Consider the following 60,800-nt stretch of genomic DNA (forward strand, 5'->3'; position numbering starts at 1 on the left):
AGAGAGCATATGAGGTTACTAAAAGTGTTGATACTGCAGAGAACACAAAGAATGGTATATAACCTTGAAAAACAGGTGTATTCTCTTCAAAAACAAAAAGTGTTTCTGTTAATCAATAGTACACTGATGAGAGTCCTTGGTGTGCTGGCATGTATCTTTTCAAAGATACTTTTAATCAGTTATTATATGAATGGTGTCTTGTTTTAATAAGCTAAATGTATTATAATTTGGCAACTGGTGTTTTCTTTCAAATAATAATGTATTTGAACAAACAAGGCTGCCCGTTGAGGGAATGTGCTGAAAATGCAGGAAAAAGATAAAAAGTATTTGATGGAGACATGGCTGTTTACGCAGATGTTTCTAGGAGTTGATGTACTCTGTCCATGAACTGTAACATGAGGTCAAGTTATGAGAGGCTACCAAAGATGCATGTTTCTTTTCTTTTTAATAGATAGACGAGGGATCTCCCACCAATATTTAATTAACAAAGGACGTAGAACATATTGGTGGGAAAGAGACAAGGCAGTGACCTCATGCGTCAGAGACAGTGGGTAACAAGATAACAAAAAGGTATATAAACTGAGAACTTAGGATAATGAGTCAGAACGGACAGCTGGCCGGTCTCATGTTTGTTGGTGTTCAATAAAATACAACTTTGGCATCTGGAACTCAAGACTCCGAGAGTTTTCTTACAACTTAGAGAGATTCATTGTGATATTCCACGACAACATCAATCAATGTACATGAATTGTGTTATTGTTAAAGTTTCATGTTAAACACAGATGTCATACAACAGGAAAACATAAAATAGAGTTTAGCCATTTTTTTTATTCAACACCTGGAGAACACTGTTACACAGTCTTTATCACAGATAAAAACAGAAAAACAGAGGTGAATAAAACAGCAAGACATGGGCTGTAGTATGTTCTGTAGGGTCCAGACAAGATGATCCAACTTGCTTTGTAGCAGTGGTCTCAATGCTTTTCAAAACCTTTTTAAATAAATCATATGTCATTATTAAAACCACCACACTTACACATTTCTTTTTCATTTTTTTTTTCTCAAATAAATAAATAAATAAATATAAACGGTTGTACAATGAAGCAATTAACTATGTTCAGGAGATTAAACATGATTTTCCTTTCTACAGTCTGGATTGTTACCAAATTACAGTTCATGTACAGATTCATTCATTATTATTTCATAAACACCTTTTTCAACACCATCATTATAATGCAGGTTTTGTTGCTAAAGGACATTCTATAGCATCAGAACACATAATGTGAGAGATATTTGCCAGTAGGCTAAAATGTAGTTGTCTGTTTGCACACGATGAAAAACAATATTAACTTTTTAGACGGTCCCTATCTTGGTTACGACACACATTGAATATTCATCTCTAAAGTACATGCTTAAAAATATACTTGCCCATTTTGATCGATTGTAAAAAATGTTGTAGTTCACAACCTTTGTTGTCAATATCATGTAGCTGCTTCGAATCTGAAAAAAAAATTGCTTTATTGACTATTTAATTGAAAAAGTTCTTTAACGCGAATGTGCAAATGTGCGAATATCAAACCAACTTTACCTAAGTCTAATTATCAGCTAAAAAGAGTGCAAAGCAAAACAAAGAAATGATTTTGTTTTATACAAAACTTTATAGTGGTAGTCATGGAGTTATATAAGCCATTTATGGTTGATTGTCACAGTTTATACAATGACACAATTCTGTGCATGGTAGCTTATTCTTTTTGCAAGTGCAGTTCCCTCCCACACATTTAAGGGTTTTGCATTGGCAGTGCACCAGCTCTAAGACACTCTGTGGTGCTGGGGGCAGTGTCATCCAGTGCACTACCAGGTATTCTCCCTCCATCCTCCATCCATGCTGTACCGGCGGGGGTATTTATTTAAAGATGGCTGTTTTTGAGCTATTTAACAAAATTATTTGTGGTCAGAACTGCAGTAGTCTTGTCAAGCTCGTTTAAGATGGTTAGCATCTTAATACAAATGTCAAGATGAAAAATGTGATTTAAAATGATCTAGTAATGTGTGCTTTCTGTGTTTATTTATCTGAATATAATTCAGTTGTTTATCTAACACACAGACACGGACAGGACAACATCATATCTCTCCACACCCAAATGACTACAGAGGTGATGTTGACAATCATCACATCAACAGCACCATGAATGGAGCAGGTCAAGATCACGGAGTTGCTTAGTATCCACATCACAGATGACCCATCTTGATCTATCGACACCACCAACAGAACCTGGCCAAGAAAGTCCAAAAACCTCTGCACTTCCTCCCACAGTTGAGGAAGGCTCATCTCCCACAAATCCATCCTCTTAACTTTCTATAGGGGAATCATAGACAGCCTCTTCCTTCCACCCCCACCCTCCAATAACCTAAGGGCAGCTGATTGACTCTTGCACAAATACACTGGTAGTTTACACTATGATGCTGCTACATTGGTTTATTTTTTTATTTTTAAATTTGCTATGAACATTTGACCCCACTTACACACATATTGCACTGCCTTTTGCTACTTGTCATGTCATCCACTTGCACTGAAATACTATATTAATTAGGGATGAGTCACGATTTTCGAATATTCGATTAGTTGATTTTATTATAGAATATTGAATAGGATGTGCGGGATGATTGTCTTTAAAAAATCCCCATGTTTTAGTTGTGGTTATAAGTTGCAATCCTAAATTCACATAATATTCTTTTACATTTTATAAATATATTCTTAATATTTGTTGTTTTTGTTTCTATGTTTGAGCTTATATATCTCAATATTAATAACAGTCTGGTTAATTTTGAGTCTTGAAATGTAAACTCTCAAGGGTTGGCTTTCTAAATATATGTTGGTTATGTGTATATTCAGAATGACTTCTGAGCAGCAACCTTTTTATTTTGGGGATGTCATGAATGCATCACTTGCCAAAATTGGGGCTGACTAGTAAGGGGTTAAACGTATATAAATGAAACGTTTTATATAAAAATTATACATTTGATACAAACCTTCACTGTTGTTAGCTGCATTTTCTATCTTCTTACGTGCTCTTCTTATGTGTTCTTTGTTGGTGAAGAGCATGTAGCATTCTCTGTGAAATCCAACATTAGCACATCTTGGACGTCTTCGGAATTTAAGTTAAATGCCAATACGGCTTTTTCAGCTACTGTACTCTCTGTGGTTTGCAGGTTCACCCATAAATTTGTACATTGAACAATCTTTGCCCAACTTGTCTGGGAAAGGGGGGTTACAGGGCTTTTTACATTTGAGGCTAAATGGATAAAACACCTCATTTTTACCTCAGTATTGCTGAACTACAGAACTAAATTTATATTTTTAATGATTTACAGCAAAATTGTAATTTCAAGAACGCAGCTTCCTGGTCATCTGTGTTCATTATTTACATTGGTTGTCAAGGAAACGGGAGGTTTTCTAACGTTATGATTAGTACTCCTGCTTATTTGCCGGTTTAAAAAAGTAAGAGTTTGTAAGGACATTTTGCGTCAAATGTGCAAACAACAAAGTTGGAAACAATGTCTGTAGTACTTATACGATTTTATTACATGACCTCAGCAAAAATAGACTTACACAGCTGTGAGGTAAGTATTAAATTCATAATTTCGAGGTCCGGCCCACCGCCTGTAAGAGAAGAAAGTGCCGCAACCGCAGCAAGAAGAGTGAACACGCCAGAACGGGCAACTTTTTGAACTTTTGCCATCCGGCATTCTGTCTATAGTCATACCTCCAGTTTGTGAGGCTCCTCACTCTTCCTCATTGACCTGAAGCATCTCACTACAAGAATTTTGGAAGACAACATTAGAATGTCCTGAAACATTGTAGTTGTCACCTTGAGAAGGTGTCCTCTCCATCTGAGGTGAAATTGGTCTGTGGAAGCTAGGACTTCTATTTTTATGATTTTCTGAATGTATGGACAAAAAAGGTAATATATGAGTTTTGGGGGGGGGGTATTCTTATTTTGGAATTCAGTATATCATGCAGAGACAGTTTGTGAGGTGTGCTAAATCTTTCTTTCTGACAGACAGACAGAATAAATGAATGCATGTGAAATTGCCTTCGCAGGAATTTAACCTGTTTTAGTTCTGACGGTCATACCGCAATAACCAGTGTATCCGCGCACCACGAAATATAGGTGCGACTAGTTTGACCGGTCATTTCGAAGTGGCTGCTGGCTTGACCGCAGTATCTTACAGATGCTATTGCAGTGTTCCTTGTTGTTCAAACAACAAACATAAATTTCCTTATTTAAGTTTCCACGATTTTCCAGTGGACGCTGAAATACGTGCACGTTTGGTTAGGGCGATCAAAAGAGATGAGGGACCGAGTTTTAAAATCCTCCGTGGGAGCATTTACGTGTGTAGTCAGCACTTTACCCCAGAGGATATATGTACATCAACCAGTGGACGAACCAGGATTAAGAAAGGAGCAACGCCATATTCCCCTGGAATGACTGGGGTAAAGGTAGGACACTATTAAGCCTAGTAGTACATTAAAATAACAATAAATCATAATTTATTACATTATTTACAGTTTACATATAATTGTGCTTGTATGAAATAAACGAAGAAAATATTATTTCATTTTAAATTGTATACAGCTTATTAGCCCATATAAATAATAAAGCATCCTGTTGCCATTAAAATTGCCATTTGTTAGTATTGCATTTGTGGTAGTATTATACATATTTTTTTTAGTCCTGAGAAATGATTACTAAATATTCATAATGACATGTATGTGTATCTATTTCACATCTCTAGGAAGAGCCTCACAAGCTCGACAGCCAGTTTACCAGAGAGCAAGGAAGCATTTTAGGGCTGCAGTCCTAGATGAATCTCAGGAGATGCCTGTCCCAGGAGACATCACAGAGGAGGCACTGCCTGCGGGTGGAGTAGCAAAAGATCATGACTATGCCTACCATCCTTCTCCTGGTAATCTTAGTTATTGTAGTCTCTTTATTTCATAAGAGCAAATAATTACTGTCACGCTCACTAACAAATAACATCCAATAATGAAGACAGAGTAAAAATTAGTAGATGACTTAAAGGATTACTTCACCCAAAAATAAGATAAACACAAAAGATAAACACAATTTTCATTTTTGGGTGAACTATCCCTTTAATGATAAACATTAAGGTGTATGCTTTTTCTTGCTTTTAAGGTAAACTGGATGCTGCTGCACGGAGAATTGAAGAGCTGGAGTTTCAGGTTGTGTCACTAGAACTGGAAATCCAGCAGCTGACAGTTAAGCAGCAGCAGCAGCAGCCTCTGATTTTCAAGTTCTGTGTCACAGATGAGGACTTTCGTTACTACACTAGGTTCAGCTTAAAGGAGGTCTTCACTGTGTTTTGGGAGTCAGTTTACCCTTCTGCTTCAAGGCTTTTGTACTGGTCCAAGGCAGAGCAAACGGCACAAGAGACACCTAGCCCTCAGCGAAAACCTCCGCTCATTGATGAACTGTTCATGTTTCTCTGTCGTGTTGCAGCTGGGCTTCAGGAGAAAACCTTGTCAACCATCTTCGAGGTCAGCTTGTCTACTGTCAGTCGCATCATCTTAACATGGACAAGCTACCTTTACCAGGTTCTTGGCTCGCTACCGTTGTGGATGACGAGAGAGCAAGTGCAGGCCACAATGCCTGACGAGTTCAAGCTCTACTGCCCTCAGGTGAGAGTGATAATAGACTGCACCGAGATCCGTTGTGAAACAGCATCTTCTCTCTTACTACAGTCGGAAACGTTTTCCAACTATAAAAACCACACCACCTTTAAAGGTCTAATTGGCATTGCCCCATGTGGGGTTATCACATTTGTTTCGAAATTGTACACAGGCTCCATCTCTGATATAGAAATAACGCGGCAATCACAGATCTTACAGTTACTTCAACCAGAAGATGGAGTAATGGCTGACAAGGGGTTCCAGATTGAGAAGATGCTGTCAAAGGTGGGGGCAACGCTCATCATCCCTCCACTGAAAAAATCAAATCAGCTCAGCACAGAGGACACATTGAAGACCCAGGCTATTGCCCGCTTGAGAATTTTAGTTGAGAGGGCGATACGCAGGGTGAAGGAGTACCACATTTGGGATGGGCTTGTTCCTCTTTCTATGGTAGGTTCAGTCAATCAGTTGTGGGCCATCTGTTGCCTACTCTCAAACTATCAGGGACCTCTTGATATCAAAGGGGACAAACCTGTCTGAAGTGTTTCCTTTCTTGGGTGAGATTAATTCTTCTACTTTTAGGTGTTTGACACTGTGTAGATATACTGTAAATACAAGTGCTTTGTAATATATTTTTAAATTTGCTACATTTTCTATGCTTTGTATGAACATAGGGGTTACTATATTTTCATGGTTATTAATAAACAATGTTGTGAAGCATTCTGTAAAAAGTTTATCCAGAGTAAAATGAATTTACATCTTAACCAATAAAAGAAAGAGAATGTCTTTAAAACTTGCCATTTTTTTTATTTACATATTTGGTAATAGCATTTATGTGAGATGAAGGAAACTAATACAAAACTTTCATAGCAGCTCAAAGCTACAAACAAGGTTGAAAACTGGTTGAAGAGCGACCACTGCTCGATAAGACAAAGGATATTTACATACAATGCAACACTGACTTAAGTTGTAAATTGAAAAAGTATTTACAACAGGAATTACATGCATCAGATGTTCATAAAAATATTTACATTTGAAAATTCTGCCTTAACGTAATAATACATCCATGTAGATGTTGTGATAAAAATAATCCAGCTTCTGTCGCATTGAGTTGATGATCTCCTCATCCCTAAATATTCTTTCAACTGTGAAGTCAGTGTGGGTATCTGTTATAAAATCACACCACTGAAGTCCGCTTATGGCCAGCTGGCCTTGAACCTGATAGTAATATTTGTGGCTTTTCTTAAGGCAGGCCTGGCCTCGAACTGTGATCAGGTGTTTAACTTGAGCAACATCTTCAACATCACAACTCTTAACCTCTGCCAACCCAAATGGTGGTGTTTCTCTGGGGTTGAAAACTTTGGCATCAGGGCTGGCTGCAAGGTGAGGTGCATCAGGGTGGATGAGGACCCCACACTGCGTCACAGTGACATCACAGAAATCAGAATATTGCCTTAGTATGTCAGGCTCTAGGTCCAGCCCTCTTTTCATAGCTGCTGTCTGAGGAGTTCCTCTCAGAATGCGAGCAGCTAAGGATTTTGCAGTTGACTCTCCACAGACATGACATATCTCACCAAATCTGCTGGCTGTAAGTCGGGGTTTGCGTACCTGGGTCCACAGCTGGCATTCTGACTGCAGTCGTGTTTCTGCCTCAATAGCAGCAGAGATCTCCCTTGACACTTTAAGGCTCTCTAAGTGGCATTGTTGCTTGTAGTTAGGCTCAAATTGTATGTGAAATTTAAAATTGTGACCTTCAATGGGCAACTGAGGAAATCCAGGGGCACCAGGGTGTTTAATAATGTCTCTACTTATCTCAGGAGGGCACTGGTAAGAGAGCAAAGACCCAAATGGCACCGGGCCAAATTTAGAGTCCACAAAATTAAGGGCCTCAAGCCCGTGGAGCAATTTGCAAATGCCTGGTTGTGGGCGTTTGTCTTGCAGTTTCTCAACACTGGCGAGGATGTGAGGATCTGGAAGAGGACCTGACAAAAAAGTGAGATGTATATTTTAATAAACATGAAAATGTTTTGAGCTGCCCCAAACCCTATATATTAAGAGATGTTCATAATTTACAGAAGATATCAACTGGAAGTTTAAAGGGAAAATATACTTATCATTGTTCTGTTATACATTAAAATATATAGACAGGTGTTAATTCAGACTTGCCACCATATGCTCTGTACAGTGTACATTTCACAACAGTTCGGGCATGATCCTTGGACTTCGGTACTGGTTTACACACTACCATGTCATTTGTTGCCTCAGGAGCAATTCCCTGTAATATATTGATGATAAATTATTAATTGACATAGTCATTACAAAATTATAGTCCAACATCATTAAATGTTAACGTATTACATGTGTCCTAGGCCGGTGCCAGGTCTGCAGTGATCTGGTGCATGACAGTGGCAATGGCACTGTCTTGAAGCCCATGGTACAGTATAGTGAGCACTTTGAAACAATAATGCCACAATGTGGTTGCACAGTGCTTTCCCAGCAGAGCAGGTACATGACATGCATTTCAGTACCACAGGAACCTCTTTAGCATGAAATGTAACCTGATAATAGAAACATGAAAATAAGTCTTTCCTGCACAACAATTTTACATTTCATTGGAGTAATTGAACAAACTTAAGGTTTTAAAGTAAGTCCATGAACTTTGAACACCTACTTTATTTTAACATCACACAGCATATTTCTCAGTCTTATTGTCCTCAAACAACCCTCTTCTGTTTTTTAAATGTAAGGTTGTCATCTAGATTTTGGTGCACCACACTCATTGATATCAGGCTGAGAAACACACTGAACCACAATGGAACTTTGTTACTGCAAAGTGTCTGCAACCACAGCAGAACATGAAAATCCTCTCACTGTCACCTCAACGACAACTACATTCGAAACTATTCCAATGCAATGTTTTGGTGAAAGGGCACAACATTAACCATGAATGCGTTACTGACTTTTATCTAACAATACACAATCTGTAGCTTACATCAGTAATAAACATGATTGCAACAAAAGTTTACAGGTCTGTATTACAGTAAATTAATTAAGAATATGGACTTTCACTGCAGGAGAGAAAGCTAACAACTATCGTTATCCTAACTCGTCCGCTAACGTAATTTGGGCGGGACAATACAAAATGCTTACCTTCATACGCAAACAGGTACTGCTCAATGAAGAATTTGTATCCTTTGTCAAGTTTGGAACGTGTTGTAAGTGAAAACTATTGGTTGTATTTTGTGAATAGAATATTACCAGATAATTGAGGAGGAGCAAGGATCTTTGATATTACTGTACTGAAATCGTAGCCAGCTAACGTTAGCTAGGTGTGTGATTGAGAGAGTGTGTGTGTGTGATAGAGCGAGTGTGTGTGAGAGAGAGAGAGTGTGTGTGTGTGTGTGTGTGTGAGAGAGAGAGAGTGTGTGTGTGAGAGAGAGAGTGTGTGTGTGAGAGAGAGAGAGAGCGAGTGTGTGAGAGAGAGAGAGAGTGTGTGAGAGAGAGAGAGAGTGTGTGTGTGTGTGTGTGTGTGTGTGAGAGAGAGAGAGTGTGTGTGTGTGTGAGAGAGGGAGTGTGTGTGTGTGTGTGTGTGTGTGTGTGTATTGTAACGGCCACCTAATGTTAAGTACTGTTATGACATGAATGTTGATGTGCCTTTAAGATGACGTCTCCAAAGGTGTATGCTGTTGTTATGAGAGCGTGCATGCACTGTGAGGAGAGCATAATTGCTTGTGTGGAGAGAGAGATGGCCGCTCGGTCGGGAGTTACAAACAACCCATTGGCCAATAGCAGAGCTTCTAACAATAGCCGATATTGCAAGCGGTGACAGTTGGTGCTAACGACGGTACACGCGTGTTGCAGCAGAGAGCGTTGAAGCAGCGGCGAAGGAACGTCAGGACAAATTAATAGATTCTAAAAGGACAAATTAGGGACGGTTCTTGAGTTGAAGTAGGTGGACATAATGGACGATTCTTCGGATGATGGTAATCAAGATATGGAGTTCAAAGAAGTGCGATATAATAAAAGAAAAATAAGGAATTAACATGGGTGATGAGTCTGAATATGAGAAACTATGTACAAGTAAAACCAGGGATTCAGGGCAAAGGATGATGAGAAACAGTGAGGAAAAGGAAATAAAAGTTATGGTCACATTTGTCAAACAAGCAGAGCAATACATGCATCTTGTTAAACTATCAAAAGCGATAGAAAAAGAAGTGGGATCAGTGAAAGGGGCAACATGTCTGAGCAATGGAAGAGTCTTGATTAAGTGTAAGGATGAAAATCAGAAAGCAAAGATTCTAAAACTGAAAACACTAGCTGGTGGTAAAATAAGTTGTGCTGGAATAGATGTGAAGAAACGTGGCGTTATTTCTGCAGTACCCTTAAATGTAACTATGGAAGAAGTAAAAGGAAACTTGATTGGAGGCAAAGTTGCTTTGGCTAGAAGATTGACGACATGGAAAGATATTGAAAAGTGTGATAGTCTTTCTGGGCTGTTACACTTTGAAGACAGCAATCTACCAGTCAAGGTGAAACTAGGTTTCATCAGTTATGTGGTACGGGAGTATGTACCCCCTCCTTTGCGTTGTTATAAGTGTCAGCGCATAGGTCATACTGCTGCTGTTTGCAAAGGGAAAATGCGTTGTGCAAAATGTGGAGGGGAGCATGAATACGGGAAGTGTCAGGAAGGAGCTGAGATCAAGTGTTGCAACTGTGGGGGAGAACACAGCGCTGCATATGCAGGTTGTCCAGTACAGCAACAGGCTCGTGAAATCCAAAAGGTAAAATCCACACAGAATGTAACATATGCAGAAGCAGCTCGTAGAGTGAAACATGTAGATGATACAAGAATACATATTGGACCGGAACAAACCTCTCAGATTGACAAGTCAATGGAACAGCTGAACTTGTTAAAGAATGACTCAAATGACAACATTAACATGAGCAAAACTGATTTTGTGGCATTTATCTGTGCAGTGGTGAATGGCACTGGGAAGGTAGAAAGAAGATCTGATAAAATAAAAATTGTGGTAGATTGTGCAAACAAGTTCTTGAACTGCATCGGTATATCAGCAGAACAAGTTCACAAGATTCTACAGTCTAAAGAAGGGAGAACAGAAGGTGGTATAACAACAAATTATGATGCGTCTCAATGTAATGATGTGTAACATTATCATGTCTTTCCTGTTGCTTCATTGGAATGCCAGAAGCTTAATCGCTAATGGACAGGAGTTTAAAAAGTATATTGAAGATGTGAGTAAATCTCCTGATATCATTTGTATACAAGAAACATGGTTATGGAAGTCATTAGATTTTAGGATGAACGGCTATGAGGTAATAAGGAAGGACAGGATTAATGGTAGAGGTGGAGGATGTGCAACACTCATAAAAGAAAATGTGATATATAGACAAATAAATAATGAAGGTAATGCAGAGAGCATATGTATAGAATTAATGGGTACACAGGGGGTAATCAGAGTGTTACATTTCTATAATCCATGTGCAGAATTAACAATAGATATCCTGAAAAGTGTCATGGGAGAAAAGGCAAACAAAATGATTATATGTGGTGATTTTAATGCTTACAATTGTATTTGGGGTAGCAGGAGTACAGATAAAAATGGAGAAATAATAGAAGAGTTCATGGAAGATAACTCGTTAGTATGTTTAAATGATGGCAATCCAACAAGAATAGACATAGCAAGTGGCAGAATGTCATGTCTGGATATTACAATAGTTTCAGCATCATTAGCTGGTAAATGTATATGGTCAGTATCTAAGGATAATATAGGAAGTGATCATTTTCCAGTGACATGTGAAATTCAAAATAAGATTCAACTACAAAAATGTAAATATGGTGTAAGATGGATATATAAGAAAGCAGATTGGGGAAAACTTCAAATGTTATGTGAAGAACAATTCAAAAATCTGTCAGTAGAGGGTAGTGTTGATGACAGATATAATAAAGTAGTGAGTGGCATTTATTTTGCAGCCTCTCAGTCTATCCCAAAATCAAGTGGTATAAATACAATAAAAAATGTGCCATGGTGGTCAGAGGAGTGCTCGGCAGCAATCAGAGAGAGGAATAAAGCATTTCAGTTTTTAAAAAGAACACTCACTCCAGAAGCAGTCATAGATTATCAAAGAAAAAGGGCTTATGTTAAAAAGATTATTAAAAGTACAAAAAGGACAGCATGGCAAAACATTTGCGATACAATAGGGAGGGAAACCAAAATAAATGCAGTCTGGCGTATGATTAAAAAGATGAATGGAATTAACAGCTTTAAAAAAATACCTGTAATGGAGGAAGATGGGAAGGTAGCTATCACAGATAAAGATAAGGCTACTATGTTGGCTCAAACATTTGCTAAAGCTCATAGCATTGAAAATTTAGATGATACATTTTTAACAAGACGTCAGCAAATTAAGAATATCTATGGAGATGTTTGCAAGAAAAACAAGATTTTAATAATATTTTGGATGATGAGTTTAGTTATTTTGAATTAAAAACAGCAATTAATAACTCAAAGAGTACCACACCAGGAAAAGATATGATAAGTTATAGAATTTTAAAGAAATTATCACCAAAAGCATTAGAAATATTACTGGATTTATATAATTATATATGGAATGAGGGTATCCTTCCTAAACAATGGAAAACGGCAATTGTGCTCCCTCTAGCTAAGCCTGGGAAAGATATAACAAAATCTAGTAATTATAGACCCATTGCTCTTACCTCTACATTATGTAAATTAATGGAAAAAATTATTGAGGCGAATGAATTACATTTTAGAGAAAAGAGAATTGTTATCAACATTTCAAAGTGGTTTTAGGAAAAGTAGGTCTACGGCAGATGCTTTAGTATTGTTTGAAAATGAAGTTAAAAAAGCATTTGTAATGAAAGAGTACATGATTGCAGTCTTCTCTGACATAGAAAAGGCTTATGACTTTGTGGAGGGAAGGTTTGCTAATTAAACTGAATAAAAGTGGAATAGGTGGCAAATTTTATAATTGGGTTTTAGATTTCCTATTTGAACGCACTTTTCAGGTGAAAATTGGGGAAGAATTATCAGCTCCTTATAACATATAAATGGAACTCCACAGGGTAGTGCAATTAGCCCATTACTGTTTAATTTAATGATCAATGATGTTTTTGATAAAGTTAATAGACCAGGAATAGGATTGGCTCTTTATGCAGATGACGGAGCATTATGGAAGAGAGGCCGTAATATTAAAAATGTGGTTAAAGGTATACAGGAGTCAATTAAAGAAGTGGAAGAATGGTCATTGGATTGGGGTCTAAAGTTTTCAGTCTCAAAAACACAATATATGCTATTCACAAAGAACAGGAGGAATGAACATTTAGATCTGAAGTTGTATGATCAAACATTGGAAAGAGTACCTGTTTTTAAATATCTTGGATTATGGTTTGATGGAAAATTAACATGGAATTGTCATATCAGTAAAATTGAGTCAAAAGTGTAAAAAAATCTTAAATTGAATGCGTACGGTTGCTAGTCACAACTGGGGAGCTGGCCGTAGTGCATTGTTTGTGCATGTATCAAGCATTGATTCGTTCTTGCTTTGATTATGGATGTATTGTGTATGGTTCGGCATCCAAGTCTTTACTGAAGAAATTAGATAGAATTCAATCCAAAGCATTAAGAATATGTTGTGGAGCAGTTAAAACATCCCCTGTGGATGCAATTGGAGTAGAAATGGGAGAGATGCCTCTAGATATTAGAAGGGAAAAACTGGCAATTACATACTGGGTAAATCTTCAACAGTCAGCAAATAATCACCTTACTCGCAAAGTATTGGAGGAGTGCTGGGAATACTCATATGATGGAGGACACAGTTTTGGATGGAAGAGCAGAGTATGGGCCAAGGAATGTTGCATGGACAATAGGATCTTCTGTCCCAATATACCACTTACTGATACTCCACCATGGAAAGTCCCTGAACCGCTTGTAGATTTGAGTTTACTAAACAAGTCCAAAGAGGAGTACATTGTAAATGAGATTAATGCTTTTTTAAATAACACATTTTATTCAGTGTTACAAATATTTACAGATGGTTCAAAGGAACCTATCAGTCAAAAGGTTGGATTAGGAGTATATATTCCACATTTTAAAAAACATATTAGTTTGAGGTTGACTGATGAGATGTCCGTGTACACTGCAGAGTTAACAGCTATAATAATAGGACTACAGTGGGTTGAACAAGTCAGACCAAATAAAGTAGTAATATGTTCAGATTCTTCTTCATTTTTAAGTAGTATAGTACATGCAAGATCAGACAGAGAAGATTTATTAATGGAAGTATATGTATCAATATACAGACTGAAAGAGGTTGGAGTAGTGGTGTATTTTTGTTGGGTACCAGCACATGTTGGGGTATCTGGTAATGAAGTTGCTGATAAACTAGCAAAAAAAGCACTAGACAAGAGGGAGGTGGATGTTAGAGTACCTATGGGGAAAAAGGAGGCAAAATCGATTTTAAAGAGAAAGTTAATGAATAAGTGGCAAATTAGATGGGATAGTAGTAGCAAAGGGAGATGGTGTTATAGTATCACACAGACAGTAGGGAGGATAAACTGTCAGGGAGGAAATAGGAAAGAAGAGGTATTGCTGTCTAGGTTAAGACTGGGACATACAGGGTTAAACTCAACACTGGCAATTATGGGGTTACATGAGAATGGATTATGTGATGTGTGTGGTGTATCTGAAAATGTATGTCATGTTTTATTTATTTGTAGTAAGTATAATATTTTTCGGGGTGTATTATTCAGTCATTTGGAAAATGGAGAGGATAGAATGAAGAATGAGGATATTCTAGGAAAAGGTTTATTGAACAGACATATATATATAGAGCACTAATTGCATTTATATATGATTCAGGTTTGGGTTTTAGAATATAATATGTCTGTAAAGTTGAACCTGCCATGGGGGCTGAGTGTGGACGGAGGAGCTGAACACGCAGCGCCGGATGAAACTCAATGAAGCTTCTATTGCAGGTACTATAAATACTGGTGATGTGTGTGGGATGATATAGATATTTAGTCAATGGTCCATTGGTAGGAAGGAAGAGGAAACAGTTTTAAACTTCAGACTTATCACCCAAGGTTCATTTGCTATCCAGTACAGTAGGTGGCGATAATGCTCCTTAGGAGTTAATCGCCATTAAACAAGAAGAAGAAGAAGAAGAAGAGATGGCCGCTCTACCGCTGAGTGCTGTTACTATATGCGCTCACCTCTACTTTTGTTTGTAGCGTTTAACAGAGTATTTCTTTCCCCTGTTTATACTCGCTCTTTGACATGTATGAGAAGAGTGTGTTCATGTCAACATCTATAAAGCCTTGTGGGACTACCTGATCCTCTGCCTCGGAGTTTTCCTTATTGCATTTCACTATTTTTCCCTGATTCATCTGGGCAAGCTCCAAAATCCTCTGACAGACGTTACAAATTGGCGCCCGAACATCTTGAAACCCACCGGTCATCTTTTAAAATTGGCGTTGAAACAACTGGATTCATACCGGTAATCTTTTGTTTATGTGGCTTTTCGAGTTTTTCAAAGAGAATTTCGTTAATGGAGTTTTTTTCATTGCGCTAGCGGCAACGAGACCTGGCTGATTAGCTTGCTAACTATGGAGACCATGCGGTCAATGAGGAGCTGATGTTCAGGTACTGTTGGTGTTTTTGACTAATTGTTTATACATTTTTCATGGATCGCCTGAATATCGACTGTTCCGATAATATTTGCAAACTTTTGGATGTTTTTCAAAGTTTTTTCCTTGTGGAGCACTAATTGAACCGAACTATATTGTGCTGCATCCGAACATTACGGAAGAAAAACTTTTGCGTTGATCAGACATTTAAACGGTGACAACTACGAACTGTGAAACCTGGAGAAAGTGAGAAGAAATTAATGAGCAGGACACAATTTTTTTTTTTTTCCTTTTTGTGGTGTGCATGTCTGCTGGTTTCAGGGCAGCGCGAACTGAATTGATCGCTACGTGCGAGGACACTTGAGTTGAGTGACATTTTTATTGTGTCTATTGTGCAAATCATTAGTGTTTTATCCCATATTAATTAATTTTTTTTGTTGTTATTTTTTTAATATGTGGATCACGTTGATGTGTTATACTGTTGGTGAACATATTTTTGGTTGTTGTTGTTAAATGGTAAATTCATGATGAATGCTACTTGAGAACAGTTTAAAGAAGTACTGCTGTTCTTTCACCAGAATGTGCTAAATCGCATTATATTGAGCTAGTACTGTTTTTGACTACTATTTTCAAGAAATTTCCTGTTTTTGAATTTATTGGTTACATTGGTTAATTGTGGCTGTTTTTCTAAGTGATGGCTACTCATCCAGATTTAACTGACTGGCCCACAGTCGCAGACTCTTTTTCACAACAGATGGAGTCAAGACATACTATTGGAGATATGCAGAGTCAAGTAAAGAGGTTACAGTCGGAGGTGAAAGTGCTGCAGCGGTGCCTTCGTGATTCGATTGACCTACAAAAAGACATGATGGACCGCTTGGCATGTCAAAAGGGTGCTGTACCTATTGACCCGCAACCAGCTCCCTTGGCCAGCTCAACGCCTTACAGTTTGGGGCAGACCCCATCGACGGCCCCAAGGTCAGTGCCAGTCAATGTAACTTATAGTAGTGCGCCTACATTTGCTCAGCCACTCTCTGTGGATATACCAACACCGCAAATTCACTTACTGCTATGCTTCACCAATCACGGCTTGAGCCACCCATATTCGCGGCAGATGGTTCTCTGAATCCTGAAGAATGGCTTCAGTCAATTAATATATACAGAACCTCACTGGATCTCACAGATGCTCAAATTCTCCTGGAGCTCCCACGGTTTCTGTCAAAAGAGACAAGAAAATGGTTTACAGTTCTTAGTACACATCTGACCACTTGGAATCAGTTCTGTGAGTTTTTTAGAACGGTCTTTCTGCCTTCAGACAATCAAGAACGTATTCTGAGGGGCATTTTAGACCGAATGCAGATGCCAAATGAGCTGTTGCCGACTTTCGTCGCTCACATGCTGGGTGAGTTTCGTAAGCTAAAGACACCTCCACCCCAACAAGAGCAAATAGAATTGATTCGGAAACACATGCTTGAGAAATATAGAGTCGCGCTTTATGGCACACCTATACCGTCAATCATGGACCTTCTTTTACGGGCTCATGAGCTTCATGCAGTCCTTGGCCCAGGTGTTGGATTTTCACCTCAAACACATACTAGCGGTATGCCCTCAAGAGATGTTCACAGTTTTAAATGCTCCTTGCCAGGATTCACCACAAGTACTTGCCCGAACTGCTGTCCAAGAGCACAGTTGCAGTTGTCCCCTAATGATCCTCCGAAACGCACAAAAGATACAGTCAATAGAGTGCTGGATGTAGAGGGGATAGATAGCTCTGATCAGGCCATTGGGAAACAAAATGTGGTCTCAGACTTTACCCAGATGGGAAACTTCAGGGGAGGGAGGACGTTCAGACGGGGCAATCCTCCCTCCAGAAGATGAATGTGCCTCGCGTATCTAATGCTTCCTTGAAGGATCAACCTACTCTGGGTCATGTGGAGGATATTACTTCTACGTCTTCATGGAATACCCCATTCAGAGTGAAGGTTAACCTCTATGGTCAAGTTTTTGATGCCACTATTGACACTGGTGCTTCTCTTTCTGCAGTGCAATCAGTGGTTATCCAGTCTATTCCTGGGGGGGGACGTAAAAATGAAACCATGGTTCGCACCTCCTATTCAGCTTGCGGATGGAGCACCCTGTTGCTTGCAGGGTGTCGTTTGGTTATCGTTGGGTTTCATGGGCCAACGTTTCTATCACCGCTTTGCTGTTGTAAATACTCTCTTCTCCTTTGATATTGGGAATGGACTTTATATTGAGATCTTCAGTTACTATCCATGTTCCGTCTAGAACAGTGGTGCTGGGTGATGAGCCGGTGCCCCTTGAAGAGTTGGAGGGAGCTGACTTAATGATACCTAGTCCTGATTTATTGAGCATGGGGGTCAGTTCGTCTGCCCTGTCTGAGAAAGTTGAAGAAGCATTCCTAAATAATGAGCAGAAAAATAAATTGACTGAATTGCTCAAGTCTTTTAATGGTTTATTTGATGGACATTTGGGACACACCTCTCTAGTGGAGCATGAGATTGTTACAGGCGATGCAAAGCCAGTACACCTTGCCCCTTACTGCACCTCTCCAGCTAAAAAGGACCTCATTGAGTCTCAAATCAGGGACATGTTAAAAGAAGGAATAATTGAACCTACTTCTAGTCCTTGGGCTGCCCCAGTCGTTATTGTCCCAAAACAATCAGGAGAGCCAAGATTCTGTATTGATTATCGTGCACTCAATAAGCTCACGGTCAAAGACTCCTATCCACTACCGAGGATTGATGAATCTCTCGACTTCCTGGCTAGAGGAACTTTTATTTCAACCATTGATTTAGCCAGAGGCTACTGGCAGGTGGCGGTCGCAGAAAATTCTAAGCCAAAGGCTGCTTTCATTTCCCATTGTGGGTTATTTCAGTTTCGGGTCTTACCTTTTGGATTGTGCAATGCACCATTCCAGAGGCTAATGAACACAGTCCTAGCTGGCCTCATCTATAAATCATGTGCCGTCTACTTGGATGATATTGTAGTGGCATCACCTACTTTTGAGCAGCACCTTGTTGACTTGAATGATGTGCTGACCAGGCTGGAATCTGCAGGACTGTCTAAGCTTGCAAAATGTCAGTTCTGTAGGAGCGAACTCACCTTTCTGGGTTATAACATCACCCCAAACGGTATCCTGCCAAATGAAAACAAAGTAGAGGCAGTGACAGATTTCAAGACCCCAACTAATGTAAAACAAGTCAGACAGTTTCTGGGAATGACCAGTTACTATAGACGCTTTATCCATGATTATGCCCGCCATGCTGAGCCACTCTTTGCGTTGACCAGGACGGATGTTCCTTTTGTGTGGTCAAATGAATGTCAGAAAGCCATGGATTTTCTCAAAGAAAAGCTGACTTCCGCACCTATTTTGAGATTTCCAAACTTTTCTCTTCCTTTCTTTATCCATACGGATGCGTGCGACAGTGGATTTGGCGCAGCGCTCATGCAAAAAGACAACAATGGCAGTGATGTTGTGGTGGCCTACGCGAGTCGTGCCCTGCATAAAACCGAAAGACCTTATTCTACTCCAGAAAAGGCGTGCTTAGCTGTAATATGGGCACTTGAACACTTTAGGCCGTATGTAGAAGGTCTACATGTAACGATCTTTTCGGACCACAGCAGTTTGAGATGGCTAATGTCTCGCCCAAACCTCTCTGGCCGGCTAGCTAGATGGTCACTCCGATTGCAAGACTTTGATTTTGATATTGTTCATAAGCCAGGGACGAGTAATAAAGTGCCGGATGCTCTGTCTCGTAACCCTGTTCCTTCCTGCAATATACCCTTGGGAATTCTCCCTGATTATGCCATTATTGGAAGCCTGGACTTGCGCACCTTACCTCCTGTACATTTTTCTGAGCGGGAGCACCTAAGGCAGCTTCAGCTCAATGACCCAGTTACGGGGAAACTTCTGCAGATGTTGGAGGGACAGGATGATAGTAACGATGAGGAGTTGTCTCAGTACGTGATCCTGGATGGACTCCTGTACTTTGTGGACGACAAAGTGTCTTGTAATCTTCACCCTTTGAAGCGCCTTAAACTGTACGCACCTATGGCTATTAAAAGGAGTCTGATGGAGTATTACCATGATCACCCGATGGCTGGACACTTGGGGATGACAAAAACGATAGCAAGACTGAAACTTCGATTTTACTGGCCAAAGTTGTCATCTGACGCTAAAAAGTATGTCGCATCCTGTACTGTCTGCCAGTTCACAAAACCAAGCCAAAAGAAACCTGCTGGGTTTATGATTCCCATACACCCAAAAAGACTTTGGGAGTACACAGGAGTAGATTTTGTGGGGCCTTTACCATGCACACCCTGCGGTAACGCATATATCATAGTCTTCGTTGACTATTTTTCAAAGTGGGTGGAAGTTAGTGCAGTGAGAGAAGCGACTGCCCAGGTTGCCGCCAGCAAGTTGCTTAGCGAAGTCTTTGCGCGACATGGTGCGCCTACTTGCCTGATCTCGGACAGAGGGTCACCGTTTGTGAGTGAACTCTTCAGGCGGGTACTCACCACCTTGGGGTCAGAACACAGACTCACAACTGCTTATCACCCCCAAACAAATGCGACCGAGAGGGTGAACCGTACGCTAAAAACAGCTATCCGTGCTTATGTAGGTAACAAGCACACTGCTTGGGATCGTTACCTTCCCCAAATTTGCTTTGCCTTAAGAACCGCACCACACGAAAGCACTGGCCATAGCCCATCTATGTTGCTGTAAGGACGAGAATTGAGTACTCCTCTCGACATCATCACTTAAGCCAACTGTGATGGTACGGATGAGCCTGGTATCCCGTATCCAGAAAGTTTAGAGTCATCAATAAGAGAAGCACATGATCATGCTAGATCCATTTTGGATGAGAGCCATGCCAAAAGGAAAAAGTACTATGACCAAAGACGTCGCCCTGTATCTTACTCCGTGGATGAATTGGTCAGGGTAAAGACTCATCCCCGTTCGGATGCGCTGGCAAACTTCACAGCTAAGCTAGCACCTGTATATAAGGGCCCTTACCGAATTACACAAAAGCTGTCAGAAGTAAACTACAGACTAATAGATGTGAGTACGGGGACAGACGCAGGTATATTTCATGTGGTAAATCTGTTGCCTTTTTGTACCTGGGACTCGCTTGTTGGAAAAGAGACTGTGCCCACAGAAGGTTCCGTTCTGGAAGCATCAGCTGACAGTTCTTTGGTTGACGAAATGCCTGGGGAAATAGGTAGTGGTGCTACCGCCATGGACCTATCGGACTCTCTAATCGAGGACGATTATGGTCACCCTGTGACAACCAGTGTTCATGACCTGTCAGGCAGTGTAAATTGGTTGCCTGACCTACAGGTTAACTCTGAAACTCAGAACATCGATGTGTCTGTTAATGAGCATGATCTCGACGGGCACCACTATAACTTAAGACCTCGACATGCACCAAGAATTACCTCAGACTGGTCAAATAACAGGTGGACGAATGTGTACCACACAGACAAATTAGACCTTTAATAGTGTGCCTGAAAGTTCATATACATTGCTTAACACTGTTGTGAAGGTTTAACATTTTCAAAAAGGGGGAAAATGAATGTGAGAATTTAAATGATCATAAGTCGGTTGACATGTTTGTTCAAAGGTAAAAAAAAAAAAAACAAAAAAAAAGAAATGTCCCATATTGCGTTTGTAGTGGATTTACATGTTTTTTTTTTGTTTAAAAGCTGCAGACTATGTATTTTAGTCTATCTATACTGTCATGTATGCCAGTGTATGCATTAATAATACATACTCCTGTAAGACTGTGTTATGACAACTTTCCATGTATGAGGTTGTTCAAAACGGTATTGTACTCAGTTGTGTTCAGCTGAGGGCAGCCTTTACCTTCCTGGGGGGGATCTGTAACGGCCACCTAATGTTAAGTACTGTTATGACATGAATGTTGATGTGCCTTTAAGATGACGTCTCCAAAGGTGTATGCTGTTGTTATGAGAGCGTGCATGCACTGAGAGGAGAGCATAATTGCTTGTATGGAGAGAGAGATGGCCGCTCTACTGCTGAGTGCTGTTACTATATGCGCTCACCTCTACTTTTGTTTGTAGCATTTAACAGAGTATTTCTTTCCCCTGTTTATACTCGCTCTTTGACATGTATGAGAAGAGTGTGTTCATGTCAACATCTATAAATCCTTGTGGGACTACCTGATCCTCTGCCTCAGAGTTTTCCTTATTGCATTTCACTATTTTTCCCTGATTCATCTGGGCAAGCTCCAAAATCCTCTGACAGACATTACAGTGTGTGTGTGTGTGTGTGTGTGTGTGTGTGTGTGTGAGAGAGACAGTGTGTTCGTGTTTGTGACTGTTTGTGTGTGTGCGCTTGTTTGTTTGTGAGAGTGTGTGTGTGTGAGAGAGAGAGAGAGAGTGTGTGTGTCACAAATCATTCTAAATAGTTTCTTCAACTTATTAAAATATCTTACTTTAATGCAACTATCTGTTTCTGATTCTTTATCATATTTATAGTGTGTGATTTATAAAATACCTTATATCCTACATCACATATTTTGATTTTGGACTTCTGGTCACTTTATATCTTATATCAGAATAATATATTACTGTTAAGCCTACTATGAATATTAAAATACGCCGAACCATGTGTCCTGTATCATAGCTACATGAATGACCTTTGCAGCAAAAAAACTCCGCGTGAAAATCAGTTTGGTATGATTAATTAAATGCGCTGACAGTTCATTGCACCTGCCATACAGATTACACTGAGTGGAGCGGGTGACCGGTCTAAGATGGCGGCGCCGTGGCTCGTCCGCCCCAGTAGGCAGAAGCGGTCGATAGGGCGTCTATCTATGATGTCTATGGTGGTACCCAGAGAGAGAGTTGCGACAACTCCATTGACTCCAATGGAACGTTTTTTTTACAGCAATGGCGGCTCGTGGAGCCTCTCAATAGTTCCCGGAAGTAGCAGCAAACACATGCCGCGCCGTAGAGATGAAGCAGAACAAACCGTTTGGGATGCACTTTTAAAAGGTGAGACGTTTAAAGAATAATATTATCTTATTCTGTATATTATCAGTACATCTAAATAAAAATAACTTGTAAATTAAAACCTTATAGTTGAGTATTACTCATTAAATTAGGAGATAAGGTGGTTATCGTTGTGAGTGGTGGTGGCGTAGTGGCTAAAGCACTGGGCTGTTAATCAGAAGGTCACAGGTTAATCAGAAGGTCACAGGTTCTAACCCCACAACCACCACCATTGTGTCCTTGAGCAAGGCACTTAAAGGTGGGGTATGTGATTTTCTTTTTTGACCATTTTTTCAAAATAACTTGAAATCCTATTCCTAACCCACTTACTGGCTGTAAATTAGAAGCACTGAAATGAAAATTAAGCAATTTAATCATCTGTGGAACGGGCAGGACTCGAAAAACTCCAGCCAATCATTTTCAAGACCATCTAGAATCATTGGACAGAAAATGTGTCAATCAAACGGTCGTACCATGCCCCCCTCCCCCCACCACCCTGGCGCGCGTGTCCCGTTCGTGCGCATACTCAAAGCTCGTGACCCAGTAACAGGAAGCGATTGTATTTATGTATGGAGAATAGAGCTTTTATAGTGCTAGTGGGGTTGTTCAACATTTCTATGAATCCTGTTTTGAATAGAAGACCGCTGTACAGACGCCAGGGCTGGCTATGTTCTTTTTTTTTTTACAGTTATAAGAAAATCAGCTCTACACCTTTCAAGAGTGGTATGCGAACCCCTCCTCCTGCTGTGTCAACAATTTGCTCTGAAAAATTGTCTGACAGGTGAATGCACTGTTTGACTAGTGAGTCTAGAACACTGCTAGAACACTGCGCATCTGAGTTTTCGCTCGTGCATGATTGCGCGTCCATGTTTTTCGAATGGGTGGAGTCAGGGCCAGCGTTGGAGGAGAGAAGGTAGGACCTTAGAGTTGTGTATTTTCAAAATCTGCCGGCCGTTTTGCAAATCACATACCCCACCTTTAACTCCAGGTTGCTCCGGGGGGATTGTCCCTGTAATAAGTGCACTGTAAGTCGCTTTGGATAAAAGCGTCTGCCAAATGCATAAATGTAAATGAAATGTAGATAAGGGATGTTATCGGATAACTAACAGATTAGGCAAGGATTGGAGCTGGATAAAGTTAGTAACGAACATTCTAGTAATTGTAAAATATGTTCTCTTGATTCAGTTTCATCCATCGTTTTTGGAATTAGAGAAACGGAGTCTAAACATATATACAAGGTTTTAGATCTGCCACTGCTTCACTCACACAGGGTGTTCCTCAAGGTTCGGTTCTTGGCCCACTATTGTTCATTATCTACATATATCCACTCGGTGACATCATACGCAGGCATGGACTTAAATTCCATTGCTATGCTGATGATATTCAAATCTAACCACCAGCTCCGATAGGTCATCTCTACCTGACTCACTCACTGCATGTATCAAGGACATCAAGCATTGGATGTCCTTGAATTTCCTCAAATTAAATGATAAGAAAACTGAGATATTAGTGAGTGGCTCTACTGCCTCAGTTAAAAGGATGGACCAGTCCTTTGACATTGATGGAATTCACGTTAAGCCTTCGTCATCGATTCGTAACCTTGGTGTCTTATTCGAGCCAACTCTATCTTTGGCTCTCATATTTCTTCTGTTGTTAAAAACTCTTTTTTCCATCTTCGTAATATTGCTCGTCTACGATCTTCTCTCACTTTAGCTGATGCCGAAACCTTAATTCATGCATTAATCACATCACGCCTTATTTCTTGGTCTTCCCAAAAAACTTATTGCAAGATTACAGTATGTTCAGAACTCTGCAGCAAGAGTTCTCACCTCTACCAGGCGTTCTACTCACATTACTCCTCTGCTTCATGACCTTCACTGGCTACCTGTGGCATCACGTATCCACTATAAGGTAGTGCTGCTAACATTCAAAGCATTAAATTGTCTTGCTCCCCAATATCTGTCTGACCTACTCTACCCTTCTACCCTCTGACCGTCCTGCCCGGTCCCTTAGATCAGCTGAACTTGGTTTACTGTCCATCCCTCGTTTCAGGTTGTCTACTGTAGGTGGAAGGTCTTTCAGTATTAATGCTCCTCAATTATGGAATTCGCTACCTCTTACACTACGCAATACCTCATCTTTGGCTACTTTCAAGACCCAGTTAAAAACATATCTATTTAACATGCATTTTTGATAAGGTGACTCTGTATCGTATGTGATTGTAATGTATGTGAGCGTGTCTAAATGTATTTGAAATGTACAGTGTAAAGCGACCTTGAACTATGGAAAGGCGCTATATAAATAAAACTTCTTCTATATGTTTTGTAGGGTGAGGTAAGTTGCATATTAGTTCAATATAACGTTTTTTCTCCTCTCCATGTCAGTGGGGAAGCCATACATTCGCACACCTTTCTCTGAGCGATTGGAGCATCCCCATGCAGCACAGCAAACCATGGTGAAGACTATGCAACGACAACATGAAATAAAGGACACATACAAAATGCTTGGCATGCTATTTAATTTATTAGAAATGTATTCATGAATTGCTGTAAATAGTTATTGCATTTATTTGAATAAAAATACAAATAAAAAGTAATATCGTAATATATTATTACAATTTAAAATAACTGTTTTCTATTTTAATGTATTTTAAAATGTAATTTACTCCTGTGATGCCAAGCTGAATTGTCAGCCTCATTACTTTTGAACGGCAGTTTATATACGAGTATGCTTAAGTTGTTTTAAAGCTGAATATATTGTGTATATGAATAAGTACTGTAAGAATTATACATTAGATATATGATATTTATAATACATAATTATATTACTATATATAGAATTGTAAGAATTGTAAACAATAAGCTTCATTTCACTAAATTTTACATTTACATAACTGCTGCTAATAGTTAATAGTTAATTGACCCATTGTGCGGCGCGAGCTGGAAATCACCTGTCACCAGCCTGTCTCTGTACTATCTGAAAAGTCATAAATATGACATTAGTTACCATGAGATTAGTGAAAACAATGAACATGAGGTAACATAAAAAGGCAACAGAAACCCTAGCCTGAAATAAGTTGAGGCAAATAACGGTAGCTGAACACTAATCCTCAAATATTAGCTGATTTGATCTTTAAAAAAACAACATCGCTGTAACAACATACTCATGCTACATACATATGTCGGTGTGTTACATAAATATATAAAATAAATACATTTATTGACTACTAATTACCAGAAATCGCAGTTCTGTCACTCTACTCTAACAGTTTGAAATGCCCGCTAAAGCACTTCCTGGAACTATCTGAAGTCTACGTGAATCACGTGACGATCAACATTTAGAACTTCCGTTGTCGCAACTCTCTCTCTATATGGCTCTGGTGGTACCGATAGTGTAGGAAAACCGTGACGTTTTCTACTACGTAATTACGCGCATGCGTAGAACGGATCTTGCAGGTGGAACGGATCGTGTACCGACAGTCACAACGAAAAGGAAAATTACTCATTGGAAAAACGATTCATTAAATTGACTCGACTCCTACTTTTGAGAGACAATAACTTTTTTTTACGGTGAACTTTCATATATAAAACTTTGCAGGATGTTTTTGTTCACTTAAATCTATTTTACACACTACATGAAAGGTAATTTTCAAAATTCCATAATAGGTGCCCTTTAATCTAACTCTTGCAATAATCATTTATCATATTCATGCAGCCTGTATTATTCAGTTGTGTGCTGAAAGTCAATTCATCGAGGAGACCCGCATCATGACTCTATTAGCAAGTAAACTCACCCGCTTTGCAACAAACATTAAAAGTTCTATACATTTCTTTTATTATTATTATTATTATTAAAAATGAATAATAAATTAAGAGGGAAGTAGAGTTGGCAAAATACATTAATAATCTCTGCCATTATTCAGTTTTTTTAATGCCTGATAGAAAAGTATCTATCTTTGTACAGCAATATAATACTTAAGCAATTGCAGAAACTTCAGAAAATTGAGTACACATCTATTTCTGGCCTTAAAAGATACAAAAACAAATCAATGCAGAACATTGTATCTCAAAAGCAATACAATGGGCCCCCTATGCACTACTTACAGCCGATGTGGCCCCTTTACCAAATTAGTTACAAATATTAATAATTACACACATCACCTTTACAAATTTGTTTCAGGATTTTACATGATTAAAAGTAACTGTTATATTTTGACAAACTGTTATAGTTTCTTATGAAATAATCTAAAGGTTGTATCTATTAGACCTCATTTTATATCAACAGTGGCAGTTGAAATTAGTTTCAAGATGTGTTTCAGCTAGTATTTATTTTTCATAAATACATTAATTTATTATTATTATTACTATTATTTAAGACTAGCACACTGACCTAACCATGGTAATGAGGAGCCTTTCCTTCTGTGTAATATGTGTATAAATATTTAATATTAGTTAACAAATGGGATAATAATGGGCTCATATAAGTAAATATGCTGTTCAATTTTTAAAAGGGGAGAGAAAACTTCCTGTAGATTTTGACATCAACAACAAAAACAAAAATAATGTCTCTTGATGCATGTCCTTGTACTGGAAAACCATGAACAAAACTATGCAACATAAAAGGAAACGCAATTAAATTATAATTGATAACATTAAATACAGGTTATGTTTAATCTATGGCAGGTCGACACTTGATTTCCAATGTAAAATCTGTCCTGAAGCAAAACCAGTTGAGAACCAATGAGACAAGAACTTACAGACACGAGCAGTCTGGCCTCACGGTCACGCACCTACATTATATGTTAACTGTTAATAATCATAGGACATTACTTTAAAAGCTCACACAGCTGATGTTATTTTTCATATAGTAGTTAATTTAACATGCTATGCTAACATGCTTTAGTTATATAACATGTTATAGTTACATGATATTTTGTATCATGTTTATAATTCTGTTTATTATAATTCTGTTAACTTTCTTATTTTTTCTATTTATTTATTTTCAAAAGGGAGACATTTTTTACACATATGTACCAAGAGTGTACGCCGCATCATTCTTAAAAGTGTAACACATACTTCAATAAAATAAATGGTTTCAAGTTTCAATTATAATAAAGTGTTTGCTCAAAAATAAATAAATAAAATAACCCTTCTGTTTTCACTGATGATAGTAATTGTGTAATACCGTGAAACCGTGATATTTTCTGAAACGGTTATCATGCTGTGAAAATCTAATACCGTTGCAACCCTACAGCCGATGGAAATATAATTCATCTGAATTGTCTGGTAATCCTTAACTGATGCTTCAGAAACTTGGCGGCAACGGGTACAAAGTTAAATTCTTTGAAATTGTTACATTTGAGCGGAGTGTCAACAGACCCTCCACGTGAGAACAAGCTGCGCAGCAGGCTTGTAAGAACTGACACGCTTATGTGGTAAAATGCTGACTGAGTCATTCTACCAAACGTGTGGCATTTCCACTTTGCAATTTTCACATTTTTCATTAAGAACAAACTTTTTTTTTTTTAAACTTAAAAGTTATGTTAATCCTGCAAAAAAACATATTTTCCCACCCCAGCCACAAAATCCTTATTAATATTATCCTTTTTATTCAGGCATGGGAGCCGTTCTTGTACCACCCCGTTACAGACAATATGTACGCCATTAGAGTAGTAAAACAAGAAATAGATTTTTTAAATCTAATGTTTTCCTAATAGTAAAATGTCCCTTTTTTGGAAACCATCAATAGAAAGTCTGTAATTTAATAAAATGTTTTTTTCTTAGATTTTTAATCTTGAAATATGAATTTGACATTTCAATGGCCTCATTGTTTGTACTGAAAAAAACTAATTCACTTAAAAAATACAAATAAAGTTACATTTATCTGATTAGTCCACACAACAAGAACATCATTCAACATTAATTTATGTAACATTTAATTTCCTTTCCATAAAATGTTAACAAAATGACCCTGTGACGGGGTGGTAACTAATGTGGTGGGGTGGTTCACTGTGACAGGGCGGTATGGACAAAGTGTTTCTCTATATGATCTGCTGGTTTTAACCTTTATAAAACTGGGGTATGGAAAACATTAAAATTGGAGATATAATTGAAAACTTTGGTCATGCTCTGAATACTGAAAAGAGCATCATAATGGTGAATGGGAGTGTCGCATCCACACATCTCTCTAAACTACAAAAAAAGCTGCTTGAAGAGTACCTAAAGTGGTTGGATTAACATTTAATGGAAAAAAATGTTCTTCCTATATATTTTCTAGACTTTGATCATATACGTCACAATACTTTTTGCATTCAACTGTATAAAGGAAGTTGTACAGTAAATAAAAAAGATAAATGATGAGTGACTGAAAGAGATAGTGAGAGAGTGAGTGAGTGAAAGAGATAGTGAGAGAGTGAAAGATATAGTGAGTGAGTGTGTGTGTGTGAAAGAGATAGTGAGAGAGTGAAAGATATAGTGAGTGAGTGAGTGAAAGAGATAGTGAGTGAGTGAGTGAAATATATAGTGAGTGAGTGAAAGAGATAGTGAGTGAGAAAAAGAGACAGTGAGTGAGTGAAAGAGATAGTGAGTGAGTGAAAGATATAGTGAGTGAGTGAAAGAGATAGTGAGTGAGTGAAAGATATAGTGAGTGAGTGAAAGAGATAGTGAGTGAGTGAAAGAGATAGGAGTGTGTGAAAGAGATAGTGAGTGAGTGAGTGAAATATATAGTGAGTGAGAAAAAGAGATAGTGAGTGAGTGAGTGAAAGAGATAATGAGTGAGTGAAAGAGATAGTGAGTGAGTGAAAGATATAATGAGTGAGTGAAAGAGATAGTGAGTGAGTGAAAGATATAATGAGTGAGTGAAAGATATAGTGAGTGAGTGAAAGATATAATGAGTGAGTGAAAGAGATAATGAGTGAGTGAAAGATATAATGAGTGAGTGAAAGAGATAGTGAGAGAGTGAAAGATATAGTGAGTGAGTGAAAGATATAATGAGTGAGTGAAATATAGTGAGTGAGTGAAAGATATAATGAGTGAGTGAAAGATATAGTGAGTGAGTGAAAGAGATAGTGAGAGAGTGAAAGATATAATGAGTGAGTGAAAGATATAATGAGTGAGTGAACGAGATAGTGAGTGAGTGAACGAGATAGTGAGTGAGTGAGTGAAAGAGATAGTGAGTGAGTGAAAGAGATAGTGAGTGAGAGAGTGAAAGATATGAGTGAGTGAACGAGATAGTGAGTGAGTGAGTGAAAGATATAGTGAGTGAGTGAAAGAGATAGTGAGTGAGTGAAAGATATAGTGAGTGAGTGAATGAGATAGTGAGTGAGTGAACGAGATAGTGAGTGAGTGAAAGAGATAGTGAGTGAGTGAGTGAAAGAGATAGTGAGTGAGTGAGTGAGTGAGTGAAAGATATAGTGAGTGAGTGAAAGATATAGTGAGTGAGTGAGTGAAAGATATAGTGAGTGAGTGAAAGATATAGTGAGTGAGTGAATGAGATAGTGAGTGAGTGAACAAGATAGTGAGTGAGTGAAAGAGATAGTGAGTGAGAGATATAGTGAGTGTGTGAAAGAGATAGTGAGTGAGTGAGTGAAAGATATAGTGAGTGAGTGAAAGAGATAGTGAGTGAGTGAGAGAGTGAAAGATATAATGAGTGAGTGAAAGAGATAGTGAGCAAGTGAGCGAGAGAGTGAAAGATATAGTGAGTGTGTGAAAGAGATAGTGAGAGAGTGAAAGATATAGTGAGTGAGTGAGAGAGTGAAAGATATAATGAGTGAGTGAAAGAGATAGTGAGTGAGTGAGTGAGAGAGTGAAAGATATAGTGAGTGTGTGAAAGAGATAGTGAGAGAGTGAAAGAGATAGTGAGAGAGTGAAAGATATAATGAGTGAGTGAAAGAGATAGTGAGTGAGTGTGAGAGAGAGTGAAAGATATAATGAGTGAGTGAGAGAGTGAAAGATATAATGATGAGCACAGTCTGTCTGTAGAGACGGGTCGACACGGACAGAACCGGAGACCCAGAGAGGACAGACTGTGTCCACACTGCACTGAAGGAGTTGTGGAGGATGAACTTCACTTCCTCACTCACTGCAGTAAATATGAGACCATTAGAAGCACTCACTTTACAAAAATAGCTCATATTCTACCTGAATTCCAGGACATAAATAACTTAGACAAACTCTCGTATCTAATGGGAGAGAAAGTCGAGTGTGTTCAGCTGGCAGCGCAGTATGTGTCGTCCTGTCATCACATGAGGGCGAGAGACTGACCCCTCATCATATTACAGCTCTATTCAAACTCATATTTTAATTGACTTTTTTTTTTTTTTTTTCTCCTCCCTTCCTCATTGCTCTCTGTTTTTTCCTTTTCGTTTGTATTTATTTTTATTTGTTTATTATTATCATTATTATTCATTTATTGTATATACACATGTTGCTGTTTTTATGTTTGTAATGTGTTTATTACTGCTTTGGCAACATTGTACACTGTATACAGTCATGCCAATAAAGCTCATTTGAATTTGAATTTGAAAATTTGATATAATGAGTGAGTGAAAGAGATAGTGAGTGAGTGAAAGAGATATTGAGTAAGAGATATAGTGAATGTGTGAAAGAGATAGTGAGAGAGTGAAAGATATAGTGAGTGAGTGAGAGAGTGAAAGATATAATGAGTGAGTGAAAGAGATAGTGAGTGTGTGAAAGAGATAGTGAGTGTGTGAAAGAGATAGTGAGTGTGTGAAAGAGATAGTGAGAGAGTGAAAGAGATAGTGAGTGTGTGAAAGAGATAGTGAGAGAGTGAAAGAGATAGTGAGAGAGTGAGTGAAAGATATAATGAGTGAGTGAAAGAGATAGTGAGTGAGAGAGTGAAAGATATAGTGAGTGAGTGAAAGATATAATGAGTGAGTGAAAGAGATAGTGAGTGAAAGATATAATGAGTGAGTGAGAGAGATAGTGAGTGAGTGAGTGATTGAGTGAAAGAGATAGTGAGTGAGAGAGTGAAAGATATAGTGATTGAGTGAAAGAGATAGTGAGTGAGAGAGTGAAAGATATAGTGATTGAGTGAAAGAGATAGTGAGTGAGAGAGTGAAAGATATAATGAGTGAGTGAAAGAGATAGTGAGTGAGTGAAAGAGATAGTGAGTGAAAGATATAATGAGTGAGTGAAAGAGATAGTGAGTGAGTGAAAGAGATATTGACTGAGAGATATAGTGAATGTGTGAAAGAGATAGTGAGTGAGTGAGTGAAAGAGATAGTGAGTGAGAGAGTGAAAGATATAATGAGTGAGAGAGAGAGAGTTCCGATGGCAGTTGGCAGCAAAAAATATCAGCTCCTGCTGTAACTTTCATTTTTGCCAGAAAATGTATGTTTTATGACTCAAACGATACTTAAATTATTGGAAACTAAACTAATATCAAAAGAGGCAGAAGATTTTTAAGGTAAGACCTCTAAGAAATTTAAAGATCACATCAAATATTACATATAACCTAAATATCAAGCTAACTGCTAGCCAAGCTAACATTCCATGGCAGTTAAAACAGTTGATCACAGCTCGGGCCTGTCTAAGGCAGTTGCATCTTTCAAAACTGAAGAGGAGCTGGAGATCATATATCCAGCAGAGGTTTTAACAAACAAAGATAGGAAGAAGATGAAAGAGATGATCCTTAGAGAGAATCCAGAGATGCTGTTGTCTGATTACAGTGGATCAGAACCAAACAGAGTCCGGTGTAACCTGCTCTTCTTCACTGATCACCCATCAGCCTGGCACAGCACCCTCATAACTGCCATGCACTGCAGCAGAAAAGGTGGCATCAGTAAAGGTAGACAAATCACTCTAGAAGGAGAAAAGGAGATAAAGCTGACTGTAAACCTGTATCACAATGGTACAGTCATGGTCCAGGTGTCAGAACCCAGCCTTGATGAATTCCAGAAGAATTTCATGGACTTTAAAATAAAGGTTCAGATGTTTAAGAAAGATCCTGAGGTGAAGAGCCGTGAAGAGTCCTACAACAAAACAGCCACAAACACTGACCTCAGCTCGAGCACCCCTGTAGCATACAGAAACACTGTCTCTCCAGCATCTCCAAAGATCAAGGCCTTGAGAGACAACATCGCTGAGCTGGAGCAGGACTACTTCCTGTTTAAAGAGGAAACTACCAACAGCCTCTGCCAGCTCAAAAACCAGACCAGCCACCTCAGCACACAACAACTTCAGCAGCTCTTCTCTGCTGTCAGACAGCTGGAGGAGAACAATCAGGAGCTGCGAGAGGAGCTGATGAGGGTGAGAGAGGAGCTGATCAAGAGAGATCAACACAGCAATATGCTGGAGAAACAACTGGAGGAGATGAGACAACAGCTACACATAAACCCTGAAAACTTCACAACCACAGAGTCACTCAACACCTCTCCTCCTGAACACATCACAAACACAACACAACATCAGCAGTGTGTCAACACACAAACACACACCATCCCATCCCCTGCATCCACGCAAGTGTCTCAGGTCTCTCAAGCTTCTCAGAACTCCAAGAGAAAAGACATCAGCACCAGACAGAGATCTCCTCAGAACACAACATCTATCAGCAGCAACAGAGAAGAGAAGAGACAACACATCATCCTCCTCTGTGACTCCAACGGCAACCACCTCGACCAGAGACGACTGTTTCCAGGGAGAACTGTGAGGAAACTCTGGTGTCCCCCCTCTCACTCTGCTTTGAAACTGCTGAGAGAAGGAGAATTGGGCGCCCCTCACACATTATACTGCACACTGGGACAAACGACCTCAGCACCAGGAGAGTGGACGTCGCCAAAGCTCTCATCAACGTGGTGAAATCAGCTAGAGGGATCTACCCCCGTGCCAGAGTCATCATCTCTACACTTCTGCCTCGCAGAGATGTCCCACAAAACATCATCAATGCCATTAATGCAGAGATAACTGATGTGTGTGCACTCATGCCAAATGTTCATATAGCAAACCATCAGCGCATCACTCATGCGCACCTATATGACCGTCTCCACATTCATCGAGACGGCATGAGACTGTTTGCAAAATCCATCAAGGACGCGGCTCTGAGGAGCCCCCAGATAACACGTCCTGTCAGAGAGGAGAGGGTAACACGGCATCCCGGCAGACAGTCGGACAGCTACGCCGCTGTTGTGGCTGGTAGAGGTAGTTCAGACACCAGTGACCTCAGCCAGATCAAAAACATGCTGAAAATTATATGTGATAATCTATTAACTTAATTACCTACAATGTGAGTTTAGTCAAGCATATTCTTTAATCCTTTATTATTACTGTTATTATTATAATTTTGTGATGCATTTTAATTGATTTTAATTGATTTACAAAACACTATTGGGTTGTAAAATCATATATTATTCTTTCTGGTAAATAGAAAATTTCTCAATGTCGTCATTTAAAATAACATGCTACAACATTCAGGGGATGATCTCTTCATCTTTTGGAGAGAAAAGCACTAACCCTGATTTATTAAATATTGTATATAGTTCAGATATAATTATATTACTTGAGACATGGAGTCGTTTAGAGTCTCAAACTTACACCCCTTTAAACTACAGAGAGTTATTTATACCTTCAATGAAAACCCCTCATGTTAAGAATGGAAGAGATTCAGGAGGAATTATAGTTTGGTTTAAAGAGCATCTTTCCCACTATATTCAACCTGTAAAAAAGGGAAAACACATATCTGGATGAAAATTAATAAGGAAGTCATTTGTTCAGATGAGGATATGTATCTATGTGCAGTGTATATCCCCCCATACGAGTCCCCCTATTATAATGAGGACACCTTACCCACACTACAGTCAGAGATCATTCAGTTTCAGTCTCTGGGCTCTGTGCTGGTAATGGGGGATCTGAATGCAAGAACCGGAAAGGAACCAGACTACATTAGTTCAGTTGGCGATAAATATATTAATAGTGCACATATACAGCAGAATCAACTCTGTACTAAAGCCTGTCAGAACTATGACAGCACGATAAACAGACATGGGAAACACGTCCTGCAGCTCTGTAAAAGTCTGGGGTTATATACAGTTAATGGCAGGACAAGGGGAGACTCTCTGGGTCGATTTACTTACTGCTCACCTCGAGGTAGCAGCACAGTGGACTATGCTATTACAGATCTAGACCACAATAAGATCAACTACTTCATGGTGATGTCACAGCTTCCCTTCTCAGATCACAGCCATATAGTCATGAGTATAAACAAGTCAGCAAATCTGCCATCTTCTGATCAGAACATTCAATTGTATTCCCTCCCCACCAAATTTATATGGAAAAATGACAGTCCTGCACGGTATGAGGCAGAGCTCCACAGCATTCATGTCCAGAATATGATAGACACATTTATCTACACCAAATTTAGACAAGACAAGACAAGGATCAATTCGGCAACAGAACAGTTAACCAAAATATTTCATACAGTAGCCGGCAAAGCCCTGAGAATAAGACAAATATACAGGAGAAAGAAAGAAATCATTAAAGCCAATTGGTTTGATAAAGATTGTCAATCATTAAGAAAGGAATTACGATCATTATCAAATGAAAAACACAGAGACCCCGCAAACCAGCACACACGCTCCACATATCACCAAACACTGAACATGTACAAGTCACTACTGAGAAGGAAAAGAGCTGATCATATGACAGCTAAACTCAACAAGATCGAGGAGGCTGTCGATGAAAACTTCTTTTGGGATTTATGGAATCATTTAGATCAATCAAAAAAAGTCAAATCCACTCCCATCTGTAACCCAAAACTCTGGACAGAACATTTCAGAAACCTCTATTTACAAAATGAACCAAACCCCAGCCAAAAACACCTGACCTCTCAACTAAACAATCTGGAACACACAATAAAAGATCAATTAAACCATTTGGACGCCCCCATATCTTTAAATGAACTGAATGAAAGGATGAAATCCCTCAAAAATAACAAATCTTGTGGCTTGGATGGGATATGTAATGAGATGCTGAAACACAGCAGCCCCAAACTCAAAGATGCTATTCTGAAATTATTCAATCTCTTATTAAAATCAGGACACTTTCCTCAGAACTGGAAGAAAAATCAAATAACCCCAATCCTCAAACAAGTACAACCCCAATAATTACAGGGGCATTACAGTCAGCAGCAACCTCGGGAAACTCTTCTGTTGCATTATAAACAACAGATTAGTGAACTTCATCCAAGAACACAAGACACTAAATACATGTCAGATTGGATTCATTCAGAGAACAACTAATCACATCTACACACTTCACTCACTTATTCAAAAATATGTTCAGCAAACAAAACAAGGCAAAATATTCGGCTGCTTCATTGACTTTAAAAAGGCCTTTGACTGTGTTTGGCATGACGGACTCTTCCTGAAACTCATCCAGAGTGGCATCGGAGGAAAGACATATGATGTCATAAAAGACATGTACACTGAAAATAAATGCTGCGTGAAGATTAATGACAAAAGAACCAATTATTTCAATCAGACCAAGGGAGTTCGTCAAGGCTGCAGCCTCAGCCCAACTCTATTTAATATCTATATTAATGAATTGGCCACAACTCTTCAAAAGTCATCTTGCCCTGGACTGATCTTAGATGACAGAGAAATCAAATGCCTCCTTTACGCTGACGACCTCCTGCTGCTGTCCCCTAATGAAGAGGGACTACATCAAAGTCTCTCCATTTTAGAAACATATAGCAGAGATTGGGCTTTACCATTAAACATGGAGAAGTCCAAAGTCATGATCTTTCAAGGAAAAAAAGAAAATCGCATTTTGAGCAATAAATATATATTCACAATCGGGGGAAGAATCCTTCATCATGTCAACCACTATAATTATTTGGGTCTTACAATCTCTGCTTCAGGACAGTTTGATTTGGCAATAAAAGATCTGACAGACAAAGCCCGTAGGACATATTATAGTATAAGAAAATCATTATTTAAATTCAACCCCCCCATTAAACTGTGGCTGAAAGTCTTCGACAGCATCATCAAACCAATACTCCTATATGGCTGTGAAATCTGGGGCCTCAAATATAAATTAAATTATGAATCTTGGGACAAAAGCCCTGTTGAAATTTTCCACCTAGAATTCTGTAAAAACATCCTGGTAGTTCACAGAAGTGCCCCGAATCTGGGCTGTAGAGCAGAACTGGGCCGGTTCCCTCTCCTCACTGAAATCCAGAAGAGAGCAGCTAAATTCTGGTTCCATTTGTCTGACACACCTCCAGATAATTACCATCACTGTGCCTTTACACACAGGACAGGACACCCAGAGAGTGACCCTATGCACTATTTAGTAGAAAAATATCAGCTAAATTCATCCATCCAGTTCAGATTGGCCAAACTGAAACAGACAGACAGAATAACGCAGGAAGAATACATTCACGATTGGCAGCACAAAGTCACACAAGTACATAAATTAAACTACTTCCACAGAATTAAGACGGATTATAAATTGGCACCATATTTGAGCCATATTAAAGATTATGGACAAAGAAAGCTACTGTCAAAGTATCGTCTGAGTGAGCACAGTCTGTCTGTAGAGACGGGTCGACACAGACAGAACCGGAGACCCAGAGAGGACAGACTGTGTTCACACTGCACTGAAGGAGTTGTGGAGGATGAACTTCACTTCCTCACTCACTGCAGTAAATATGAGAGAGACCATTAGAAACACTCACTTTACAAAAATAGCTCATATTCTACCTGAATTCCAGGACATAAATAACTTAGACAAACTCTCGTATCTAATGGGAGAGAAAGTCGAGTGTGTTCAGCTGGCAGCGCAGTATGTGTCGTCCTGTCATCACATGAGGGCGAGAGACTGACCCCTCATCATATTACAGCTCTATTCAAACTCATATTTTAATTGACTTTTTTTTTTTTTCCTCCTCCCTTCCTCATTGCTCTCTGTTTTTTCCTTTTCGTTTGTATTTATTTTTATTTGTTTATTATTATCATTATTAGTCATTTATTGTATATACACATGTTGTTGTTTTTATGTTTGTAATGTGTTTATTACTGCTTTGGCAACATTGTACACTGTATACAGTCATGCCAATAAAGCTCATTTGAATTTGTATTTGAAAGAGATAGTGAGTGAGTGAGAGAGTGAAAGATATAATGAGTGAGTGAAAGAGATAGTGAGTGAGTGAAAGAGATAGTGAGAGAGTGAAAGATATGAGTGAGTGAAAGAGATAGTGAGAGAGTGAAAGATATGAGTGAGTGAAAGAGATAGTGAGTGTGTGAAAGAGATAGTGAGAGAGTGAAACAGATAGTGAGAGAGTGAAAGATATGAGTGAGTGAAAGAGATAGTGAGTGTGTGAAAGAGATAGTGAGAGAGTGAAACAGATAGTGAGAGAGTGAAACAGATAGTGAGAGAGTGAAAGATATAGTGAGTGTGTGAGTGAGTGAGAGATATAATGAGTGAGTGAAAGAGATAGTGAGTGAGTGAGAGAGTGAAAGATATAGTGAGTGTGTGAAAGAGATAGTGAGAGAGTGAAAGAGATAGTGATTGAGTGAGTGAAAGAGATGGTGATTGAGTGAGTGAAAGAGATAGTGAGAGAGTGAAAGAGATAGTGAGAGAGTGAAACAGATAGTGAGAGAGTGAAACAGATAGTGAGATAGTGAAAGATATAGTGAGTGTGTGAAAGAGATAGTGAGTGAGTGAAAGAGATAGTGAGTGAGTGAAAGAGATAGTGAGTGAGTGAAAGAGATGGTGATTGAGTGAGTGAAAGAGATAGTGAGTGAGTGAGTGAAAGAGATGGTGATTGAGTGAGTGAAAGAGATGGTGATTGAGTGAGTGAAAGAGATAGTGAGAGAGTGAAACAGATAGTGAGAGAGTGAAAGAGATAGTGAGAGAGTGAAAGAGATAGTGAGAGAGTGAAAGATATAGTGAGTGTGTGAGTGAGTGAGTGAGAGATATGAGTGAGTGAAAGAGATAGTGAGTGAGTGAGAGAGTGAAAGATATAGTGAGAGAGTGAAAGAGATAGTGAGATAGTGAAAGATATAGTGAGTGTGTGAAAGAGATAGTGAGTGAGTGAAAGAGATGGTGATTAAGTGAGTGAAAGAGATGGTGATTGAGTGAGTGAAAGAGATAGTGAGTGTTACATTGAAATAATATAGTGCATTCCATTTTAAATAAACTAACATCCAAACAAGATGTTAGCCATTTCATATTCTCATGTGTAAAGCAATCAATTTTGGAATAAGGCTGTAACATAACAAAATGTGGAAAAAGTGAAGTGCTGTGAATACTTTCCAGATGCACTGTACATAAACAACGTTAACAAAGATGAATATATGCTGTAAAATATTCTTAATGTTATTTCATGCTTTAATGTATTAACAAATAAAACATTATTGTAAAGTGTTAATAATTCTTGAAAACACTTTTCTATTTCGCTATTGTTGGTCAGCACAAAATAGGGATGGACATGAGTACTCAGGTACTGACGTGGCAGAAATTATCGATCATGAACATGATGATCGATGGCGATCATGCATGATGTAACTTCAAAATTCAGTGACAAATACCTGACAACTAAACACAAACATATCAAAGAGGGAGCTTATTTTTAATTTTGAGATTGATAGTATTGTGAGGGGTACATTGATTCTCAGAGATGTCTCATAGCAACCAAACTGATATACGATGCTGCAATGCTACAGTTACAATAATCAAGAGTGAAATTAAATGTGATTTGAACACCCGTCTCTACAAAACGTTTGCTAAACACGTTTTATCATTTAATGTAAGACCTTTGACTCGTAAATGGATTTTATTGAATAAAAGTGAATGTTTGTCACTGACTGTAAACCTCCCTGCCCTGGGTGCCGACACGTTTGCGTGTAATTACGATGAATCTCGATGAAATGAGAGTTGAAGATTTCTGCACGAGTTTCCAAATTAGAAGTCCACTTTAAAGTGTCATTCCGTTGTAATTCCCCAGTTAAAAGTAGGAAATTCCGACTCTGAATTGAATGGAAAGCTTCATGAATCATCAAAGCAACAACAATACGGAGCATTGTGGCTTTCCCCACAGGAGTGAACTCTTGGAGACACACACACACACACACACACACACACACACACCAGGCGTGTGGGAGTGGACTCAACGTGCTTTAGCAGCCCATATACAGCAATGAGTGTTTCAAACAGCTAGACATGGAACAGAATATAGCATCTTCAAAACTGAACTTCAACTTAACATGCATATTATAAACATGATTATAAAATCCTGTCAACCCTTTAAAGTCCTCACTAAGAAAAAAGCAATGAAAGAATTATTTCTTAGCATTTTTTTATTTCCTTGGGGCAAAAATAACAATCAATGTTAATTTTTTAAACAACCTTGGGTCAATAATCAGCCAAGCCAAACCAAACAACTGAGATGTTATGTCATCCCCAAAAAGTTGATAAAAGTAAAATAAGTCAAATAAAATTCTAATTCTATGACTAAATAAATCAGACTTTCTAGTCTGTTTGGTGGTGCAACAGCACAAATTATTTTGGGGCATTAGATGCACTTTACTTCTGGTGGTATGCTACGAAGCATTGCTGGTTTGCATTCAAAAACAGGAAAACATCAAATTTGTGAAATTTCCATCTCAACACACCATTTGAACAGAGGTTGCACCGCCCCCGCTGGTCAATGAAGTGGCCAATGTCTGAAGTTTTCATAACGCACATCTGGTTGCGGCTGTGAAGGTCTTGGGGTGTAACGTCTTTACTGAGACGATATATGTGGTGGAGAAAAGGATGATTGTCGGACAACTTTGGATGATGGCTTGCTGACTTGCTTCAAACTGTGGGCGACTGCCAGGCGGAACCTTTTGAGTGGCATTCGTTTTTCATTCAGTAGGCCACAGTCCCTCCTGTAGACCAGCCAGGAATTTGAGATGCACAAGTCAAGGATGTATCCAAACAGGGGAAAGTATCATCGGCTTGCCTTGGCTGGGGTCTTGAACATGTGTACCAGCATGTCAGATAGATCAATGCCTCACATATGCTGATTGTAGGCAGGAATGAGTGATGCGCATGAGATGTAAATCTTTGCGTGGGCCTCTTTGCTCCACCGTATGACAGATTAAAAGGCATGATCCCACAGGCATTGCTCAGAAGGTTGACACGTTTGTTGACATTTCACTGCGAACACATGAGGAGTAGTATTGCAAGGAAATCTTCAATCTATTCTGGGCTAGTCTTTATTGGATCTCCAAACTCCTGAGCAGAGTACAGATTGCTATGTTGAGCAATATGTTCAATCATCTTGTCAGTGAAGAGCATTTTGAAGTACTGGAAAGGTGTTGTTACAGCATCAGGGGGGTTTAAATCTTGCACCAGGAACCTGGAATTCTTCAATGTCTTCGTACTTCCAGATTTTCTCATTGCCTTGGTTTGGGCGTGAGGGTGTACTATGGTCAGGGGTGTCCTCTGGCTCCGCCAAGGAAGCATTTTTCCCATTTCTCATCTTTTTACGGGATGGTGGTTTTCCTCATCTATAGATTCAAAAGAAGTGTCCCCTTACTCTTCTGATTTAGTGAGCTGATAATCAGGATCCTCTATTTGGTCATCATCACTCAGATCAGCATCAGAATCTTGAGAATTTTCTGGTATAAAGCCCAGAAATGTATGTGGCCTTGCACCGTAAAATGTTTTAGTGTCCATTTATTTGTAAAACAAAGAAAAAAAAAATCTACATTACAAACCATGTACTTTTACAATGCTAGTAATGTTAGTATACCAACATATGTCAATTTGTTACCATGGAATTAGTAGTATTACCAGTACTAGTATTATTTCCGCATATATATATTCTAGATATTTACCATATATACAGTACTTTGAAAAACATATCATTTGTCACTAAATGACAATTGATGTTTGGTCGAACATGTTTTTATAAAGTAAAAATTCATACAAATTATTTCAGCATATATATATTATGCAATAACATAAAATAAATAATTTTTATTACATCCATTTTTATTACATTAGCTAAGTATTAACTTCGCTTCACTTTACCATAAAAGGACAAACAAACCGTTTGGTCGAGCATGTTTTTAGAAAATTATCTGACCCATATTAGACCTTTTTTGTTATATCAAGTTATATAATTCTCTTCAGAAAGACCTTTTAAACAATAATATGTTGAAAAAATATGCTTACCTTTGAAAATTCCACCAAACCGAGTCCTCACTTATGGAGTTTTTTTTTTTTTTAAATCGCTAACGTCCTGCAAGAAGGCTTACTGTAAAGTCATAGGATTTAAAGACACAGCAGAATGTGAGTGAGTAAAGATGGCTCAATCAAGTTGAGTTTAACACATTGGTTAACACAAACAGTTGAGCAGAACTTTAAAGGTTAAGTCAACAGCGATTTGAAAATAGATTATTCAGACAGTCACTAAAAGAACTGGTGCATGCTTACCAAGAAGACTATGGTAACCTGAAGGAAATCGCGACGCTTGTCAAAATGATCCCTTCTCAAATGTTGACTATAGATTTATAACTCTGTTATATAACTTTGAGCTCTGTTTGGGTGGTTTTGTGCTAGGGATGGGCATTTTGGTCATTTAATTGTAGGGGCAATGACATGTACATAACTATATGCCACATGCCTGGTGTGATTGTCCCCAAGTGTTCGCTCCTGTGGGGAAAGCCGCGATGCTCCATATTCTTGTTGCTGTGATGATTCGTGCAGCATTCCATTCAATTCAGAGAGCGGTATACGGTCAATGACAAACATTCACTTTTATTAAATAATATCCATTAACGAGTTATTTATTAAATGATAAAACTTTGTGATAAAACATTGTGAATTCGGGGGCAATGGAGGAGTCAGGAGGCAGCAAACTGTCAGCGTGAGTCTTTTATTTTTCTTGCTTTCACTCTTTTGTGTAAAGTGTAGTTAATTTGTTATTTTTTTACTCGGGCAATAATTCAATTTCAACATAAACATTAAGGCTTTGAAAACACTTAAGATTTTTCTCTCAAGAACATGCCACTGCTGTACACCCTGTTTTTCTCTACCACACTGATGCTATGGCGTGCCTTATCAGGTCTCCCGCTGCCATCACTATAATGAGAAACAGGTTTTTAAGTAATCACAATCCAGGTGACAAGCCTTGGCGCTCTCCCTCTCCCACACACAGACACATGACCGGTCCGCCCGGGGAGGAGCGGCTGTCGTCCGCCTGAGAGTGTGGAGGAGTGATCGGGGACCACGCAATGGTGCATCAGAGAATCGGTGAGTGAGCTGCTTCTCTCTCTCCCCTCTCTCTGTCACACTGTGTTGGCCTTTCCCTCGCCTATTTTGTTTTTGTTGTGGTTTTTCCCCCTTCTGTCTCCTCCCAGGTCGAGGAAGGCGGGGATGGCCAGCTGGCAGATGGGGTGCAAGGGGCACCCCCCCAGACAGACTGTAGTATTATACATGCAGAAGAATTTCAGCAACCTGATTTGAATCTAGGAAAAACCAACCTTTGCAATCCTGGAAATATTCAACGTCATAAATTAAACGGCCCAGTCATCATCAGTCCAAACATGGCCCCCTCAGCCTGACCTTCTGAACTTCCACTCAGAGTTAAAGCAGACTTTCCTTTGAAAGGTATCTAAACAACCATCAGATTTGCACGAATCTAGTACTAACACATTTCATCTTAATCCAGGAACATTTTACACAAAGTCTCAGTACTTTACTGATTTAACCTTCTAAAATGTACAGAATGCATTTAAATCCACGATTTATACAATACCTAGTCTTGCTAGGTAATTCTGACAATTGCTTTGAACTGTGGTAACTTGTATAACTGACAAATTGATGATTATTGCTCTTCAAAAAGTGTGTAATGTTTTATCCATGTTGTATAACCAAGGAATTAACCAGTATGATTTGTAACCAGGGATTTTCATGTTTTGTTACCTACACATATAATATTCATGAAAGAATGTCAAATTTGGTATGCAATGGTTTGCTTGGTTACATAGAGTAAGCTGATGACAACGAATGTCATGCCTCTTGTACCATTTGCAAGATATAAAAGTTAATGTTTAAAACATGCACTATTTTTGAGCAGGAAACAAAGGACCATAAAATTAACTGTCGGAAAGTACAGTCCAGTCGACCATGTGACTCTGAAAAGTCACTTCTGATTAGAACACCTTTGGGGATGCGGCCAATTTCAGTTCAAATGTTTCCAAACAGAAAGTAAGCTCTCTTCTCTCCTCACACTTCTTCTGACCACTGTACTCTCTGTTCTGACTCTTCCCTCGTGGTCATACTCTGGATCTCGTCGGAACCAGATCCATGCCATGTGAGGTCCAAGGAAGCTTGGGACTCGAAGTCTCGAGGAAGCCTCTCAATCTCTACGGTTCACGCACCCATGAAAAGGCCTCGCTTCAAAGCCAACCTCATAATTCATACAGACAATAACTGAACTTACAGAGGTCCAAAACATCGAAGGAACAAACTTTTGTACATGAGCCAAGAACCAAGCAACACACAGAATGCAAGGAAACACAAAGACATGCAAGTACATCTCCAGTATTGTGCTCAAAGTACTGGTGTATTACTTTTGGTAATCCAATAGCAAATCGATGTAGACTAATATAAGGATAAATGGCTCTTAAGGCATTGTCAACAGACTCCATAAAGTTCATTTTCACTGTATTGATCATTTATTTCACATTCTGTCACTCTTTTCACCAACCTGTCTCATGTATATATGTGTTAGATAAGATCTAAGTTTAGAATAGCAATAAAGTTTGTCTGTATTCAAAGATTATTTGACTGTGGTATATTTTGATAAATAATCTCATCCCTGTTTCTAAATGATATGGCTTCAAAGCTGTGCCTAAATACGTGTGATATTATTTTCAATAAGCCATGAAAATAATATCACTCCAATAAGTGAATTAATCAATTAATTCATTAAAGCTAATTCCTTACAGTAGAAATTGTGAGCAGATACCACGAGATGTTGTATTACAATTTTAATGGTGGAGAAATTTATTCAGACAAATAATCTAGTTATTTGTCATTTAACAATGGTTGTCGAACGCAACTAATTCCATTATACATTGCATTACCTAATAATGTAGAATAAGGACAGTTTAATTTAGCTCATGGCTCATATTTCGAGACCCTAAATTCCCTTACATATAATAGTGTGAGAATGAGCACACTTTAACCCTTTATAGGGCACTCATTGAAATACTTGGAAATTCTAAATTTCAACCATAGAGTGTTATTGGAGGATATTATAAGACTTCTAAACGTTTGTGAGTTTTAAAAAAAATATATTTCTTTAGGTTGGAAATCAAGGGCAATGAAGTTACCATATATGGTTCCTCGCCAGTCTAGGGTAAATTCTTCCCCCTAAAAAAGTGTATAAAAATATAATAAAAACACAAACTTGTTACAAACATAAAAATATTTATTTAGGAACATTTTAAATTATTATTATGAACATTTTTAATTATTATTAGGAACATATTTAATTATTATTAGAAAATGTTTCTTTTGTCAAGTCCAGCGAATTAGGCTTCGTGGTACTTAATGAAGCAGTTGCGGCCAGCATTAAGGCACAGATGGACCTTGCAGACCCTGCAGACCACGTTTGACCTCAAGATATTCCCCTTCCTGCTGCAGTACTTGCAGGTCTGGCGGTTAGTGTAGACAGGGGCGTGGAACAGGGACATGTCAAACCGCACAGAACTCTCTGGATTGTAGCTGCGGTGTCCCAGGACAGGTGTGGGGATGTCAACAGAAGGGCTGAATCTGCCTGGAGATGCTGAGCTCCTTCGGGGATGTGATGTGACTGGCCTCTGGCTGCTGGCTTCCGTGAACACCTGGATTCTAAACTTTTTTAAAGACAGGCCAACCTGAAGGCCAATAGCCTTGCAGTCCCGCCTGTAGAAAACCCAGGCATTCGTGAGGCTGACATCCACAGAGTAGGCAAACATGCGCATGTACCACCTCTTGGATTTCATGGGGGTGCGGTAGAGATGGACCAGCATGTCACTCTTGTCAATGCCCCCCATGTTGGCATTGTAGCTTTTGATGACAGCAGGGCAGCTCACTTGTTCCTTCCTCTTAGTTTCACTGCAGTACCTGTAGACTGAGAAAATGGGCTCTGCCCCCATGTCTGTTGACAGCAGAGTGACGATCCTATTGTCCTTCCACCTGAGGGCCAGCATCCCATCGTCACTGGTGATGTAGTCATACGTACCACGAGGGACAGCCTTATTCTCCATCTCCTTGATGATTTTGAGTGGAGGCCTGCCTATTCTGTTGTCCCTGGCTGTCCCCGTGTACCTGCAGTTCTTGTCCTTGCGGTACCGCACTATCTCCAGGCTGGTGAAGAAGTTGTCCGCAAAGATGGCTGTGGTGGTGGAGGAGGACATGGTGCTGGCTAGGACGGAGACTATCTGGCTGGTGACACCCATGACTGTTTGTTAAGGTGTCAGTGGAACACCGTGGGCCTCCAGCATACTCTTCCCTTGATACAGCACCATGTCATGGATGAAGCCATCCTCAGAAGCCCTAGCAAACAACTTGAATCCCCATTTGTCCGGCTTGTTCTTTATGTACTGCCTCAGGTTGCCAGCTGTCTTGCCTTTGTAGGCAACCATGACCTCATCCACAGACTGCTTGGGGGTCTGTGGCTCACTCCTGAAGACAGCATTCAGATGACTGAACAGTGGCCGCACCTTGAAGAATCGGTCGATGGTACCAGTGATCTGGGTGTTGTCGTTGAAGTGGACAAGCCTCTTCATCAACCTGAACCTCTTCGATGACATGAGGTTTGCGACTTGAGGGACCCTGGTCTCCATTGCCCAGTAGTCTTCAACGGCAGGCAGCTCAGCAATCCCCATGTACATCAGGATAGCCACAAAGTTCATCATCTCATCTTCAGTGGTGGTGAAGGTGGTGTTGATGTTCTTCTGGGTTGCATACAAGTTGGTCTGGTACGTTATGTGCTTTATGATTTGGGGGCTGAAGTACCTGCTGAAGTACTGAAATGGAGTATCAATGAAGTCTGGGGGACAGTGCTGGTACTCAGGCAGGGCAGGGTTGTCCAGGTCAGCCTTCCTCCAGGTGGTTAGCCGGGCTGCTGGCTTCCCCTTCTTAGTTTGCCTCTTTGCTTGCGGTGCTGGCTCTTCGTCGTCGTCATCATCATCATCATCATCTTCAAGCACCTCCAATGCAGGCTGCACACACTTCCTCTTGGCGGAGGGGCCTATATCACTCTGGCCTGGAGTGTCTAGGTTGTGGGTGGGTGGGAGGAAGTCAGGGTCTGCCACATCATCATCTTCCTCCTCAGAGCCCTCATCATCACTGATGCTGGGGTGGGCTGGCACAACAGTCACCCTCTTGCCATAAAAGAGCTGCGTAGACAGCTGCTAAGAAAAGAGAGTACATTTTTGAGTCAATATCAAGCCCAGTTTGAGTTATTTGTTAAGTAACAGATATAAACAAGAATAAAAATAGCATTATACGTACTGGTGGTACCACTTATTTTAGCAGTAATAAGTCTCACAGCAAAAATAAACACCAATACAAGGCATTTAACTATGATAAAAACTGTTTCAAGGGCATAAAACTGACACATAAAGTGTAACTATATAATAAGAAGTGCAAAATAGCATTATAAGTATTAAAAACTGTTATAAGGTCATAAAACTGACCAAAACCACACATATTTCAATATCTATGGCTTGAAAATGTTTATAAATGTGTTACGTTTCCCACTGGATAACTTTATAATGTTATTCAAACCTGTGATAACATCCAATGCACTAGTAAATACTATTGTCCTAAGTTATAATGCATTATTTGTAGAAAAAATACACTAGTATGGCTTTCTATACGCATAGGGCGTATGTCTAAATATGGACTTGCTGTCACTTGTGCTAATCTTACGTATGATAAAATATGGTCTCACCATTTTTCATGCAACAAATGTCACTACTTTCAAGAAATCTATGCAAACAACACCTATCTCAACATGTTGCACAACTATTCAAACATAGAATGCATGAGATTCATCAACTTACCATTTTTTTTTCGAAGTTATTAGCGTTGATGTGAGAGTAGGTAGTAGCGCAAAACCTCACTTTCCAAAATCCGTAATGACACTGAAGTTTGAAATGCTCCGCGCAACTTCTGATTGGTCAGATGCCATGGTGTGACTATCAGTGACGTAGCCTGATCTTCGCTGATTGGCTAGGAGAAATATATGCACTCATATGACAACACAAACAGGCAGGGGGCGTCAGTTTGAATGCTCGATTAAGTTACCAAATATGGTTCCTTGCGGTTCCCTTCTAAATTTAGCATACCAAATATCCCACAGACGATGATTGACAATATCGGGAAATGGCAAAAACATGGATCTGGGAAGTCGCCAAATATATTAAACAGTAGCCTATATTAAAAACTAGCACCCATACCCGCAAAATGCGAGGCTGAATCCAGTTAGTGAGCTCCTTGTTCAAATATATTTCATGTGTGGGTAATTTTGCTCATATATACGCAACAGGTGGGTGACCTGTAAGATGTCTCGAAGTGACACATGACAAGAAATGCTGTTATTCAAAAAGATGCACACTTGAAGAAACGCATTTTATTATATTTTTAAGAACAGACAAAAGAAAAAGCGGTCAATGCTCGTATCTGATTCATTGTTCAGATGCGTGTAACGGGACCCTGTCTAGTGAAACAAGCACATGTAAAGAGTTATCACACCTTTTTCTCGGTTTCATTCAACTGGTAACTATTTGGAAGAATAATGTAGTCTATGAGAATGCTGCTAATGATCTCCGATCATCTCATGAGGTGCTGCGAGTTTAGTTTGATCTTACACATTGTGAACGCAACTCTGCAGGTTCAGTATTATATACAGGTATATTTGTATTAAAGAAACAAAGACGAAAATTATTAAATCATAAAGTAATACAAGACATGTTCACCTTGAAGCTAAAATTTTGTTCTGTTTTTTTTTTTACTTTAGGCAGCATTAACTGGATTAACAAACGCAATACAAACACATTCGATAAGAACACATTTGGCAGCATTTTTTAGGAACACAAGGGAACTTAATAGGCTTATTTATTATGATGATTATAATAATTATATTTACATTTATAATTGTCTTTAGTTCTTAATTTGCACACGTTGCCACGCACTAATGGCAAATGGGGCCGTTGGAGACAGTAAATGTTTGTATTTGTGGAGGTGGTTATATTTACGATTCTTTAATCACTTCGTAATTTTAATAGTTTTTTCGCTTCGTTTAAAGTAACAATTTTAATTTATAAATGTATTTAAGTTTTTCGTGTTTCAATAGCTTAATAAAATTTTTTTTAAAAAAAATCAATCAAGCAAAAATATTCACCATATAATCGGATATCGCGATATTTTAAATGCGATTATCATTAAAATATTTGTTTACATATCACCCAGCCCAAAAGCGAAGTTACATTTTTCAGGAACAATTGTAAAATGAAGTAATTTTATGGAGACCCGCAAAAATTAGTGTACTCAATTCCATATTGCAACATGTTACCTATTAATATTTGCATATTTGTTTGTTTTTGAGTAGTCTATGGGCAATATAAACATTGTATTTTATTGAAAATCTTTGTTTTTGAAAATAGTAAATTATTCGTTTGTGGTATGGCTCTTTTGAAAAAATGCATCAACCAAAAATTGTACCGACCCCTGTTTTAGATCAACATGCAGAGACACAGATGAGAAGCACACACATATGAAGCTCAGGTTAATACAGATATTCTTTTAAAACACTGAGAATTCTTCACAAAATGTTGCATTTGTGATTAGATTACATTTCAACTGCATCTGGGAGAAATAGCACAACTTTTTTGTGGTTTATTACCATGCAGTAGCACAATGACATATTGATTGGTGTAAGATGCATGAAATCAGAGACCCTCCCCTCGAAGTCCGAACGCGAATGGTCAGATGAGACGCATTTAAGCGTCCAGGTGTAAACAGCGATGTATCTCACCTGATTATGTGATCAGATCACCCGAGATGCATTTTAGTGAGAGGTGTAAATAAGGGATGTGCACGAGTAATCAACTAATAGAGTACTAGTCGAATTAAAAACATTACTTGAATATAGCAAATACATTTTCCTTTCCGCATTTTCCTGCCATGAGCAACAAATAATTCCACTGTTCTTTTCCTCTGAACCTTTGAGGTGTTGGATGAGAGAAGATATGATGTCATCGGTGCCATTAAAAGCAAAGTGTGGCAATACATGTAATATTTGTATTCTTATTGAATTCTACTCGATTGGTATTCGGTTTTTGGAGTCATGCAATCCAACGGACGAAGATCTCCTTTTAAGGTAAGAAAAAAATGCAAAGTAGTATGTGAAACTTGGAAGCTTATCTGACTAGTGTGTGAATGTGCGTTAAATCTCAGAACACAGACAGTGCGCACATTTATAAAAAACACCAATTTCACCACTTGTTTTTCTGAATAATAACATGTGAAACAATAAAAATATGTTACCCTAAAATGCTGTATTGGTTTCTGTGTAAACTCCTGGTGAGTGAATGTTTATTGTATTTTTTTTTTACTGTTATTACTTTTTTTTTTGGTCCATTTATATTACAGCATATATTACATATATACATTTTTCCTAAAAGAAAAGCATAGTTTGTTGAAATTATCTTAGAAATGTATGGATCACATTTGTTATTATTTTTTTCTCCCCTTTCCTCCCCAAATTGGAATGCCCAATTCCCAATGCGCTCTAAGTCCTCGTGGTGGCGTAGTGACTCGCCTCAATCCAGGTGACGAATCTCAGTTGCCTGCACATCTGAGACGTCAATCCACGCATCTTATCACGCGGTTTGTTGAGCACGTTACCGTGGAGAGGTAGCACGTGTGGAGGCCCATGCTATTCTACATGGCATCCACGCACACCTCAAAAGCACCCCACCGAGAGAGGGAACCACACATTATAGTGACCAAGAGGAGGTTACCCCATGTATCTCTACCCTCCCTAGTAACCTGGCAAATTAAGTTGCTTAGGAGACCTGGCTGGGTCACTCATGGCCCTGGATACTAACTCGTGACTCCAGGGATGACAGGCAGAGTCAATACTCTCTGAGCTACCCAGGACCTCCACATTTGTTAATTTTAACTTACATTTTAATTCACGAGTAATCACTAGTTTTTGGTGGGTTCGAGTACACGACAACAAAATTACTTAAAAATGCTCATCCCTAGTGTAAACAGTGTCACTGTCATCAAATGCACCGTCTGACCTTTGCTACCTAAATAAAAGCAGACTTTATTTTTGAAACTTACAGCTGCAGTGTCAGGCTCATCCTTAATGTTTTCCATTGGGCCCTGTGGTTCAGATGCTTTCTCATACTCCTCATCCATTGGTTCATCCTTAATCTGCACAGGTTGGGCCACTTTCATCTCAGGTTTTGTGGCATGTTTTAACAGTTGTTTTGTCTGCTGAATATGAATGAAAGGGATTTTAGAATTATGTGCTTATTGCTACTCACAAATTAACTAAATTTGTTTGTCTTCAATGGTCAGTATAATTTTGGTATATTGTGCTCACCATTCCAGCAGGTAATGTCATGGTCTCATTTTTTACACCTTCAGCTGTTCGTTTTTCTTTTTCAGGGAAATAGTAGAACAAAAATAAAATAACCAATTTTTCTGAACTATTGTAGAGAAGAATTAATTCACTAAATTGGTGAAAAAAGTTGGTGATCATTCCAAATAATATTTTTGTGAAGTTAAATGATCAACTGAAATGGCCATCTGGTCTATGGGCTGGCTACGAGGTCAGTTCCTCGATTCAGTTTTGTAGCAGTAATAATACACAAAATTCACACTGTCAATCAATACAACAATTAAGCAGCACATAAGAATGTACCTTCCAACCATTTTATTTTCGTACCTACCAGAATGTTTTGCTTTATTCACCATCATGTTCCTGTTGTGATCCTCAGTCTGGTCCAAATCCACTGGCATTACATCCCTCAAGTCCTCAACTTTAAAGATCACTAGCTCCTCTAAACACTGTGCTGTATCCTCCTTGTCATTATTCTCCTCTACATCTTCGGCTTCCTTGTTATGCTCAAAGTAAACCTGTACACTAATTTCTTCTTCTTCTTCTTTGCCTGGATCTATTGGTTGGCTCTTTTCTTGTCCACTCCCCTCCTCTACATTTATATCCTGCTGTAGTTTTAAATCCAGATCCTCCTCCATCTCCTCCTGCTCATCCATCAGGCTCATTTCAGGGTCAGACTCTTTCACTATCGCCTCAGTGATGTTCAAGTCCACTGTTGACACTGAGGAGGCAGACATCTTTCCTAAAAGTGCAAAATTACAGAATTCAAGTCAGCCATATTGTACGTATTTTGTAATACAACATTGTTTTTGGTTAATATGATGGAAACAAACATGATAAAATGTACTCAGTCCAAAACAAAAAATTATTAATCTGAATAATGGAGTAACTGATTGAACGGTCAGACGAGCAAGCGTCAAAACATTATGATCCAAGTAAATTGGAAAAAGTGGGTTGGGGTTACTATAGACGTGCATATTTGGCCAATAATTAAACATACTGTAACTCACGACAACTGCATTGATGCTCAGTTTATGTGATGTCCGAGTCATTCTATTGTCTTGAGCTAGCTATTCAATAATATAGGGAAACATATAAAACTCTCCATCATACGGCATGAACATAAAGATGTGCATTCAGAATCAAGCAAATAAATGTAATATATCGCGAGCAACGCATGTTTTTACAAATAATCTCTGCACAGAATGTAAACAACATGCGGGCTGATCTTTGTAACTGTTTAAATACTCACTTTACGCCACTTGACGTCTTCTTTCAACAATTCCTCGCACTGGTTAACTTATACACAATCCTGCGAGACGCACGACTGGTTGATCCAGTATTAAAACATTAAAAAGGCATGCGTATGGCTAACTGGGCCAGACTAGACCAGCAAGGCAGTCACTTATTTCCAGGGGTTTCAGTACAGCGTAAAAATGTGACGTGGTAGTGTAGGCGTTCTCCTAATTCAAAATTTGCATAGTTCATATGCACTTATATTGCAAACGGTAACAAAAAGTATTTATCGTTACTCGTTCTTTACATTAAAATGCTACCGCATCTTTTACAAAATCATCTGCCTCTGTATCATAGTAAAACAACAAAAACATTTACCGATTTCCCTATTTTGTCTTAGATTCTCCATGGCTGTTCCATCAGTTTGCTGTCGCTGTTATGAAAAGCCCGCGGAAAGAAGGCACTATAATGCACATGTGCGCTGACCTGAAATTTGTTTTATGTCATGGCCACGCCCCTTGTGCGTCGCTGTACTGAAACCCCTGTACTTTAGTGAATGCCAGACGGGCAACAACTCACGCGAAAGCGTACACCCCGCGTCTGCGACAGGGTTGCCAGATGCCAGCAAGAATTTCTAGCCCAAAACCTCGTCAAAAACCGCGAGAATGCACAAAAAACCGCCCAAATTTGTTTTGGCTTGTTTCTCGCTGTGGTTTCTCGTTTAAACACATGATAATCATTAATATAACGAGTTTTAAAATTACCCATTGGTCCGTGTACTTTGCGTCCATTCGTTTTTCCTTTTTTAACCTGTAATCAAAAATGAACGGTTGTTGTATTTTTAGTTGAACACCAAAATTTGAATTTGAACTGCAAATGCTGCAGTTATATATATATATATATATATATATATATATATATATATATATATATATATTGTATAATAAATAAAATAAATATATAATAAATATTTATTTTTATATAGCCTAATAAATATAAAAAAAATCTTGACGTATTGTTTATTACTTTTTGCCCCTTTATTAAACATTTAAAATATTCACAAATTAATATGGAAAAAATTTCGATTTTACTGGTATTCTACGGCCAAACCCGGAAATTATATTTTTCCCGCAGTGAATGAGAAGAGCCATGTCTCTGGAACAAAACAGAGAGGTGATTTAGGCTGTGGGTGATTTTTAGGCTAATAATAATAATGACAATTATTAATGGCGTTTATGAGTTCACTTAAGACAGTAATATGTGTATCATAGAATAATTTATTAATGTTTTATTTTTATATAATTTAACATTTTACAGTTTTTGAAATGTTTTTGTTTTAGGCTTTCTTTTTTTATATGTGAAGTTAAATATCTAAGTATTATATAAGGAAAATAAGTTTGTGAATATCGTTTCACCAGTCTAAAAACGAATAAAGAAGAAAGCATGTTTTTCGTTATTCAATTAGGAGTTAAAAAAGGAAGGGAGGGAGTGTCTGTTGTGAGTTTAGGGGGCACGTCAGCCAGACCTGTAGTGGGTGTGTGTGTGTGAGAGAGAGTAGGCTACTGAACAGAGAGTCGCCGAAAGAAGGATCTGAAGTACCGATGTTTCGGCTACAAAAACCCGCCGAACTGATCCGAAACCAGCCCAATTTTTATCCACCCGCCCAAACCCATTTTTGCCCGCAAAAATATTGCAAAACCGCCCAATTGGGCGGGAAAACGCCCAATCTGGCAACCCTGGTCTGCGAGCACCAGTGCATTATGGGCGATGATCACAGCATGTGCGCGAACACATAAAACACAAAATAACGATTAATATGGACTGCAATGAGTGTACATTTTGAGTAAAAGACAGGATCATTGGAACAATTATTTTAATCATGTTACTTTCCCCACCAAAATTGGATATTGTTGAAAAATATACTGTAGCCTACCTGACTTGGACTACACAAGTAGGCCTATAACAAGTTTTTTCTATAATGAACCCTAAATATGGAATGATTTTCCGGACATTATTCAAAAGGAATTGCAAATTGTATTTGCAATTGCATTTTCAATTTGTGGACGCATAAAATGTGACATAATCCAAACGCAATTGCAAATCGCGCATTACCGTTTGCATTTTCGTTTAAGCGAACGCACAGTGACTGCCAGATTTCAAATGGCAAAGCAAAATCCGTTTGCAGCTGCGTTTCCCATATCTTACGAGTTTTGGCCCTGTCATATTTAAATAGCAATTTCAATTACCACGTCTGCTTTTTCACTTTCTCAGCGTCGCGTATGTAGCCAGCCAAAACTCAAATGGAATACTAATTCCCTTAGTATTTCCATTTCCGATGGCTTAAATGGAAACCTGTCAATCAGGGTCAAGGGTGGGATTATGCTATGGGGCGTGTTTGTCTTGGGAAGAGACCACTCACAGTCGATGTCCGGAAAATCATTCCATACCTAAAGTTGAATTTGTGGTCAGTGCTAATGTGATATCAAAATACTATAAACATAAGAAAAAAAAAACATCCACCTTTTTGCCATTTCAAAATGAGTTGATGGTGTTTTATAAATCGTTAAAATGTACACTATCTTTCAAAAGTTTAGGGTCTCTTACTCATTCTTTATTTTATTTATTTATTTATTTATTTATTCACATTTTAAAATAATAATAAATTCATCACAACTATGGAATAATAGAAATGGAAATATAGGAATTAAAAAAAAAATCTAAAATAAATCATAACTATGTTATAATTTAAGCATCTTCAAAGTAGTCACCCTTTGCCTAATTTGCAGACATGTACTCTTGACATTTTCTCAACCAACTTCTTCAATCACCCTGGGTTGCTTTTTAAACAGAACTGAAAGAGTTCCCGTCTATATGGCAATTAGTGGCTGCTTTTCTTAATTATTCGGTCCAAGTCATCAATTTCAAAAACTTTTTTCGTTTTTTTAATAAAATTTTAGTTTTGAAAATGAAATAAATTAATATAGTGACACAATTTTATTTTTGTCTACTAAACTCATTTCAAACATTTAAGCAGATTTTTAAGATCATGAGAAACATTTTAGGCAAGTGACCCCAAACCTTTGAATGGTAGTGTGTGTGTAACAAAAATGCCCTTTATGCCATCTTTCTTTGAAGATTAACCCATTGTTTTTTTATTTTTTTTATTCCTTTGTCTTATTTTTCTTCGTTGCTGCTCAATTTTTTATTTCTATAACATGTTAATTTTTGTAAAGCCTGTTTGTAATTTTTGAATGTTTGAATAATAAAAAGAACAACATTTTTGTTATGCTTTATCATAAAAAAATTTATTCCAACTCTGGTCAAATTTGTCTGGATATACTGAAGTTATTAAAAAATACATTAGAATGCAATTTACACAACACAATTACTTGAATACACCTCTTCTGTAATGAGCATATTTTTTAATGACCAATTTCAAAGTCATATTTACGTTTTCTATTAAAGTAAAAAAAAATGTCATCTGGTGTAACCATCCAGAGTCGGTAAAAAATAAAAGTCTCATTCAAGCTGAGATTCTTGAAAAATAATAAATGTTGGCATCATGAGTTGTGCAGAATAATCTTTTATTATTATTATTATTATTGTAAAGCAGTGAAACTATTTTGTTTTAAAATATGAATATTTCAAAAACTTCTGTCCACCAAGTCAGGTAGGGTACATAGGATGCCATTTTGTCATGTGACAAAAAAAACCCCAAACAAAACAAAAAAACAAAAGCAGAGTGAACTCCTTTAGATTCTCAGATGTTTTGACATTGTTATGAAAAGGCACATTTTGCTCAGGTCATATGGAGTAACCCTGAGAAAACATCTTAATATTCTTGACTAAAAAATTAATGATATTTGTAAAAAAAAAAAAAAAAAAAAAAGAATCAATTTTTTACCTTAAAAGAAATGTTTGAAAACTGTTTTGAAAAGTGTACACTATAAGGTGCAAGGAAAATATTTTAATACCTTTTTGACCATTTATAGTCTTACTGAGTGAAGCCAGGCTGGACCTTGATAGAGACTCTCTAAATAAATAAGCTACTAATGGCATCTTTACACAGCAGAGTTAAGCCTACTCTGAGCCCGCTCAAAATTCTTTGTAAAGATAGAAAAACCAGACTAAATTAAACCTGCTCTGACCCACCTCAGTCAACCATCAGAATGGGGAAATTTTTTTATCTGTGATTTAGATCGTGGCATGATTTTTGGTGCCAGGCAGGTGGTTTGAATACCTCAGAAACTGCTGATCTCCTGGGATTTTCACACACAACAGTCTCTAGAGTGTATAGAGAATGGTGCGTAAAACAAAAAAACATCCAGCTGGCGGCAGTTCTGCAGATGGTAACGCCTTGTTGATGAGAGAGGTTAATGGAGAATGGCCAGACTGTTTCGAGTTGACAGAAAGGCAACAGTAACTCTGATAACCACTCTGTACAATTGTAGTTAGTAGAATAGCATCTCAGAATGCACATGTCGAACCTCGAGTTGGATGGGCAACAACAGCAGAAGACCATGTTGGGCACTTTATTAGGACCATAGTTGCCAATTGAGAGAAATGATTCTCAGGTTTCCTTGCACATTCTTCATTGTGCATAGCAGATTTTAAACTTCCTGTTGATAGGAAAGAGATGTTCTGAATTCACATTTGTAAAGGTTTTGTGCAAATCCTAATTAACAAAAATTTGAGGCTCTTTGTGTTGTCAGTTTATACATCAAAACTTAAATTTAATCTAAATGGAAAGCAGCTTTATTATATCCAGGCTGTAATATTTTAATTTCACATGAAACAATTTTGTTTATTGCAGAGATAATATGACATGAATTAGCAAAACTTGCTGTTAATTAGATCCCAGTTATGTATTAATAGTTTTGGTAATGATGTCATGTGCAAAGCTAACATTTTGTCAAATTCAGTATACCAATATAATCAAGAACTTTTCTGAAATTCATCCATAAAAGCTGTTCTTTGGTAACAATCAAACAATAGCCTTCAAAATATCAAGCACTGATGCTAGCCCTGAGGCGCCAGGTTTCCTCTTACCTGAGAGGCACCATGGTGGCCCGTCCACGTGTTGATCTGGGCAGCGATGGAAGCCTGAAATCATCTCTGATCTGTGAGCCACTGCAAGGAGGAAGAGGGAGCATGGAACTGGAGAGCAGGTACATACGGACCAGAGTTTGGTTCCTCTGCATTGCCCATTGATGCTTTAACTCCAGTGTTCAAGACCTGTCCAGGTCTCTGGGCTCTGCTCATGTCTGCACCAACAGCACCAGACTGACTGCAGCAAACCCCTTAGGGATGCATGTGTCTACACACAGTGATTTATAATTCATGCACATTAAAATGCATCAGGCAAGCCCATTGTTTGCACACCACCAAATTCTCCCTCTCTGGCTCCCTTTCTCTTGTTCTGATGTCAGCTTACAGCAATAGGAGGCACACAGAATGGCTCAATTATTTCTAAAACATCCTGGAACCCAAGGGTACCTGATGTTGTTGGATCACCTTCGATGTTTCAGAATACATGTTCTTACACTATAATTCAAAATCATCCTGAAGGAGGAAAGTGCCCAAACTTAAATAGTTTTTATATTCAAAGTTGAGATCTGTGTATGCATCACATTGTCCACCAAATGCCATATCAGTAAATATTTATGGTAATAAAGGAATCATAATGATATAATCTCTCAAAGTTTTAGATCAAACTAAAAGTGTTTATCCAAAAAAAGAAAAAAAAAAATCCCTAACCCACATTTACTGTGCAACTCTTCAGACACCATGCTTCTTTCTCCTTTTGAACTACTCCCAGAAGTAACTGTCAGCCAATAGGACAAAAAAGTGATAAAACAAGAAACATAGGACCTTGACTGCTACTGGACAGTAGCCTAGGTGCTACAAGGTTGCAGAGGTCTGTCTGTTTATAGAACTACAGAACAAGCTTTAAAATGTGCGATTTCTTTTCTAAAGAAATCTGTCCAGTAGTTATGCAAACAAGCAGAATAATAGACATTAAACCAAAACACTAATATTCTATCAACAATTAAATATACTATTTGTTGGCCAAATGACCAATGCACAGTAAGCCCAGATAAAACAGATTTTATACAGAAATCAATTTCATGTAAAAAACCACACAAAGGGATTTTATATCAGTTAAACAAGTTTATTTAGAAAAAGGAAATAATCACGAGGCATCCAACGATGTACTCAAGATCCCTCCAGTCATCATGACACATCTGTACTAGACTGCTTCTGGACTAAACAGGACAAAGCAAATGCAGGGTTAACCATTAGCAATACTTCCAAAAAGCATTCTCCAAGTTTGCATTAAAATAGCATGATTTAAAGGGTCATGAAACACTACAACACATTTTTTGTCTTGAGGTATATACAGGTATATACACTGGCAGCAAAAAGTTTGGAATAATGTACAGATTTTGCTCTTATGGAAAGAAATTGGTACTTTTATTCACCAAAGTGGCATTCAACTGATCAAAATGTATAGTCAGGACATTAATAACATGAAACATTACGAATACAAAACAAAAAAAAAATGTTCACAGCCTTTTCTTTTTCTCCCCAATTTGGAATGCCCAATTCCCACTACTTAGTAGGTCCTCATGGTGGCGCGGATACTCACCTCAATCTGAGTGGCGGAGGACAAGTCTCAGTTGCCTCCACTTCTGAGACAGTCAATCCACACATCATCACGTGGCTCGTTGTGCATGACACCACGGAGACTCGCAGCATGTGGAGGCTCATGCTACTCTCTGCGATCCACACACAACTTACCATGTACCCCATTGAGAGCATCACTAATTGTGACAACGAGGAGGTTACCCCATGTGACTCTACCCTCCCTAGCAACCGGGCCACTTTGGTTGCTTAGGAGACCTGGTTGGAGTCACTCAGCATGCCCTGAATTTGAACTCGTTACTCGAGGGGTTGTAGTCAGGGTTAATACTCGCTGAGCTACCCCAGGCCCCCCAAGCCTGCTTTTCTTAAACATTTGAATATAGTAATAAAGCACAGACTTATTTTACAAAATCATTCATTCTAAAAAGAATGCATTTCAGAATTGTGCATGCAGTTTCTTTAATCTTACATTTAAGCAACTAAAAATGTCTACAGATTAATAAAAACATTTTCCCCACACACACCTGTAAATTAATGTCCACTATACAAGAACATCCAGTATAGAACAGTCACTGGTTCAGAGAACAGTTTCCCAGGTTTATCTAAAAAGAGAACAATATATAATATATGTAAAAAAAATAAATAAAATTGAACAACCCAGTAAATGTCTATCAGTGAGAAATCTTACACCAATTTTTCTTAGGCCAATATCGGTTAGGTCATGACTGAATTCACCCACAATTAAATATTCTCTCATCATTTACTCACCCTCAAGCCATTCCAGATGTGACTTTTTTCTGCAAAACACAAATTAAGATTTTAGAAGGATATCTCAGCTCCGTAGGTGCAAGTGAATTGTGACCAAAACTTTGAAACATCAAAACGCACTTAAAGGCAGCATAAAAGTAATCCGTGTCTTGTGAAGCGATCAAATCGGTTCTGGGTGAGAACAAACAGAATTAAAAGCAGTCTCCATGGCGCAATCACGATTTTAAGTTTAATTACACTTCCTAGTGCTTGACGCATACTTAAATGGCAAGTGTACTCGAGATGAAATCATAATTGCCAAGGACACCGCTGATGTCAAGATTTATTGTGAAAAAGGAGCCCTATGGTGCGATGGGAGAAATGTGGCTCAGGTTGTTCTTGGCAGTGTACTCAGCCCTACAGGCCCCCTATGTTTAGGATGACGTGTCCTAACCAGACGTGATGCTGCGACACTCGATAAAAAGTAACTTTTCCATGATAAATAGAGTTTTTGTCCTAACAAGGAAGAGCTACAGAGCTTTCTATTTTTTGGAATAGTTTCTATTTCTGCAACATCACGCCAGAGAGTGCAGTCAACAAATGCATCTAAAATTATTATTCTTGCAGTATGTTAAAGCCGACATCTCACTAGCAGGTTCAGAAAAACATGATTTTGGCCAAGGGTGTCACACACCTACCAAATGTTATGGTTTCGTTCTCTTCAGTCAGAGCTCTGTCACACAAACAGTTTCAGAATGACAGAGGGGAGACATACCGGCTCATTTTGACTTTCTTTCTGCTTCCCTGTCACATGGAGAATGGAGAAATAGCCACAGAAGTACCACAGGGACATAAACAATCATAACAAACTGAATAAGGATGCTATACATAAAGAAAAGTTTTCCCTGTGCATGTGTGTGATTGTGTATTTATCCCCTCAGAGTTTGCAGTAGCAAGTGTTACGCTAACGTTAGAAAATGAGATGTGTTCAATAAACTGTTCCGTCAGTGGACAGAGGATGAGGACGTGGTTAGCGCATCTGCTGCGTGCCAGGAACAAACAGAGGCACCTTTGTACAATGGGTATATTTCGGTCTTCTCTCCCTCAAAACCAATTAGATTGCTTCAGAAGGCA

At 38.6% G+C, this 60,800-nt stretch overlaps 1 protein-coding gene across 3 annotated transcripts; it reads right to left on the bottom strand.

The window, feature by feature from the left end:
* Window positions 1-6,484: 6,484 nt before the first annotated feature.
* On the bottom strand, window positions 6,485-52,866 carry LOC127650332 (uncharacterized). 3 transcript variants are annotated; one of them, XM_052135680.1, is made up of 6 exons: window positions 52,291-52,866; window positions 51,370-51,780; window positions 51,021-51,076; window positions 50,756-50,908; window positions 7,859-7,967; window positions 6,485-7,674 (listed from the first exon to the last, which is right to left on the bottom strand). In XM_052135680.1, exons 2-6 carry the CDS (start codon window positions 51,773-51,775, stop codon window positions 6,740-6,742), a joined length of 1,659 nt encoding a protein of 552 aa, XP_051991640.1. In that variant the 5' UTR covers window positions 51,776-51,780; window positions 52,291-52,866; the 3' UTR covers window positions 6,485-6,739. The 3 variants fall into 3 exon arrangements, with proteins under 3 accessions (XP_051991640.1, XP_051991639.1, XP_051991641.1); XM_052135679.1 differs by having other exon boundaries at window positions 50,756-50,911; XM_052135681.1 differs by lacking the exons at window positions 7,859-7,967; window positions 50,756-50,908; window positions 51,021-51,076.
* Window positions 52,867-60,800: the final 7,934 nt, after the last annotated feature.

The sequence above is a fragment of the Xyrauchen texanus genome, chromosome 10 (genome assembly GCF_025860055.1).
Source record: "Xyrauchen texanus isolate HMW12.3.18 chromosome 10, RBS_HiC_50CHRs, whole genome shotgun sequence".
NCBI classification, from domain to species: domain Eukaryota; kingdom Metazoa; phylum Chordata; class Actinopteri; order Cypriniformes; family Catostomidae; genus Xyrauchen; species Xyrauchen texanus.

Excerpts from the sequence above, each read along its gene's own strand:
- LOC127650332 (XM_052135679.1), bottom strand. The coding sequence starts at position 51,775 with ATGTCTGCCTCCTCAGTGTCAACAGTGGACTTGAACATCACTGAGGCG. Across the intron at positions 50,912-51,020 it reads TGACATTACCTGCTGGAATG|CAGACAAAACAACTGTTAAA; the intron begins GTGAGCACAATA and ends ATTCATATTCAG. Across the intron at positions 7,968-50,755 it reads ATGAGCCTGACACTGCAGCT|GGAATTGCTCCTGAGGCAAC; the intron begins GTAAGTTTCAAA and ends AATATATTACAG.